A 60,948-nucleotide genomic window follows, 5' to 3' on the forward strand; every position below is an offset into this window, starting at 1 on the left:
GGAGAGGTTTCAGCAGCAGTCTGGGTGTTTATGATGGAAAAGTGCAGACGCCGAAGATTTATTTTTTTTAATTTATTTATTCGTATAATTTATTCTTTGATTATAACCGAAATGCTGCCTGACTCGTCATTTCTGGCTCATATTCTACATTTCTCCCCTCATCCAAATCAAACCCCTGTGCTTGTCATGCCTCCAGTTTAAAGATGCAAAAAAAAAAAAAAAGAAAAAAAAAAAGGAGGTCAGTCTGTGCCCGGCGGGATGAAGGGCAGCTGCTCCCTGACCAGTTCTCCGTCACACCTACTGCAGCTCCGTTTCTAAAGGCATTTGGTTGGTGAGTAATTAATAGGAAATAATGATGTTGCCCAAGGTGCGGCATCGCTGCCGTGCACGTCAAGACTGGGCATATTGTTGGCTGCATTATTAATTTCCTTACTGTAAATGACACATTGATGCTGATGCTGATGATGCTCAGCCTGGTTGCAGTGATGGAGGTGTCTCAGCTGAAGGAAGACATTGACCATTTTTGCATAAAAAAAGCAAAAAGCAAAACAACCCCAATAGATATTATTATTTTATTATTAGTATTATTATTATTATTTATTCCTAGTTATAGTGCATGCACGTTAATGCACCAACACAATAGACTCTTACAATGCGCTTCCTCCTCTGACAGGTAATTAGTGCAGATAATGTAATATACACCACACTTGTCTGCCCAATTAGCTGAAACAATTATTGCAACTTTGACTTTAATTACGTCTCAATTTGAAGCCTCTTGCTGGTCTATAATTCAGTGATTAAAATCCGCTTTGCCCCAGTGCCTTTAGGGCAGCACATGATTAGGACCTGTCAGCTGCTGAAGTGAACGGAGCCAGCCATGCGTGTTGTGCAACATGACCCGCTGTTGTTAAACCATGTCAACATATTAACCTGAATTCCCCAGTCATTATGGGCTGAATTGCCTGCATAAGAAAAAAATATGTGCACATATGTATGTGTAATTGAAAAAAAAAAAAAAAAGCAGTAATTTTAACAAAGAGCATGACGTCACTAATATCCCAGGGCCTTTTTTAGGCAAAGCTTGAATGAATCCTATTATGTGTAAGCTTTTACTTATATGATGCAATTTGTTGTAATGTGTTTTTATGGCTGATATTTTTAATAGCACAGGAGTCAGGCAGCAGTGAAGGCTGTCGTTTATTTAAAAAAAAAAAAAAAAAAAAAAGAGTCTCCAAAATTCATGAATCATGGGATATCTGATCATTAAATGTAGACAAACAAAAATAAAGAGATTTGACAAGAGGAGAAGTGCTGTTTTGGGAGGGCCAAAAGGTTCATCTGAGGCACATTTGATCCTTGTCAAAATATATTGATTCAGTTCTTTCAAGAGACAGTTGATGTCTTCCTTAATTTCTGACTGGCCATCTGGACTGACTGATGAGGAGAGACTCTTGTTTTCTTTGCAGGCAAAGAAACTAATCTGTCAGAAGGGTAATAAGTCAATTACTGGCTAAATGAGAGGGATTGTCTCCTGTTAAATCAGGATATGACATGATGTATCCCTCTTTGACAACATGCAAAAAGAAAAAATATACATATATATATATATATATATATATATATATATATATATATATATATAAAACATTGACCGTGTCACAGCGTTTCAATCCCATGTAAATGCTTGTCATGCAACACAGCGCGAGGCTTGCATAAGTTTGCAGGAGTGGCCAAGGAGAGGATGCAGACTGGGCCGCAGGTTTCACAAATTTCCCCTCAGCCACAATCAGTGCAGTCGACTTTCCTTTGGTGTATCCAGAGGTGAATAATTTATGGGAGGATAAAAGCATTTGTGGTAGAGAGCTAGACGGTCAGACAGTAGGAGCCTGGCTGGGAATCCCCACCCCCTCCACCCCTCACAGCCCCACCACACCACACCATCCCACTCCCACCACCACCATCACCACCCTGCCCCAACTGAGCTTGCCCCTTGCCGCTTGGTGGCCTTGCACGATACCTCCTTGGACGGCTGCTTGAAGTGCAAATCTGTGTTCCAACTTGTTCCCGGTGCCTGTCAGCATGTTTTCCTCTTGTCAGCAGCCATTGAGTGTGGGCCTGCGTCACCCTTGTACCACCGCTGTAACAGGATCATTGACAGGCCAGTGACACTGCCCAACCAGATAATGGAAACCTATTGATTTTTCTTCCTTTTTTTCCCTTTTCACACAGCCAGTCTGTGGCACTTCTGAATAACTAGCCAAAGGACAGGTCATGATCAATGGTCCTGATCTCGGGATCACTGCTGCCACACACCCTCAGTCAAAAGAACCACCACCAGCTGACGAAACAGTCCTATTAGACAATGTATGTTTTCTGAAGGTGCAGCCGATGGTGATTTGGCATTTATCACAAATAAAGAAAATTTAAGCCTAATATTTAACACTCACTAATAAACAGAGACTATATAGAAGAAACACAATGTTCAACTCAACCATCTGAAGAAAATGTAGCTATAACATGTTTTCTGCAAAAATTCAGTTCATTTTAACATTTCTAGACGTGTGTGTGGTAACAGCTCATGGTGGCTTCCAACCATTTTTAAATGATATTAATTTCACATGTATTAACGATTTTATGGTTAGATTCAGGTACAAGGCACACTTCATTAAGACAAACACCAGGTTTCATGGAGTCACAATATTTTCTGAATCTGAAATGAACAAATCATTTCCTAAACCTAATGCTATAATGTAGAAAAGGTCTACAAAGATGTTAAAATAAGACTAAAAAGTTTGCTAGGCAAGATTTATGTGTTCCTATCTGCTTCTATGAAGATTTTTTTTTTTTTTTTTAACATTAGCAGATTCCACTCCTAAGCTAACAACTGTCTGAGTTACCTACATTCACGTCTGTACAGATTTCCATGTTCTTCCAGAAAAAATTATGACGGTTCATGAGTTCTTCAGTGTGTTCTCAACAGCAGCATTGTGCAGCTTAGAAGTGGACGACAAACTAACCAAAATAAACTCCAAGAAAATTAGCACACATAAATTGTACATATTGAACCTTAAAAAAAAAAAAATTCCTCTCAATCATAACCAAAGCAATTTTATCGTTTAAACCTTAAAACCTACAAGACTAAGGATACAAACTCTAGTCTCCTTAATTTTGTTTATTTGCCACACCGTCATGGAAAAAATTATTCAACCATCAAGTCATCAAAAACAGTGGTTATGCAATCAAGTACTAACTCCTGTGTGTATCATGTGACTAAAACAGACAGAAAAGAAAACATGGAATGCCTAAAAGCACTGTTTTTGTCAGTACAATGCCATAGCTATTGATGTAAGAACTCAAGTGATTTTGGTTATTATCAAGAAAACATGGAAAATGGCTAGATATCAGCTCTGAAATCAAACTCTTATTAGATATTTTTGTTGTTATCATTATATTTGTCCAGACAAATGTACCTTTAGTTGTACCAGGCATTAAAATGAACAAGAAATTGAAGAAAACAAGGGGTGGTGTAATAATTTTTTCTGTGACCGTATTTGCTCCTACATTGAAGGTAAAGGTAAAAACTAGTAGAACTGTACTGAAAATGTATGTTAATTTACATGGATGTTATAGGTTAACAGAAACTTATGTCATTTTTTTTGTAGATCAGGTGACAGCGTTTTCCATTTTTCCTCTCAGTGTAATGAGAAGCAAGTGTTACGTCTAAAGTAAATGCAGGTTTTCTCTGTGTTTTGTGGAAACAGGGGTTGGCCTTTGCAGTTTTAATGGAGCAATCTCCAGAGAGGAGGCCCTTTGATACCCATGGCAATGATAAGCATGCATTGGCTGCCTACCATTGGACCCCCGTGGCAGATGGTGAGTGAGGGTCCTGCAACAACACATTTCTTTATGTCAGCCTTGTCCCTCTCTCTCTCTCTCTCTCTCTCTCCCTCTCTTGCTCCAACCAGTGGAATAATGAAAAGCCCGATTCTGGTCATGGCTAACTCAATCTCATTATAATCTCTCTTTTTTATTCATTCGGCCCCTTGGGATGCTGTCTGCCAGCGATGTGGCTTTCAACCTCCAGAGAGAACATCTTTTGAAACAGCCAGGAGACCTAATGAAGTCACAGAGTGGCACAATTATTTCCCAAAGAAGGAGCATTAATGTACTTCAAAATTCCCTCTGGAGAAACATGATGACAATTGGTTTGTACAGCTTTGATCGCTGCTTTAAATACTGCCCAAGATAAACTGCAGGGTTAGCCCCCTTTGCCACTGGTAAGTAGAAAACCCAGAAGTGGCTATCAAGCATTGGATGCATCATATTCTCAGCCTGCGACGCTAAAACGTGATGTTTAAAATAGCACATAGCCCAACCATTACTTCCTGTGGGGAATCATGGTGCAATGTGACACTTAGAATTGTATATTTCACCCAAAAGAATTGCAAGTAAATTTGTTTAACACAAGTAAAACTGGAATGTGTGCAAAGAGGGAATGGCCTTTTTTTCTAGCAGTCACTCGTACTAAATAAAATGCATTAAGTGACACTTTGTATGGCTCACATCAGCTTTGGCTCAGAAGAGTGTATTTGTACATCTGTTAATACTGCAGCTTATAATGTGATGGTCATAATAACAGACGATAGAACAAACAACATCATATTGCCCTCTTTTTGTTTTTATTTTGTTGAAATCCTTATTGCTGCCGCTATACAGCAGTATTCCTTCACCACATGAATCATTTGTTACTCCAAAAACAGTTTCTCATTTCTTTATTCTAATAATAAGGATGTGGAAATTCCACTTCTTTAAGGCGCTGGTCATTTGATGCAAACACAAACTATTACTCAGCTGCCAAAAACACCATTTGTATCATATACTCAAGTTAAAAGCATTTCGACTAAATATAATCCAGTTTTGCTACAACAACTTTTGGATGAATGTAGCAAAATGAATATTATTAACATGAAAATATTAAGCCTTACTTTAGAACCAAGCATGAATAATCTGTGGACTCAAACGTCCCCCCTGTGCTTTAGGTTTAAACTCCATATTAATGTTTAAGAAGTCTGACAGAATAAAAGGATATTTTTATTTCCTGTCAAATCTGCTCCATTTAATGTAATAAACACTGCTCTGGTGTAAATGAAAGCCTGTGCTTTAAAGATGTCCAATTATCCAGTCAGGTCCAACACTTTTATCCACCTCACTAAACCTGATGCTCTAAATAATGTCAACAGAACAGGCAGCCATATGTTACTGTTAATGTGGTAAATCTGGGGTGTTTTTTCATGTTATCAAGCAGTTAAATGTAATTTCCTACATTCGCATTAGTGGAACATCCTACAGTATCATGCGTTTGATTACAAATGTCATGGATTTCGACAAACATTTAAGTGCAAAAGTCGAATTAGAATATCACTTTATTTAGTTTGTCAAGCCTGAGTATGTGAGTAAGATAAATAGTATAGAAATCAGTCATTTATGTTACAAATTCAAGTTGAAAATCTCCAGTTTAACAAGTTGAATATTTCAAGAGAATGCTGACATAAATAAATACACAAATATCTAAAATCTAGGCAAACTGTAGCTATAAATCTAAAGTTATGTTAATTTTTCCTACAGTTTTTTGTTGTAATATACCGTTAGTAAAAAATACATCTTGATATATACAGTCTTTGCTGAAAGCAATATTTACATTTGCACATATTCTCAGGATGCACCAATGTGAAACTCAGGTCAAAAGTCAATATTGTTTATTTTGTTGCTATTCGGCTCCACTTTCGTGCCAGGGAAATAAGTGACTCTTAATTTGACACATTTTTAAGGCTTCATATTATCTCAAATGAGCACAAATCTAATCATATACATCATATAAATGTACAGTACGCCATCAGTGAAAGGAGCAAATATTGGCAAAAATCATCTAATCAGTGCATCCCTAAAATATCCATGATATTAGACTACAACAACATATACATGTGTCTGTGTTACAGTAAGGTGGTGTTTAAAATGTATTTATCAAAATGGTACTGTGGTTGTGATTGTTGTTGTGTGGTTTTATTAAGTATTGGAAATATACTGTAAGACTGTTTTTAAAGAGCGCTTCATCTCATAGTTTGTTTTCTCGAAGTATGGAAATCTGTGTTTTACGAGCACCAGGGTCTAAGAGCCGTGGTTAAAGGTACCCTTAAGAGTTTTTCTTTTGGAAACCAGATGCAATTTAATTTCTCTCCAGTTACCATTGTATATTAACCCTCTGCTACTTTGTGTCCAATGTTCAGTGTCTGAGTATGAAAATGCAAAGCAATGTGTCACCTTGTACAAATACAGTCATCCCTATAAAAATGTACCTTCATATATTTGCTTGTAAGCTAGATGGGTTGGGTGGCGCTCAAAAATATCACTCAATAAGGATATTAGTGTCTAAAATTAAAAAAAAAAACTCTGGTGTTTCTGGAAGAATCACATCTAAATAACACTTGTGCTGAAAATTCCACAGGGTACCTTGAAATTGAGAAGAAATGCTTGTTTACTGACATAGTTTGAAATATGAAACCCAAAGTTTAGTGAGGTACAGTTCTTAAATGTGAGCCAAGTAAAATATATTGGTAATTAACACCCTAATAATATATTTTGTGTCTGAAATTTCTGAAAGACTTCATTTACAATAAGAAAAATAAGAGAAAATAATAAATTGGAATTACCATTGTACTTTTGTAATAATTAATATAAATAGACAGTAATGTGATTATATACCACTGTATAAAGAGTATTATCAACCACTATAACACCATCCAGAATCAGCAGCATTTAAGAAGTGGTTAAATGAGAGAGAACTGCCTTAACTTTTCATGTAAAAACAGTTCCTTATAACAAGATGAAGATTATATTTTACACAATTCTCTTTTTTAACTGTAAGTTACAGCCAAAAAGCGAAATATTACAATAAGTCTGTGTTAAAAACGTGCTCTAATCATATGCTTTACCACATACAGCAAAGCACTTTATCATGTTACATTTTTCCTCAATATACAGCCATTCTGTCAAAACAGCCTATTCATAAGAAATGTTGTTACATTTTCCTCAGCATTAAAATACCCAATATAATATTTTTGGTAATTCATATTTATAGTATACTCTTAGTAAGTATTCTGGGATATCTATGAGATACTTATATAAAAGGTTAAACCAAACTAATGTGTTGAATATGTGTATAAACAGTGTGCAAATTCAGCTGAGCAGCTCTAGTCGACAGCTGGTTGTTCATGTGACAGGCTTAGATGTATTTTGTGATGAAGATCCAAAACCTCGACCATCCCAGTCCCTGAGTGGGGTACACTGGTGTGCAGAAGGTGCCTCTGTAAATGTCTGATCCAGTCCTCCTGAACAGATAGAGGACCCTGGAACACCAGGTCACAGAATCTGCAAAAAAAAAAAAAAGAAAAATACAGTCAGTCTTCATGCACAACCCTGTTTTTCTAGCGAGAGACAAGCTGTTACTATTTATGTATCAGGTTTTCTTTACTGCCCACATAAATGCAGGACTCCATATGGACATGCGGGTCCCAAACTGTGGTACCTCCACACAGTTTACATGTGCAATGTGTAACTGCGTACATGGATATCTCACTTTCCTCTGACTCAGAGTGTACCTGCAGGTCAGAGTGTAGATCTCAGTGTTCAGCGAGGGTAAAGTCTTCCTTTTCAGTCCAGGTCTTGGTCTTGGCAGCTTCTGTTTATAGTCATAGCCTAAAAAGAAAAAGCACACCACTGCTTCATCTGAAAGCATTACAATAGGCATCATGTTAAACCCTACAATGGGCAGCAGGGAAGACAACAACTGTGCATTTAATACACTCGTCCATAAAGGTGGAATAAAATACTGGTACATTTTCCTCATGTAATGATTGTGACTCAGTATGTTATCATTGTACCTGGTCAAAGGTGATTACTGATGTGTATAAATAGGAATAAAAGGACGAATGTGTCTGAAAACAACATTATTAAGTGTTTCTGCAGGTATCAGCAAATCTAATTTAATGCTTTTTAATGCCACTTTAAACAAATTTAATGCCCATGTCCAACTGCAGATACAGTTTTATATACAGTTTTATACATATATATATGACACTTTACTGTCGACAGGCTTTAACCAGGTTTTAAATAGTTCCTCCTCCAGTCACTTCTGCTGAAACTGGCATTTTCCAATTTTTCCAAAACTTGCTAATATTCCCTCCACTCTTCACCACGGCATGAGCACACTCACAGCACGTTGCATTCCAAGCAGTCGGTGTTGTAACTACGTGTATCAGCAATCAGCAATAGCCAATGAAAAGGTTCCGCCTGTCAATCATCACACTATACTTCCGATCAAAATGATTAAATGTTTATATGATCAAAATAAATCGTGAATGACAATGCTTTTTTTCCAACAAGTGTATTTAATTTTTTAAAGCCTCTGGTCATAGAATTTAATGTTTTTTAATGCCATTTAAGGCCTTAATTTTCCCAAAATCTATTTAATGACCTGCAGAAACCCTGTTATTCCAACTTTATGGGCAACAGTGTATATTTACCCTTTCGTGCATGATTTATTGCCAAACTGAATGTAATTATTTCTCTCAAAAAAGAATCAAATATGTCCAGATTATTGAATGAGGTGCATAAATTACAACTGACTGTTTGTAAAAGCTTTAACAAAACTTTAATCATAAATATGTTTTTAATCATAGTGTCCAAAAGCCTCTTCCCATAAAGCTAGATTTGATAGATTTGACTTGATCTAAAATGTAAATGTAATTCAGGATTATTAATAATTCAGACAACCCATGTAGTAATTTTGGGTTTTGTAGTACTATGTCTAGACCAAAAATGGCTAATTAAGAGTAATTATTGCAAATATTATGGTTTTAATGGAAGTTTGAAGGGCACCATGCATGAAAGGGTTAAGGCTTTTTAAAAATTCTACAAAAAAGCATATTCTCTTTATTGTATTTCATGACACACGGGTTGCTTATATTGTTAAACGCTTACATGTTTTTTCCAAAATGCCAATCCTACTTCTTCGTGCATAGGCCTGAAGATGACCAGAGAGACACACAGCATTTGGGAAGGTGTTGTTACACTGAATACAAAGAGTATTCGAAGCATTTTCCCCTGAAAAACAGAATATTGAAAATCAAATTAAACTGAAACATCACACAAAATGGGTCATTTAGTGGAATATTTCACATTATTTGTAATAGAATGGTTATGGGAATACATCTTATTAGTCTGACACTTATCACAAATCAAGCTTTAAGATCAAGAAACATTGTGCTGTAATTTTATTATCAGGTAAAACTGTTAATCCCAGTGTGCTGTCAAGTCTTCCCCCACCTACTTTCATTGATTTGCACCCTCCTGTATGAAAAGTGTTACTGGTTAAGTTTAACACAATCCTACATCTTCAGGGACGTCATTTTCACATACGCAGACGCATGAGTCACATAAGAATAAACAACTGCACAAAAGCATCACAGATCTGCGTACTGTGACAGAAACTGGCTGTGACACCGGTCAAACTGTCTGTTAATAGATATTCATATCATTCAGGATGTCATTATCGATGGGGCATAATAAGTGGTTATAAGAAAATGAATGTATATTTTCAGTATTTCTTTGTAGTTTTGTAGATTGTTAGTATTTTTCAGCATATTTTGCGATAGTTTTTATACATAGTCTTTCTTTTTGCGCCTTAAAATCTGCTGCTAAACTGAATAGGGCTTCTGAATTGATTTTCCTTGTTCCTGTAACAATGACAATAAAGATTTATTCTATTATTACCTTCAATGAATCAATAAAACTGTGCAAAAGTAATTATTTCTTTTTTACTTAACAGGCATGAGTCTTAAGTCTTAAGTTTACTTCATTATCTAGTAGTAAACAACAGTATGCAACTGTTGTGTAGATTAGTTTTCATTAGTTTTGATGGTAAAACATACTCAACAGAAAGATATTTTTCCACTTTAGTTTTGATAAATACAATGACAAGCAACAAACGAGTAAAAATCTTAAATCTCTACTCGCAACTGTCTTTCCTCTTTGGACAGAAAAAAAACCCCCAGTGTGAACAGAGACAGTGGCCTCCAATATCAAGAGAAAGTCATGATTTTTTAATATGAACTTCCAAAGCTCTTTGGTGACATTTAATCCACGGTGTGTATGTGATGTCACAAATGGAACGATCGTGTTCCTATTCTCACACTGTCCTAATGGCCTCTCTTATACTATACAGGTACACACACTAAGATTCTGTAAGTTTAGGATAAATTATTAACACCAAGGGACCATAGGTTAATGTTTGTACTGTCAATAATAGATGTAATGGATGTAACTGAACAAAGAGGCCAAATGCTCCTACACTGTTCATTTGGAGGGATGGATATATAGAAATGAAGTCCATTTAGTTCATAGGATAATGGTTAAGGGGTGTGTCATTGACTTCCTTTAACCATTAAAGACTTATAAGTATGTTTGTGGCAACTTCTCAAATGATATAGCAATTCCTTGAGAGATTTATCTACATTTTTCATATTATCCTCTGCATTTTACTATATTTCATTTATTGATTTTGTGGATGTTCATAGAAACTTAGAGTGAATTCGAAGGTTATTATATCAAAACAGAGAAAAATTAAGACAAAGTGACTTTTGCAAGGAAATATATAATCAAATGTAAAAGTAAAAACAAGTATCTACAACCACTGTCATTTGGCAAAGTACAGTTGTTTTACTGGTGAATCAATATTGTGTATACATACACAAACTACATATATATATACATATACTTATATATATATATATATATATATATGTGTGTATGTATGTATGTATGTGTGTGTATATATATATATATATATATATACACACACACACACACACATATATATATACATATATATATACACACACATATACACACACACACACATATATATATATATATATATATATATATAAAATCTTAGCACAGTACATTTATTATCAGTCAAACTAACAAAGTGAATAGTCACTGTCTAGTAATCCATCTATCCTCTGGAGCAGCTCTGCCTTAAAAAAATATTTCATGTCTCCTTAGGACCCAGATTTACATAAATACATCATTAATTGCCCAAATCAGTGGCTTTTTTGTTGTCAAAACAATGTTGAGTCAAATGCACATTTTCGTGTTCTACTTTTTATCTTGATGAATTTTTACTTGGTTTTCATCTTATACCTTTTACATGATTTTCATTTTGTTATGTCTTTTTATGCCATTGTTTCTTTTTGGTTACATATTTTATATTGTTTGCATCTGTTTACATCTTGTTGTATCTTTTACAGTGTATTTATCTTGTGTTTTTATTTAGTATAGTCTTATACTTTTTATAATGTTTTAGGGCCATTACAACTTTTTCATGTTTTTGTTTTGTTACATCATTTATATTATCATTTTATGTCTTTATACATTTTTCAAAAGTAAAGTAAAATAAATTCAGATGTGATATAATATTATTGTTACATATTTACTCTTACAGTAGAGGGTCAAAATATGCACTTCCCCGTAGGTAAGTAGCCTTAATGGGTAGCAATGAAACAAAAATACACAAAGTATAAATATGAAATATGCACACATATAAAGAAAGAACAGTGGGGGCCCGTTATAAAAAAAAAAATTAAAGTACTACTCATTTTCCCAAACACACTAAACTACTGGATAAGTTTTGTCAAAGTTTAACCATGTGTCACACAGGTGAGGTGGAATTTTAATACCGTACCAGTTTGCATCATTCATAATAAAACACTTGAGCTGGTTGAGCTTTTACAACAGACACTTGACCACAGTGAAGACTGGGAAACCCTCTGCATCTGGACACTTAAAGCAGTCAAGAAGTTCTGACTTCCATTTTATTCTCTTTTCCTATATTGGCATTTTCAACATTACTGATGTGCTCTTTGAGAAAAGCAGGACCTTAAGTTTGCAGTTTATTCGGGCCAGAATTGCAGATTTTTGTCGGAATGTTGAAAGGGAGCGAGCTAAATACAGTGAAATCTTTGACATGACTGTGCAGACAGTGGGACAATCAAGTGCATCCTGTGGAAAGGCTGATGCACACGCCCACTACACAGATGTGTGATCGACAACATACTCGCACAAATTAGGAAGAGATTTGAAGATCACAAAAGACTGATGCTTGTCAGATTGCTGGAATCTGGGCAGTTTGTAAAAGTCAAGCAGACTTTTTCCTAAGTCTGATGGAGATCTGTGGTGCAGGGTTTGACCTGAACAGACTCAAAGCAGAGACAAAAATCATGTGTAACATGTCAAACTTTCAGTGTAAAAGTATAAGCGATCTTTTGATTTCTTAATGCAGTCACATGCCTGATCCTAATAATCCCAGTGTCTACAGCCTCTATGGAGAGCTGGTTTTCAGCTCTGGAATGAATAAAAACCAATGCATGGACAAGCAAGACTACGATGTACTTTGGTGTCCATTTCTTTTGAGAAAGAATTGCTGAATCAACAAAAGCAAAAAGGACGACATGAGAATGTTATTGAATACTTTATCAGAAAAGACAAATGTATGGACTTTATTTAAAAGTAATAGGCAACAAGTGCTTTACAATTTGAAGAATATTGTGTCACATTCATGTAATTCACATCTGAAAATGCACATCATTTGATGGCATGAATATGGTAAAGTTTGTGCAGTTTATTATTGTTTGCTAAAGAACTTGAGTGAAACACCACGGTATGCCACTGACAGAATTAGAATGGAAAAGAAGGAGTAAACCCAATATTTTGTGGAAAAGGTTACAGGTTACATATGCATTAAAAATACTAATTATATAGCACAAATATATCCTCCTGACACTCAGCAATGCATTTTAATCCTCTGCAGGACAAGAGCTTCACAGCTTTACTTGGAAAAAAAAAATTAATCACCACAAAGGACACCACATAAAAGAAATAAACATGTATCTGAAAAAAACTGTTGTATCATGCTGTTTCTAATCAAAGTAATTATTTAATGTAAAAAAGCCAAAACTTTTACTTTACTGGCTCTCAGGAGGACACAGAGGTGTTAGGAAGGATCAAACATCCAGGTTTAAACCAAGTCTTTTACCAAATTTTTCCTAAACTTGTCTTATACACATGAGATTATTCCTTTTTCTTCTAAAAACCTTATTCTCTGTATATTACATATCTTTTCATAATATGATGATGCACCACGAAGGGATTGTGGGATACTTACGATGGCTTCTCTACATTTTCTGAAGAAGAGCAAGAGAAACATGGCTAAAATAAATCTTTGCACGGTAGCTACACTGATGATTCATTCTTGTTCTACTTGTTAATTTATTGGAAAAGACAGCCCTGGAGATTCAGTATCCATTTCTAAGCCAATAGTGGCCTTTTTTTTAATCTACATCCTTGATTACACCCTATTAGGGGTGCTATCTTGAGGTCACCATTAGCTTAGCATCAACATTAGCTAAACGAATGAGCAGCTCCCAGTACAACACAGACTCCAACACAAACCTCACATGCACACACAAGCACATGCAAACTTTACTTTACACACTGACCCTGTAAACATGTGTCATGTAATGTCTACATGTTCTTACCCTGCAGCCAGTCTGGTCCTGTGCTGGTTACCCGCGTCTCCTCCAGACAGTCTTTGGTCATGTTGCAAAGCTTCATGGATGCATAGGGTCCGTCACTCCCAAGAAGCTTCATACTTTCCTGTTTTGTCTCAAGTAGTTCCACTAAAGTGCTTGCTAAGGCCTCAGTCCCTCTTTGCTCTTCTTCCAACTTGACCTTCTTCTTCTCTGAAAACTCCTCAACCTCCTGTTTCGGAACGAAGCTTTCCAATATGGGTGATGGATTTCTCACTGCGCATTGGATTTGTACTGGAATCCCCGTGTGCATCAGAAAAAAGTCATTTCTGCTGATTAACTTCTGAGACACACAAGGCTGTGAGGGCAGCTGGTTCTGGAGGCTGGTTCGATGTTTCTTATTGTCCTGTAAGAGTTCATTTAGGATACGCAGAGGGGATTTACTGTGGCCTGAAACACTTCTACCCATTCGTTTCAGGTGTCCTCGCACGTGGTTGGAGAGGCCGGTTTTAGTATCAAACCATCCATAACACAGGGGACAGGTGTGCTCCTTCTGTGTCTCTGGTTTAACTGCTGTAAAGCAAGAGCAGAGCGTTGTCTGAAATGGAATCAAGACGAAGAACATTTAACAGCCTCAGATATTAACAGCAATGAACATGGGCTTTAGTTTAACCCTTTTACTATCGCCATTATAAGAGGCTGCCTACGTGTCTTCATGTTTTCTTTGCTATAAAAGTGTCAGAAAATGTCTTTTTTGCTAATTCTTTTGCACCTTTGTTTTCTGGAAGAACTTAACTTTCAATATCTGGCCATTAATTATCATTATAATAAATAATAAATGCTTAAAACAGTGTGTTTTAGTAAAAATAAAAAAAAAGAAAAAAACTGACTTGAAGTTTTTAGCATATTTATTATCAGAATCAACTGTAAATGTCCATAACAAAACTTTCTGAGATTGCAAAAATAAACTTTCATCTATTTTACATCTACTAAAACATGCTTTTTGGTCTTGAACATTCAGTATCCATATTATGGCTTCATATTTTTTGTTATTTCCATGTGTTTTTTTTTACCTGTGTGGATGTCTCTGAAACATTTCCTTTCTACTTGTAATCGAGTCCCACACTGCGGCTGTAAACTGTAATACACTGTTGAAAAGCGCAGGATTTCAGCTTCCCGTTGCCGTTTGAATTGTGTGGATAGTGCAAACGGTTCAGAAGTTACAGTAAGTTGAATGTATTTATGGAGTTGTATGCACTACACTGTGATAGTAACATAATATCATACTCAAGAAATACTTCTACTTGTGTATTTCCACTTGACCTTATGCTGTTTTATACTTTTACTCCAATATTGTACCTTCTACTTGTCTGACATCTTTAGATATAAATTACTAACTAGAAGCACTCGGAGAGCGCAGACCTCCGCCAAGGCTGATCAGTGGCGCCCCCCGTGGGCCCCCCCACCCCCGATCACCACCAAAATTTAATCATTTCTTCCTTATCCCATTTCCAACAAACCCTGAAAATTTCATCCAAATCTGTCCATAACTTTTGAGTTATGTTGCACACTAACGGACAGACAAACAAACAAACAAACAAACAAACCCTGGCAAAAACATAACCTCCTTGGCGGAGGTAATTAAAATGAAAACTTTACACTAAAAGATCAAATACCAGACATTAAATACTGGTGGTTTCTAACCTTTTTGGTTTCTGACATCTTAAAAGCAGCATGTAATGATATTCACATTCAGTACATCTGTTTATGTCTGTATGTTGTTAATCACTCCAAACAGTGACTAAACTTCTCATATGCATTCATTCAGTACCTCACCAAAAAGAGAGAAACTGTACCAAAAAAAGAAGAAAGAAAGAAAACAGATTTTTGCATCAGAAGTGTTTTTCGTCCTTCTACCCCCATTAAATGTGATGAGGGTCAGTGGATGTTTGGTAATTGGATTTTCTTTTCAGAAACAAAAGAAAAAGTAGTGGTTAATTGATTTTCATTTTAAAATAGAAGAATTAAAACTGAATTTCAAGGCATTTTTCTTTTTCAGTTTCAAAACAGATAAAACAAATTTAAAAAACAGATTGATTTTTGTTTTCTCTTTCTGATAATAAAAAACAAAGTTGCTACCTGACAGAAATGGAAAAACAGACCAAAAATGCCGTCTTTTTTTTTTTTTTCATTTTCTGAGACTGAATGCCTAGGTCACAAAGATTCTTACGAACAATGGGTTCGTATGAATCTTCCAGTTCGTACAAAATCTGTAGTTCACAGACATTCATGGGGAGCATTAGTTTCTTATGGCCGTCTTACAAACTTGATACGGCTGCCGTTCAATTCATAAAGCAACTTAAGGCCTCTGTGAGAAAATGACGTGATTTTGTGTCGTACGAAGACCGTACAGTTGTCACGTTCTTCATAAGGTTGCCTTGGGACCTTCCTACATCATACCTATACCCATTTCATGAATTTTTTTGGTCATAAGGTAGCCATACGGCACCCCTATGTTCAACTCACGGCACTCTCAAGTTGTTGGTAGGAAGATCTTATGCTTTTTCAGAATATTTAGATTGGTATTTAAACAGTGGCCGTGTACTATCTTAAAAATCCTGTGTCGTGATCATCACACTGAAGATGGCAATAATGCCCACAAGACTGAAACTTCTACAGCTACAGCTGAAAGACAAAGAAGAGGAAGATCAAGTGGCTGTGGCCGCTGTTTTGGTCTGGCAGCAGCAGAAGAAGAAAGACATTCTAAAACGCTTAAAGGTGTGGGAGACTTTCGTGACCAATTTTTCATCAAATCTGTAAAACCTCAGTCATAGCCTAAGTATCACGAATCCGTTAGTCTTTCTGCGATTACTCACCTGAATCTCTTGCACTATGGTGAACAATTTCGCAGTGCCATCCACCATACACAAACACTTGTTTACAAATAGAGCTAGGAGGTAACTCGGGCATATTCGGAATTTTGTCACGACGTGCATTGTGGGAAACGCCAGTTCATGCCGCTGTCTGGCAGCAGCAGCTGCTAAAGACATGACGTGGAAACGGCAGAGCTCCCTTCCCTCTACACATATTCCTCCAGCCGTTTCAGCATTTCAGCCGTTTCCGCTTCATCCATATATCATACGGTTGTGCTGCCGCTGTCAGGCGGCGGCGCGAGCCTTTGCTTCCCACAATGCAAGTCACACAAAATTCCGAAGATGCCCGAGTTACCTTCTGACTCTGTTTGTAAACACATGGTTTGTTTACAGTGGATGGCACTAAGAAATTGTTCACCGTAATGCAAGAGATTCAGGTGAGTAATCACAAAGACTTACAGATTTGTGATGCTTAGGCTATGACTGAGGTTTGACAGATTTGATGAAAAATTGGTCACGAAAGTCTCCCGCACCTTTAACATAAAAAAAGCTAATGCTCCCTCCACAAATGTCTATGAACTCCAGATTTTGTACGAACTGGAAGATTCATACGAACCCATCATTCATAAGAATCTTTGTGACCTAGGCATTAGCACTCTTTCCTTGAAAATGACAACATCCTGTCTCAGAAAATGAAAAAAACATGCATTTTTGGTTCGTTTTTCCATTCTGTCAGGTAGTAACTTTGTTTTTTGTATTAGAAAGAAATAACAAAAATCGATCTGTTATTTTAAATTTGGTTTATCTGTTTTGACACTGAAAAAGTGAAACGCCTTGAAATTCAATTTTAATTCTTCTATTTTAAAACAAAAATCAGTTAACCACTAGATTTTCTTTTGTTTCTGAAAAGAAAATCCAATTACCAAAGATACACTGACCGATGAGCCCTCAAATGTATCTTCTCTCCCCCTTTGTAAAACCACTACCACTGATGATTTCTAATCTAATCTATTTCACATGACCACCTGTACCTTTGATAATGGGATGCATTTGCTTCATCTTTGTTTGTACCACTCAACGCTTCTGCAATGTCAATAAATATCACATTTGTTTTCAAGTTGAGTTGCATTCCTTTTTTGCCAAGATCTTGTACTGATGATGGGAGAGTTGGATAATGACATGAAGTTTTGCTCCGAACATCCTGGAGATTCTCAGTGATTATCTGTGTCGTCCAATCCATGTGTGAAAATGATGCCTCACGCTCCTGAACCACTGTTTCACAGTTTTCAGCCAAATGAATCCTGGTATTATCATCTGTCATATAAAGGAAAAAACTCTCCAGATGTTCAGACCTGGTCATTCAGTATATTCAAGTTCAGCTGCTCTCTATCAAAGTCGTTTATTAAGTGAGGAGCTTCTCACTGCATCAGTTTGAGTAAAAGAAACATATTAATCATTGCAGTAATTACTGAATGGAAGGATCTGACCTACTTAATTTACTTAAATGTAATTAAATATTTTCCCAGGCAGTGTATATCAGGACCAACCCAGTACTTTTACTAAAATGCTTTAAATAATAATAATAATAATAATAATAATAATAATAATAATAATAATAATAATAATACAATTTATATTGCACTGCTCACCCTGCAGACCAGTTAAAAGTGATCATAGCACACTTAGAAGGTATGTATTTTTAAATAGGAACCTTTTTGCTATACTTTTAGCTTATAATGCAGTATTTTTGCATTGCTTCATCTGTACTTTGCCTTTAAGTAAAGTATGCAAATAGACTAATTCTTCTATTGCAGTTTATTAGAGGTTTGTCACTAAACAACAGACTAGTGAGGAGTATTTATTTGAATGCCTCTTTTCTTCCAATGTCATGGACTGTTCAGCCCAACACATTCTGCACTCATATGCTAATTAAAGTAAAAACACAAAAAGGTTCTCAAAAAAATTCCTCATTTGTTCCAGTCTTTGTGGAATGCAACATTATGTAATTTAACGAAACACAAACGCTGGCCAATTAAGAGACAGGAGATGAAATCAGGGGAACGAAAGCAGCTTAAAGAAGGAAAACTGTGGTGATGAGTTGCAGATTAAAAGCTTTTAGCAGGAGTTTCTTTAATACTCTCACCTTTCCTTAGCCCTCCTTGTTCCAGTGGGAAATCCTCCTGCGGATTCTTGGCTGACAGTCATGCATGGCCACTTGCTCCGGTGAAACCATGTGGCGAGCGTTATAGCTGAGCCCAACCCGATGCAGGTGCCCCCGCACATGGTTGGAGAGGCCCACACCGGACTCAAACATGGCGGGGCAGTACGGGCAGGACTTATACTCGGCCTCTTGTAAGGGGAAAAGATCAAAGCTGGGACTTGTAGACACAGAGGGCGACTGTGGGGAATGATCATCCACTGTAGTTTCAATATACTCCTCCTTGATGATGAGTTGCTCTATGTCACTGCAGTCTTCGCCTTCATCCTGGAGCACACGGGGGCTTTTGTCTTTGGCTGAAAACCTCTGTGTCTTTGTGAAATACCTCCAAGCATATGAGTTTCTTTCATTCCCACTGCTTTCCAAGAAGCTGGCTGTAGCTTCACTGGTGTCATTGCTGAAGTTAGTGCTGCCCTCACAGCCTTTCACTAACTCCCCATCTGCAGTCTGTTTCTTCAGCCTTTGGCTAAGCTTTGGCAATATACTACCATTCATACTGTCAATAGTGTTTTGCCAGGGTGTTGACATTTTGCTTATTGAAAGTGAATTCTGGTTTGCTTGCTCTTTTGAACTCGTGCTTGTTGGGTCACTGCTGCTTTCCTGACTGAACATTTGGTCTAATTTCAGATTCCCGGCTGATAGTAAAAAATCTGAACAGTTAGTCTGCTCTAGGCTGCCAAAACCCTTTCGGTCATTGCTTGAATCGTATTCTTTTTCTGCAGAGGTGAGATCAGTTTGCCACGTCTAATTTTCCGTGGTGTGTAGGAGTAATTTCCATGCTTGTCGATCTTCCACAAAGATGGTGACAGCTTGTTTTTGGTGCAGCCAACATGGCACTTGACCTGAGGGGAATTAGGTTTAAATAGATTTCTGGGCTGCTCTGAAAACTTTTTATAATCAACACAGTGCAACTGCTGGTGCTCCTGCTCTGGGTGCCTTCCTGATTCGGTTCCATCTCCGGTTGTGAAAAAACATGCTTCACCTTCACATTGAGCGTGGTCCTGTGTTTCCTGTGCATCACTAGCGTGAGCCATTTTCCTGTACTGATGCTGGTGCATGTTAAGGTGTGCAGCTTCTAAGTGTGCCTCAAGTGCCTCCTGTGTCAGTGTGATGAAGTTACACTCTTCGCAGAAGTAGTAGTGTGTCAGATTATCATGTGTTCTGGCGTGCTGGACAAAGATTTTAGGACAATTACAACCATACACACACTGAGGGCACTGGACTGCGGTGCCCTGGTCTTCAGATTCTGTGTTTTTGAGACCTTTGATTCGCTTCATAAGTTTTTCCAGCCTGTCTTGGTGAATAATGATGTGCTTCATGAGGGAGTTGCTATCACAGAACAAACGCCCACATTCTCTGCATATAAAGGGCTGTGAAACATTCTCACTGTTCACCTGATTATGCTTGCCTAAATGATACATCATAGTATGTCTATGGAAATGTCTTTTTTCCTTGAAATTAACATTACATATTGTGCATGAAAAGAAAAGTGGATCTTCAAGTTGCTCTGACTTCAACTGTTTTACTGTGGAACTAAAACTGTCTTCGTCTTCATGGTCACTTCCCTCATTACAGCCTGCCTCTGCTGTGCTACAGCTGCTGTCAAAAGAATCATCTTTGTGGGCAATGTCAACATTTTCAACATTATTACTGCTGCATAAAGGCATGTACGTGTGATTTAAGCTGCAGTTAACCTTTTCCGGAGTGTCTGACATGCTTATTGCATGTGTTTTGTGCTTCCAGTCTCTTTGGTGCCTCTCGTTGGTCTCCAGCCTTCTGTCATTCTGCATGAAGCGCCTGCGCTTTTTTGCCAAATCCCACCTGATCACCTCATCATCGTCATAATCATCCGAGGAGCTTTGTGACCATTGTGAATCCCTTTGAGATCTTGTTTTTATTGTCTGTTTTGTCAAAAGTCGGCTAATGTGCATTTGGTCCGCGCTGTCACCTGACAGTGTGGAATAGGCCAGTTTAGACTCATTCTCCTCCGAGTGAGACAGTGGCGTGTCGACACCTGGCTGTGTGGCCAGTGTTTTTACGACGTGCCCCGCTGGGTTCATCCAAGCGTCTGATTGAAGCTCACCAGGTGGTAGTAACACTTCGGTGCTCGTGTCTTTCTCCGGTTGCCACGCAGCATCCAGGACATTGTTGGAGAAAACAGTGCCTTTGTTCAGGACAGAGTGTACCTCTGAGGTGGGGTGTGAACCAGGTCCATTAACAAGTGCTCCTGAAGGCAATGAATTGTCTGCATGGGGAACAGCAGGAGCACTGCTGTATACAAATGGCTTCGGCTGGGTTCCATTTAAAGGGTTTTCGTGTTCATCTGAGGACAGACCTGCAACATTGTTCTTCAGGGAGAAAGTGTGACTTTGGAATGGCTCTTGAGTACGACCCGGACTGTCAGACCTCAGTTCCACATCTTTGTCCTTTTGTGCCTTTGGCTTCAGTTTAGACATAGTAGCAACACTCTGAAATATCATTAAAAAAAAAAAATCACAAAATTATTACATGCATTCCACATTCCTAATAATTTCAAGCAGACCATGGGAAACATGTCTTACAATATCCTTAATTCAACTATTCACAATTTTAAGAGAGTTTATGAAAAGACATACTGTAGATGAGCATTACACAAACAAACAGTGTTGCACAACAGGTAATGAAATACAGTGTCTTTTTTTGTCATTCACACTGAAAATGTGACATTGTTTAAAAAAATGTTTTTGGGCTATTCCCACTGCTCTGTAAAATGAGAGCAGTATTATTCTGTGCTGCATTATGATTTTCCAACACCCTCTTTTGCCACCTCTATTCACAACAAACCCTGCTGTTAGCCCTGAATACCCTGGTGAGGATGCTTAATTATGTGAGCGTACCTCTGGGATACAACCTTCCTGCTTCTCCACCTAAAGTTCTCAGTCGTCTGCTAAAATTGACCAATTTCCATGGGAACAAAGTACACCTCCAATGAGATCATATTGCGTCTTATCACTCTGTGATGGTGCCAACACAGATCCCAGCATGAGACTGTTGTTACTTGAATCCTGACAAATTGGCAGGCACACAATCTGTCTAAAACACAAACACAGACCCACATAAAGAAAACATGCACCTCTGCACACACATGAATACTAATGCATTTAGGGTTGAACTTAAGAAATATGTTGTTTTTTTTCTTAATATTGTTTTTTTTTTCTTCTCTCCATCTTTGAACAGATTGCACTATGCTGTCCAGATCTGATTTAGTTTAAAATGTATGCTCAGTGGATTTGACATCCAGGGCTGGTCGCTCTCTACAGGAAGCTGCATTGCTAACGAAGTGGTAAATTCAGTGTTAATGAGTGGCTTCACTGTTACCACCTCTGAGGTAAAACCATCCGAGCTCCATATTCTCCCCATCTGTTGTGGTGTTAGAGGTTCGAAGGGGGAACAGACGCTCTACATTTAAAGTGAACTTCACTGTTAGCCCCAAACGGCAGGGTGGCAAAACCATCAAAATATCTTGGTTCAAAATGTGCAAGCCTCATTAGCAGCCAACTCACACAACTCACTTCTATATATAACGAACAGAGGTTCAACAGAAACACAATTTTAAAAATTTATTTGCTTCTATTTACTTCACTTAGTCAATGTTAAAAGGCTGACTTTGCCTTGCCTGAAGATATTTACAGGGATTATGAGCTTTAATACAGTTAAGCTGTACGCACAGATCAATCTGCTATGAGCTTTTACCAACCCTGTCTGGTATTTTCCCCAAGACACTCGCCTCTTTTGCTTTTTCGTAAATAAGATTGAGGATGAGCTTTACCATCGCTGTGTGCTTTTAGACAATAGAACAAACAGGAGCCCTTTTCTTTCCTTCCTCTTTGTTTTATTTTTGCCATTTTCATTTGCACTCACCTCATGTTATGGAGCTAAAAATGATGTAGCATGCCCTGATGGTTGGTGGGCTGGGAAGCATGCCATGTACTCACATCAGTATGGCTTTGAGTCTGGCTCACAACCTCAGCTCATGTCATGCCCTATTCTCTTTTATCTCCCTGCCATTCTTTACTGTGCCCGATCACATTAAAGAAAAAGCCATAAAATTCTCCTGTAAAAACCTGAATTAGATGGTTCATTAATAGAACTGAAAGTTGAACTTTTGCTTGTGTTCTTTATGGTTATGTTATCAGCAGGGCAGGTGCAAATGAGTCGTACAATTCAGCAATGAAAACCAATTATTTCCAATTAATAACTACAGCATGTGAATGGAAAAACATTACTGCAGATTTTAGTGTTAAATAAATGTTCACATATGTAATAGAGGACGCACAGCACTGAGTGAGGTATAAGTCTATATTTATGAAAAGTCGATAAAGGAAAAATATGAGGTCAGAAGACTATTTGAAAATGTGTCGAGAAAATATATAAGAATAAATGATTTTCAAAACCACAATGAACTGGCCCATTTTGTTCTATTCAATGGTTTCCTGGAGGATTTTAATAACACAGAATATATTTGGGTTTTTTTGGGTAATTCTGCTGTTTTTGTGGATACTTTTCCAGTATACTATATTTACATGCATTTTTGATGGATGTTTTATGATCTGTGGTAATATAAGTCTGCATGAAACAGGTCCATGCTATACTTATGGATGTTATACTTATCAGGCTGACACTGGTATCAGCATGTGACGTGTTTTCACCGATGGCAGTGGAAGATATTTATCTGTCGCTTTATTTTAACACTTTTAACTATTTTATAGTGGCTTCTAAATAGATTAATCTCTGCATTTAACCTTTCCTAAGCAATTTCTCACCATTTATTATATCATCCTCTGCATTTTGTATTATTCAGGAAAAAAAAAATCAAGCTTTTCTTATATTGAATTTACTGATTATGTAGATGTTCATCAAAGCTCAGAATAAATTCAAAGGTTATTATATCAAAAAAGAGACAACTGAAGACAAAGTGAATTTTCAAGCAAAATATATCATTAACTGAACATAAAACAAGCGTCCATAATCACTGTCATTTGTAAAACTACATGGGTTTTATTGTTGAATCAGTGTTGAAGAAGATGACGTTGTTTCCATGTTCACTATGGAGACTGTGAACATCCCAGTGGCTCAGATCTGATGCCAGTGAAAAGCTGAGAAACTGTATTTACCTGATTATTTCAATGTATTGATAGGATTAGAGGCTGAAAAGTTATTGAACATTTGAGGTCAGTAGATGCTTTTGGTCTCTGGAGCCTGTTTATGTTTTTGAGGGTTAAAGGCTTGTATGTGCGTATGTGTTTATTGAAGGATAATGTGAGCTAGGGCTGAAAGGCTTCACATTTTAATTATTTTTATATTTACAATTGAGATTTCTTTGTTGTGGGGGGGTAAATAACATAAAAAAAAACAAAAACAAAAGAGAAAGTAACATTAATATTGGCATCAACTGTCAGTCAAAGTATAAATTTAAATCTTCGTGTTAGTTTTGACCCAGAATTTTCTGATGTGTTCAACCAATACATAAGATTTTTTCCCATTTAAAATGTAATGAAGCTAATAACATAATAACTTGCCAATAATGCAATAAGTTATCTACATTTCAAAGGATATTTTTAATGAAAGGACCAAAAAAACATAATAAAATAACGTATTACATTAGCAACATTTTATTACGGTATTGGCTCAAAACTTTCCTACATTGTTTGCAAATCATTATGTAATTAGCTTTATTACATTTAAAATGGGCAGAAATGATCACATTATGGTTGCTACAGGGAGTAATGCCAAACTCAATGGAAAAAAATGGATTTGCTGTATTCAGTTTTATAAAATTTTAAACTAAATCACCTTCAGCTTTGTCTTGCTGTGCAGATACGTCAAGACTAGCAAAGATCCCCCTTTTTTTTTTTTTTTTTTTTAAACATTCAATACAAAGCTATAAAGAAAATAATGAAAATACTTATTATTTGCAGCATTAGACCTGTCATGATGTCTATTACAGAATGACATTCCACAAATAGATTCCTTAAGAATTCAAAATTTTGCAAAATGTTATTTTACCAAAAAAATTCCAAAGTTATAAACTTCCGGTCCCTGGAGGACAACGGACAGACTGAAAAGCAGTTTTTGAGCTGTAGGCTTATAAGGCTGAGGATGTCTAAGCAAATTCCTCCTTCCTATTCAAGCACAGACCCAGGCTGGCAGCACAGTGGAAACGGCGCTAAGGACCAACTGGGACCAGTCAGCCAAACCATTTCAACTGCTGGAGCTGTCTGTATGGATCAACAGCCAACCCCACATTCCTCTGCCATCGCCTTTGCTGAAGAAATGTCTAAACAAGGGGGGCCACGGTCCCTCAAGTACTGCACTACACAACTTCCTCAGCTAATGGGATCTATTGATTTATTTGACACAATGTGAATTATGAAGCCCGCCTCTTTAGTGTGAGAGTATCAAAGCGTGGCTCAAAACAAACAGACAGAGATTCAGCTCGACACTCCAGTAATCCCAAGTTGAGTATGTTCTCTCAGTTGAAGGTGCCACAGCAAAATGAAAAAAAGGAGGAAAAAAAAACAAACACTTAGTTTATCCTCTGCTATCTTCACCCTGCAGTTATTCACAGTAACAAATAGCAGAAAAGTATCATGAAATTAGTGATACTCAAACTGCTGTAAACCATCTTATCACTAAAGATCATTAAACTAAAAAAAACACCACAATGAAAGATACAAAAAAAATCACCCTAAATTCTTACATTTTCACAGGAGAAAACAGAGCGGTTTCACACGATGTCTTTGTCTGGATTACATACTCTTTTTATCCCACTGAATTCTTGACACCCAAAGGTCATTTCCATAATAATGGTCTCTATTCTCCCTAATGGGATTTTGGTTGTGATTATGTATGCCAGAGCCTTGTGCAGACACTATCAGCCCTGTCATCCTGAACAGCACAAAATGTAATTACGCAAAGCCTTTGATAACTAAACAATGTAATTTACTGCTCGAGTGGAAATACACACTGCAGTTATATGACTTAAATTACACACTAAAGGAAAATATATGAGTGCTATAGATGGTATGACTCAGAAAGTAAATTGTATTCTTTATGTAAGAACAGAATAAATGCTGAAAAACAAACAAAACAGGAGAAGCTGCGGGCCAAGGTGATAAAATCCACTTCCGTCACATTTGTCTGTACAAAAACAAACTAACCACTAAACTAACACTAACATGTGCTATAAATAACAAGTTTAGGTTGCAGATATTAGTACCTTTGACGGTTTTCTTATTTTCAGGCTTTGCTCAAAGATAACAGTAACCATGATGCCAACTTGCTGCTAGATTTAGCAAGTTTTCAGCTATCCTGGCACCTTTGGTTTTACATTTAATGTTACTCGCAACTTTAAGTAGATTTTAAGTGGCACTAACAGTGATGACTCAAAAAACACGGTTTGTCTAACTTATTCCAAATTCTATTTTTTCACCAAGGTGTTTAGACAGTGTGAATAATGTCATTAAAACAACATTTAGCTTCTGTTTTTGCACAGATGTAACGAAAATACATATGTAGTCCTCAATTGCTTTGATAAGATTTAGCAAATACATTAGTAAAAATGTGTACTATATTGAAAATATATAAACAACAGAAGTCAATGGATTCTTTTAGGCTGACATTCATTCCATGACCAAATGTTGCTTGAATAAAAAGAAATGTCATATGCTGACTGAATCCTGGTATAAAACATTAGAAAAACAGGGCAAAAAAAATCTCATATTGTCTGAATAATTGTATTCAAAGGGTGCGTACAATAATTACTATCTTTTAGAGATGTTTTTCCTCTAATTTTTGTATATTTCCTCTTTATATGTGGTTGTGTCTTAATACAGAGACATATGTATTGTATGTATATATTGTCATTATAAGGTTATTAAAGGAACAAGCCTAATGGTGGCCAAATACGTCTATAGTCCTGTATTTTCAACTTGAGGGAAACGTGCATCAGTGACATCATCACGCCATGTTATTTAGAAGGTTTTAGCAAAAAAAACTGAACCTGCCACTAGGTTGAAAATGACTGAACTCTGGTTGTAACATCATTAAGCTTTGATACCTACATGTTTCTATATGTATATATTGTGTATCTATGGTTCGTCCTATCTTACCAACATACTAGTTAGGCGTCTTCCAAAATAACACATCTAGTATTAGAACAGGAAGCAAAAACTTTATTGTTCAAACCAAAGCTTCCTATTTCTTAAAGCTCACATTAGTTTGTCATTGTGTGTCTGCACTGCTTCTGGGAGGCATGTGTTAATATAGAAATAAAACTAATTAAATTACAATTTCATTATTTTTTTATTTGCCTGATGCCTGAGATGAACATTTAAGGCACTTCATAACCAAGCAGAGATGTAATAAAAGAAGGATTATTCATCAATAATGTAAGAAAAAAAAACAAAAACCTAAACTATTAAATAATTTAATTTATCTCCTGAACAATGACAAATAACATTAATTGTCACACATTGCAGATTGACTACTTGTATTATTACCTTTTACAGTAAAAATCCTGAGCATATACCTACGCTGCATGACTTAACTCAATAAAATAAATAGTTTCCATCACAACACATTTAGTCATGTTTATTCATGTTCAAACTAGGGAAATGTAACATTCATGATAGTTTAACAAAGGGGATTTGACACCATAAACAGGTGAAAAACTGAAATCAACCTTTGCAAAGAACAAAATATGGATTTCTCTCAACTTGAACATTGTGTGAAACATTTTATTTGATGTAAAGTACAAGGATCAATAAAATAATAATATGAGTTTTTTTCTATTTTTATTGTAGAAATGCCATTTACTATGTATTTACACTGGTCTGTATATACCTTTATCTTCATTAGGTAAAAACGTTTGACTCATTATCTGGGAACTCGTGTAAATAGGCTGTATGTATTTAAGAACGTCCAACTACAGGAGCATAAGTGTAACCACCACATTCACTTGCAGAAAATGAGTAAGAAACACACGGTCAGAAACAGAATAAAGATTAAACGAGCGAGTGTATTTTCTTTCACCACAGGCTAGACGGCCTGAATCTTCCAACTCGAAAACAGTCGCGTCCTTTGGCCAAGGTTCAACACTTGCTGAAAATATGTTACGGGAAAAATCCCCCGAACCTACCCACAACAAACTTCTTCTTGCCCCCTTATAGTAAAAAAAAAAAGGAGGGGGATGAGTGAAATGGCTGTGATGGTAGATTTACTGATGAAAAAAGGTGAAGCGAGAACATTCGGAGTGATAAAAGGGGACAGGGAGCGAGTGACAGTTGGGTTAAGACAGAAGTCATGTTCAATAGCAGGTAGAAACATCAAACAGCGAGTTCACAGGAAACCCATGCAACCTTGTCTTGAAGGAGGATTTTCTGTTGTGTGGAGTAGATTATATCTGTTCAAGCTGCTGACACGGCCTCATTTGCTGCCCGTAGTGTTGGAGGGGGATTAAACGATATAAACTTTAAAGCTTTAAACAATACCTTTCAAAATTAAATGGATTAAGGGAGGGATGTCTGATGGGGATTTCCCAAGGCTTTGTTAGTTTTAAACTCTACTCCTTTTAAAGAGAGGGGAGAAAAAAAAAAACACACAGCAGTTAGAAATTTCTCAGGCATGTGACCGTTTTAATGAGGCTGCTCTCACGTTGAGGAGGGCAGTGGGCACAGGAGGGCTGCCAAGCAGATGGCTCTCATAAACATCATATCTGCTCTGTTTAGATACATGACTTCTCATCTCCCCAACACTGAGAGGAAAACAAACCCAACCATCTCCACAAGCACTACCCACTTGCCCGCTTTTGGCAAGCTGTGCAGACTCGTTGAAATGGCACATTTCCATTTCCTGCATTTCTCCTTCATAACAATATGCATGAGCTGCGCAATTGATATACATAACCTCTAATCTGTTATAAATATGCAGAGAAGATGCAGCGATTGCTGTGGTGGGTATTTTTGTTTAGTGGCAGTTAGGATGTTGACTTTTATTAAATGTTATTATTACCATATAACTGAAAGTATATAAATACTAAGCAAGGCAGAAGTTGTTGCTATTATTAGGCGAGCTCATATGCGTTCCTCTTCCACCACTAGAGATAGGAGAAAAAAAAATTATGAATATATATCAAACTTTGTTGCTGCGGCTTTCTTGTAGACATGTGACCATTCAGATGAAAGGGAGTCGATGTCAAACTGTTCTCCAAATTGAGGACAGGCTCCACGTTGCAGAGCAGACATCAGTGAGCTTAAATTCGAAGACATGTCAAGCATCTGCAGGTATTAGGCTGAAATCTCTCATTATCTTTCTTTAAAACATAATATGAGTGCACCGTGGTAGGAATGGAGGGAAAGCGCCGAGACGAGCGAGGCCTTCGCAGACACTAATGGCGAGCAAAGTGATCCCCTAGTAGTCACCTTGAGTTCTAATATTAGACCCGGACGAACCGCTCTAAACAGGAACTGGATGGAGTGTGTCATTTCCAGCGTCTGATTGGGTTTTAAGTGGCTAAAATAAGCGCCGCCGTGATTGCACTGGGTCAAAGGGATGATAAGAGTCTACAGTGAACAAAAGAAGAAGCGAGCATCTGAAGAGACAACGCCAAAACTGTGGCTGTCAAGAAGTCAACATGAAACCAGAGGCCAACAAAAGCTATTTATCGAACTCTATCAGGAAAACCGGACAGCTAGAGTGCAGCAGCCTTGACAGCAGTGGGATTCCCTTGTCATCTGCCAGTGTCCGCAAACACACACACACACACACACACACACAGTGACGCTTGTAAGACAATTATTCAGCAGTGCTTGTCAATTGTACCTCCTCAATCCAGATCAATGTGTCGTCTTGCACCAGGGGCCTGTATCAACGGCCGTCATTAACATGTGAGTGCCACTCTATCAGCTCCAGCTCCAAATAAATCAAAGGGTCGGCCACAGAAGAAAAGGGGCTAATATTTCCTCAATAACCCCAGAGAGACACCATGGAGAGATGCAAATTGCCTCCCAGGAGACCCCGGGGGATGTGAAGGAGAAACTCGCTGGGAGGCAACGGGAAGCTAATGAGTATAATGGTAAATGTATACAAGGAAAGGGAGAAAACCCCTCTCTATTCATACCAATTAATACAATCTTATCAATGGAGGTGTACTGTAGAAGGAGGGCTGATGTCTAACCCTTGCCCTCCTCCCCACTTCCATCCTGGCGAGCGTCTGTATTATTCAACACGGGCCAGGCTACGGTCATTAGCCCTGTGGGAGACTGGGGCAGGCCTGGGGAGTTAAGGAGATTTTAAAAACCACTCACTCCTCACATCAAAACAAATCGGACTGAATCAAAGGGGCTCAAAAATGTCCTTTCTTGAGGGGTTGGGGAACTGCCATTGTTGTGGGAGCACACTGTGTGCAGCGTCAGCTTTAAAACACACATAAAACACAAGACATCAGTCGATGGATGATGCTGCATTTAAGAAAAAAATAATAATTCTGATTAAAATATCATGACATAAAAAAAGACAAATTTAACACATTAAAAATATGAAACGTCTTTGCATAATAACTATAAAATTATGACATCGATACATTAAATTCATTAAATGATGCTCAACATCTGTCACTGCTCAGTTTCTGTTCTTTAATATTAGCAGATTAACTGAATCTTTTGCTGCTAACACAAATTTCCTCAATTATTCCATCCCCGACACCACGCCAAAAAGCTGAACAAATAAAACAAACCAACACAAACACGCACACACTGACGTGTTCAAACACACACTGTGAAAATCCCCACTCCCAAAAAAAGTCTTCTTTTCTTCAAACAAGTGCAAAATCTGCTAATGGGGGTAAGATTATTTCACCTGTTCCCTGAAAACAAAGCAGCTTGTTTCAAGAACTCGTTAAAATCAGGTGTCACTTCTTTTGTTTCTGCTGGTGAAATCTGTTTTATTTTATCTGGGATCACTTGATACTCATGTTCATTTAAGGTAAAAAAAAAAATAAATAAATAAAATAAAATAAAAAAACAACAGGTGGGGATTCTTGGTTTTGGGGGTTGAAAATGTTGACAAAATATCACCTCTGTGGCAGATCTTTGAAAATATTTTTATCAGTAAGGAAATAAATTCCATATTAACCTCTTTCCAAAATGGGCCAACATTTCATTTACCTCCAACTGTAGAGCAGCCTAATAACAAACACATTTATCTGGGATTATATCTACTCAGATCAGGAAATTAAAGGCATCAGCCTGCAAATGCATATTTGATATTATTATGTAGATTATGTGTTATGACTTATTGTTTCCTGGGACTCATTGGTGTAGCATAGAAACATATACAGTACTATAAATTACCATTAGATGGCACCTTGAGCTGTGGAAACTAAATGAAAAACCAAATATATTGAACTCCTGAAGTTTTCGACTCCTTGTGCTTGACACCTCCACAGTAATAATTGCCATGATCTGTTAAAGGTGGTAAAAGGTGATTGAAATTCACTGGATGCTGCCACAACCACAGTGATTCTTTAAAATACCTTAAAAATTGCAATCGATAGAGCTTTTGAGTTGTTGAAAACCAGAGAAGGATGTAGTTTAAGGTGCATTTGAACTACCACAAAGGGCAAACAAATGCTTTAAAAGCACAAGAAGAAAAAGAAGAAGGAATGCCTCAATCTATCATTTTGAAGGTCATTTATCAGCAGAGAAATATAGCAGACAGCAGCTGACTGGAGGAGGATTTGCCTCCTAGAGATCACCGAGGGGACTGAAATGAAGGTTAATCACTATATAACTTTCTTGATGTATAATCCTATACTTCAGATTTCATCGAGCACGTCTGTGAAAGCCCTCCGTCAGCATAATTGCACCTAACCTGTGCCCCGCATGCTCAAATCTCTAAAATATCACATCCAACTCTGAGAATAAATGGGAAATTAATGAGGAAAGTGCTGAGCTCAACCTTAGGTAGGTATCACAAAAGGGTTAGCTGCCTCGCAGCTCATGTACAATGGAAGCTCGCTAATCCAAAACCCTCAAAGATAGAGGCTGTTTGGACTTGGGAGATGTTCAGAGGGATAAATCCAAGACCAGCCTGATCTGAAATTCCTGCAGAGATGGGTGCATCTGCATCAGGCCTTAAATGTGCCCTGTTTCTTTAGCATCTAATCTAGATTTAATATGTGAGGTATGGTGGCTGGATAAAAATAAAACCCCGACTGATAGCTTTAGTGCAGACGACAGGCTCAGTGAAAGATTCCCTGAATGTGCCTGAAACTAAGTCTCACAGTACATTTTTAGAGTATAAACCAGATCCTTTAAATTACATTTTTTTAATTACACATCACAACATTAATTTCAACTGTCTCCCCTGTCATATATAGATGTATCTTCATACTTTATTTAAATAAAACAACCATGGCTATAAAAGCCTTTCCATGCTGACCTATGTGTGTCCTTCAATCATCCCTTTTATTCCCATTTATTCCATTTAGCTACATTAACAGATGTTGCTTTCAGTGCATTATCCCTTAGAGTGAGGACTCAGAAGATCAGTGATCATATTCTGCCCCTTAGTGGAGGAAACGCTCCATAACCTGAAAAAAGGGGGGTAATAGGAGCCTTACGGAGCAGCAGGCATGTGCATCTCTTCACGCAGCCCCTGATGGACCGCAGTAATCTAACATACTGGTTCTGATGAGGATTTAAGCAGCTCATGTCAAACTCATTACTTATCTAATCTAACCCATTAACTGCAGGGTATTCATATGTGTAAACATGAAAAAACATCCAAAACTAGAAACAAAATAAAGAGCAGAAATCTACTCAGATGATATTTGTTTGATGATTTCTTTTTAATATAAATCAAACCGTGTTAGAAACAGAAGTTGTTGCAAAGACTCACTCCTTAAAGTAAATGTCAATCATGAAAAAATGTAAACAAATATGAGAGCAGGGATTATGCACTGAGGAAATAGATGCAAATGCATGGGTAAACCAATGCCATGTTAAAAATGATGTATATAGGAAGTGTTATAAACCCTCTGAAACTTTATGAAATGCAGTGTCTCTCTGCATTGAAGCCCCAAGTCCTGTATCTGTGAACAGATTCAAGATATCTGACCCATTTCTCTCTACGCTCCATACATTTTATACTAAATGACAGTACATGCATGACATAAAATGTATTTGGCTTCAATTTTTGACTTTTGTAGTTGGAAAATAAGACGTCAGATGGAAACTAAACTCAGAAAAAGTGATACATTCTATAGAGAAACTGCATTTAAAGATGCAGTGTAGAGCCTGTCAACGAATTAAAATAAATGTTTAAATAAACTATACCTCCTCCAACAACTCCTTTTCGAATATGCAGATGAAATCATATTTTGTTTTCATGTCTATGTGTAAATTTTTCACGTAAAGTAGGATTACTTCATTTTGTTGCATATTCAAAATAAACTGAAAGTAATGAATATGATGTAGCCATGGTCCTCATTTAAAGCAGCAACTCATAATAACCCAGTAATCATCAAAAAGTAGAGGAAATGTCTATTAAATTGTGGCAACTTCTTAAGATCTTTAAGCAACGTTTGTGCTGTGATGATGCAGTATCACCCTGTTGTCAATTTCAACAGCAAAATTCACAAATAGAGGCTTACATTTAAAGGATATTAAACAAAGAGCACCACATGTAAACACCGGTTTGTGTCGGATTCTGTTTCACGCTGGAAAATAATCAACAGCCAGCTTGTCACTCCCTGCAACCTGCCAAGTGTAGGAGTGGAAGCACTGACACATTTAACTGACATCTCAGGTTTAATTTGACTGGTAATCACACCCAGCTATAGTTTCAGAGCATTTCACACATCTGAGCTACAGTTTCAGGTGTTAAGCCGGTAAGGGGACATACAACTGTGCCTCTGAATGATAACACCTCTTCAGACTCAGGCACATTGTGGTTTATGCTCTGCCATTACGATTATAATAATAATAATACTAACAGCATTGGACCGCATACAACACACAGTTTCAATTAAATTAACACACACATTTTCAATTAATCAACACTCGTCGCAGGCTTGGCTTTACCTGCTGAAATACTTCACTTCACTCGGGTGGCTATTTGATACAAATTATGAGCATGGTGCTTCACTTCATGCCACCTTGTAGTGAGAATCATAAACCTGAGCTGATAATATCACTTCTAATAAGACACAATTTCCTACTAATACCGCCTGTGTTTCCCAGGTTTGACAAAAGCTGATCTGACTAATTATGTATTATGTCTTGCAATGTCTTCTGAGTGAATACTTACCAATGACTGAAGGTCTGGTTCCACGGCATGGCTCTCAGAAAACACATCTGTGACAAAGAGGCAAATATTTAGCAACTAAATATTCTGTGACTACATAGTGAAAAAAATAAATAATAGTAGACTATTTTTTTTTTTTTTTAAACTGTACAGAGACTATGTCGCATCCTGAAGTGACAATCTTTCCCTTCTAAATCATATTATAATTTATGAGCACAATGGAATATAAATTTAGCAGAGATTATACTAAATCACATTATTACTGGGTTCATCTCTTATCTGATTCAAAACAAATGAACTGACACTTTTTGATAACCAATGTATCATTTATCAAACACAATTTCTGCAAAGTTATACACAATCCAGCTCCTCTATCTACTGCTTTTTCTCTGTTTAATATCCATTTCAGTGTATTTTGCATTGAAAATGTGGGTTCAGGCAATAATCAGAAAACTGAAGACACTTTGCTAACTTTCAGCTATTTTCCACTTTTTGGTTATTAGATTAGTTGAGAAAATTATTCAGTCGTCATTTGATAATCTGTAAACAATGACATGTTTATCAAATATGTCAAACACATGTTAGGACAGTTAATGATTTAATGAAGTTGCCTCATGTTAAAGATTGTCAGGATGGATATTTTTCACAGTTTTGGACAGATGAAATGATTCACAATTAATCAAAAAGATAATAAATGAACTGATAATTAAAAGACTAAAGTCCCAGTAACACTATCTTGACTGTAAAAGCATATTTTGCCATTGGTATCATTAAATGTGGTATGTCATTTCTACCACTAGGGGTCTCTCAGTCAAAACTATAATAACACAGTAGTAAAGATTTGTAAAGTAGTGGGGGCTTATGGGAATTATTTTCACCACCATTGCAGATGAAAATCTCTCTGATGTGGCTCATATAAACATCAGCTTTACAGACAAGACATGAAGCCATATTAGCATCATCTTCAGTGATGTATATTCACATCTATCTGATATTCTGCCCACAGAAATAAAATTAACACAAGATATAAAAACTTTTAACAAAAGCGTCAAAGGCTGGCTAAGGCAAAATCAGAGATGCGAGCATTTTTAATGATTCTGATTTTATTGTAATTTTATGTAACTTTGATGTAAATATGCTGTATTCATATATATATATATATATATATATATATATATATATATAAATAAACATTTGTGATTTTGTTTGTTTGTCTGTCTTTCTTTCTTTCTTTCTCTTTTTCTCTACTAAAAGCCTGACTAGGGACTGGAGATAGGAACTAGCAATAGCTATAATCTCTTCATGCAAATCATCAGTTACCACAGCTTGTTTGTAACAGGTAGAAGTTATACAATGTAATTTGCATTGTCCCTATCAAATAAACTTTATAAAAAAAAAAAAAAAAAAAAAAAAAAAAAGCCAAGTGGCCTCTGAGTGTGTGCGTGTGTGTGTTTCCAGGGATTCACACAAAATCCGGAAAGAGCTGCCTGCTGCAGTTTGGCATACTTATGTATTTTTGGTCAAGGAAGAGACTAGCGAAAATGGCAAGTTGATAGGACCAATATTTTGGGAGATATTAGTAATTTTGGAATACAATAGCCTCACAATGGCGTTGCTATGGCCAAAACGCTTTGGCGGTGACTGCTTTACAAATGTGGAACAACATGCACAAATACACAACAGCATAAAAACTACCACATCTAGAACCTGTGGATCCCCATGGGTCAACGCACAAGTTATTATTATCTCAATCTACTGAAATAGTTCAAAGTAATGATATATAGTATTAATGGATGACAAAATGAAATGGGCTGTTATACTAAATATCATGACAGGTTTTTCTGAATTCAATAATGCAATAGCACACAAGTACACAAGTTAACAAAATACATAACAGATAGTAGACATTTGTAAATATGTTAGTGCAGAAATGTTACATATTTTAGCTTTAACACTGTTCAATTCTGTTCCTTAACTTTGACATTTTTAACATTAAACTAAAATTGTGTGACTAAAATTAGGTCTAAATATACAGTATAGAACCTACATTTTCATTACACAAAAGAAAAAATCAAATATGCCCATCATCATTGGAAACAACTGCTGTATGGTAATATAATTTGGCTAATTTAGAGCTATATGGAGGCTGATTCACTCTCAGTGATTCTCTGAAAACACTCTGGCCTTATTTTCCTGGTGCTTAGACATTTCTGCAGAGCTCTATGTTCTTGGTAGATCCACCTGATTACTAAAATATCTCATGTCTCCAGCTGCTCCTCAGCTGAGCTGCTAATTCAGGCCAGTGTACTCCCATTTAAGTAGTCCCAAGTGTCTTCATTTATAGCTGTGTAAGCAGCCAGCCGGGCCAACAGAGAACACATAGCTGTTTGCTATGCTGAGCATTCAGGGACTTCAGGCATCTTGGTTAAAATATTTGACCTTGTAAAGTGACATATAATCAATTTGTGGATAACATGCCTCAAACATTTGATTTATTTAGTCGAGTGGTTGACTCCTTTACTCTCTGTGGTATACTAATGCAGTAAAACCTACACAAGGCTGCTAAGCTGCCACTGACTTCTTCCTATAGCCATGTAAGCTCGATCTTAGACACCTGCAGGGAGCGATGCACCCTTATGTCGGTCTACACTTTGATTTTACAAAACCTTCATTCCACTGCTGCTAACAGGATACTCACCAGCTGTCAACAGCAAAGACAATATAGACATACTAATTCAGCCACTGAGCTCTCACCCCTGAATACTGATGTGTGGGCTGGAAATAAGACATGTTTTAAACAATAACAGAGGGATTTATTCATATTCGCTGTTTTAATAAATGTATTGACTAGACATAAGCATTTAGTTGTAAAGATCAATTCAAGAGCCAATTAAGGATCAGTGAGTGCACAAAGGGATGGCTATAAGCTGCCATTGACCCTGAACAGGACTGGTGTGAGCTGCTACAAGGATAAATGAAGCATATTTTAAGTAAAGACTGTATATACGTGCGTTTCCATAAATATTTAATATGCATTTAGAACTTTTACAATAGAAAATGTTGATTTATAATAGAAAAAAAAAAAAAAACGCAAAACAACAACACAAATCTCACCCACAAAGTTTTTGCTCACTTGAGGTTGGTTTTGCTGTTGTTAAAAAATGGACAAATAGAAACATATACAGTATTTTATTTTTTTTATCATAAATTTTGATGTAGCTAACATTTAACTCTGATTAATCACCTATTTGTCTTCAAGGATATTCTGATAAAGTACTAAGACATGGCTTGAAAAACAACAACTAATGTGGACTGGTGATTAAACAAAATTATTCCTCATATTCCTCAGCCTGATCCGTGGAAAATTTTTTTTCAACTTTTTTTCTAATTTTACCAGTTAGAAAGAAGTGGAAGAGAAGAAAAGAAAGAAAAAAAGAAAAGAAAAAAAGAGAAAAAAAAGAAAAAAAAAAGATGAAAAAAAGAAAAAAAAAACAAAACATTTTTTACAGGCATCATAGATGGAAAACAGCAACTGAATCCTCTACTTCTTCTACTCTGCTTACTAGACACATGTGTAATGTAGCCTACAGCGCCATCTGCTGATGACTGTATGCAGCCTTGTTTATTTACTCCAAACTATTCTATGGAAATGCATGAAATTAACACCTTTTTTGGAAGTTTTCAGAAGTCCACTTCAAAGTGCATTGAGACCTTACTGAAACATGGCTAAGCTTTGGTCACATTTGTTTATTATTATTACCTTTAATATAAATGCATAAATATGCCACATTGATGGTACTGTGTTTATCACAGCAAGGAGACAACAATATATGTGCATCACTAAAAGTCCTAATTTTATATGTATTCAGTGCTGCTTTATATGTCTGTGATCTTATTTTATTATTGACTGCACAAGTCTCACTTAGTGTCAACACCTCATTTCCAAAAGCTTTCAAACATACACCATGAATGTCCAGGATCTGAGTCTCGACTTCTGTTATTTGTGTACTTGGCTGTTTTGAACATTTACCAAAGTAAACTTAATATTTATCAGAGCAGAACTATGTTAAAAAATATCTTCAGACTTTGAGAAACACAGTTTTATATATTTGGAAAATTCAGACTCACAGTCTAAAATAAACAGTCTGATATGATCTTACAGTGCATTATGTAGGATTAAGCAGCATTTGGCTGTAAGGTTTCAAACTGAAGTTACAAACTGAATAGCCCACGCCTCACCCTGCCCTTTAAAATGTGTAAGGGAACCTAAAAAAGCCACTAAAAACACAAAAATACCAAAAGGGCCTCTCTAGAGCCAAGGATTGTCTGTTCTGGATGACTGCAGCTGAGAACCAACCTCCTATGTAAACATGAACTCTTTCTGAGGTAAAGGAGGAAAACTATTGTTTTCAAGTCATTAAATATTAATGAATACATAATTATGAATATTACATACAAATGCACTGTTGCCCATGAAGCTGAAATAAAATATTTGTACCTATTCTCATGGAATAATTATGACAATTTGATTTATTGTTGATAGACAAAGTGTAACTGGGACGCAGTATGTAATCACTGAACCTGGTCAAAGGTCAAATTTAGACCCAGCAATGCATTTCTGTCCTCTGTAGTGGACAAGAGTTCCATAGCTTTACTTAAAAAAAAGAAACGCAAATGAATGAATTAATGAATCTGGAGAAAAAAAAATGCATTATGTTGTAATTAAGGCAAGTACTTAAATGTAAAAAAAAAAAAAAGTCAAAACTTTTACTTTCCTGGGTCTTACAAGGATATCACAAATGCATGGGGTGTGCAAAAACTTTTTTCCACCACTGTAACTTCACTTGTTATCTTATCAGGTGCAACAATGAAACAGAGTGTGTGTGTGTGTGTGTGTGTGTGTGTGTGTGTGTGTGTGTGTGTGTGTGTGTGTGTGTGTGTGTGTGTGTAGGACGTCAATATACTGTCCAGAGTCATGAAATACTGAGATGAATGAAGCCTATTTAAACAGAAACCCATGTTAGATTCACCTTTAACTACATGCTTCTTCATTTCCTCTTGTGTCAAACATCCTTCCTGGACTTTTCTATGAGCCATCACATGCAGTTTTATAAATTGAATCATTATCAGTGGCTGTAGTTTTGCTCTCTCCTTTCCACAGGGGTACAGATTGCAGTTCCATGTTTCTCACAGACTCAGAATAATAAACAGAGGTAAAACTTGGGTATTTGTGCAACCTAGAGGAGCTTTACTTGTATACTTTGTACACAAATGCAACATTAGCAGGTTGACAGTGCATGCCATTCCATACAGTGCATCCAGTAGGCTACATGTATGGCTGCTACATGCATCAGTGCAGTGTAGCTAGCAGGGAGGTGACTTTATTTTTGACAGGCTATGCGACAGTCAAGCTAGCTGCTCTGCTACAGATAAAACTGTGTCAGCCATGTCCCGGAGACACACTTTGTGCTGCAATAGTCAACCAATATAACTTATTTAGTGATGACACCGGCTGTAGGTCCCCAGTTCCCAGTCACTGCGGTGTTTTTTTTTTTTTTTTGTTTTTTTTTTTGGTGGTACCTCCACATCACAGACTAAAGCCCGGACCTGGCTACAGTGTATCCCTGCGCACATCAAAGTGCTCCGGACGCGGCCACACAGACTTACCGCAGGACGACGCCCCACCACCGCAAGTTTATCACTGCGCTCCACACACCGGTCTGCGTCCAGCCAGCTCCCACACTGTCGCCATTTTGCTGTCAAATTACGCAGGTTACACTTCGGTCCAGTGATAGGGGAGATGTTCTAGGGCGGAGGTGGAAAAAAAAAAAAAAAAAGGAGCGTCACCCAAACTGCACACCGACCCCCTCATGTCCGCTGTGGTTCCTTCTCCAACACAAGGAAACGTAAACATGCTGGGAGTATAAGAACGTAAGAAACGTAGAAAAAAAAAAAAAAAAAAGTTCCCTAATTAGTTTTCATAGTTTGCAGCTGTTACCTTTAGCTGCATGAGAATTCATTGCCAAATAATGATACTATAGATAGATAGATAGATAGATAGATAGATAGATAGATAGATAGATAGATAGACACTGCACAATGGTTGTGGAATAATCTTCAAAACAAACTGTTAAGTTACAAACATGCATTTCTGTTAATGATTTTAAAAGTATCATGGAGTGCAAATGAAGGAGTCACTGTTTTTCTTGATGCCGTTATGGTGGAATAGTTGTTATTGTTGTGTTTTATTGTTTATTGTGTATCATGTATGTGTTTCATATTGTTTGGACTTTGTATGGCTGCTACCTTGTCCGGGTCTCCCTTGCAAAAGACATTTCTGATCTCAGTGGGACTTCCTTGTTAAATAAAAGTAAAATAAGATAGATAGATAGATAGATAGATAGATAGATAGATAGATAGATAGATAGATAGATAGATAGATAGATAGAAATGCACACATCACAGACATAAAAAGACAAAAAAAAGACATACAATACATAAACATACATCACTATATACAAAACACAAAATAGCTATAAAGAAAAATACACAAAACAATGACCAAAATCTAAAAATCTCTCTTACTTTATCCAACAATACATCATACATACATCACTATTCACATTTCACACCACTTTTTATAAGGTGTCAAAGACCAAAAAGGTTAGAAATCACTGGTCTTCAACCAAGTGATGGATTTTAAAAGCTTCTTTTATGATACATAGTGTAAAGTGTATCTTTTTTTCTCAGAAATTATGTCACACATTCCCATTTAACTAATGTATTGTAGTTAGTTACACGTCAGGTGTCTGATAATGGCTAGGGGATGGGGTTAATATGAATAAATAAAGACCAGACCCAAATTCAGGTCAGGAGAAAACACATAAAAACAGTTGACATAAAGGTCAGTGAACTCCTGATGCCTGTCATCTAATGTGCATGTTATGCACAATGCAAAAGCCACTTTTTGACCAAACATGGGTAACTGCACTGAAACATCATTGAATCAGCTAGGTGTTTTTTTTGTTTTTGTTTTTGTTTTTGTTTTTTGTTTTTAAGATAAATAGAGAGATAGAGAGATGCTTTATTTATAACCAACTATTTCATAATCCAGGTTTTTAATGCGGTGTTTTACTCTGGTGCCAACAAACACCAGTCCTTAACATACATCTGCCCAGTCTGAGCAAACACATGGTTTATTGATTTTTTTATTAATTTATTTTATGTTGAATGTCTGGGTTTAGGTTTTTAGTGCTTTTATTCAGTAGTGGATAGCATGCAGCAGATAGATAGATAGATAGATAGATAGATAGATAGATAGATAGATAGATAGATAGATAGATAGATAGATAGATAGATAGATAGATAGATAGATAGATAGTAATACATAAACACACATCATTATATACAAAAGACAAAATAGCTATAAAGAAAAATACTCAAAACAATGACCAAAATCTAAAAATCTCTCTTACTTTATCCAACAACTTGGACACAAAGGGTTAAATTTGTCTTCTCTGACCATGGGCTGAATCTCAAAGTGGCACCAGTGAAAGTTTCACTGGTGAAAATATGCCACTGTTGTATATTTAATGTCCAATTGCTCTCACACAAGTGAAGCTGTGAGCTTTAACCCTCATTTAAATTGTAGAATAATGATGTAGAATGCATGCTGAAAATGTATTATTAATACCATCACATGTGTTATTTTCATGTTTCCACAGGAAAACCATCAGGCGTTTTAAACCTCCTGAGTCAAGGTTGAAGTGAAGATGAAAATCTCATGTCATCAGTTTTTTTGGGGGGAACAGATGCATTTTACAGGTATTTAATAGGTTCTGTTACTTTTATAAGTTTGGGTAGAAAAAGATGTCAACATGCTGGACTGGAGCAAAATCACTAATTTCTATGTGTTATCACTAAGTAGGTAGCATAAGACAAGACACCTGAAAAATCAGCCTACAGTGTACACACATGTACAGTATTTCAGCAAAAGACAGAATGCCATGTACATTTAACATCAGTAGTTTAAAGTCTTCACAGACCTGGTTTGCCTGAAGACAGTAGTTTCCAAACCTTTTCAACTAGAGACCAAAAAAATCACTTGTATGTCTTTTTGTGACCAAAATTTACAGAAAATTGCAGCCAAACACCATGGATTACCATAGAAGTCTCATTTTTCTGACTATATACAAATACAGTTTGCAAGAATGTTACATGTTATCATTAGATCTTGTGTCTGTCACATGGTTTTCATCTTGTTACATCTTTTGCACCCTTATTGTAATTTTCACCTTCTTGAATCTGTCACATTGTTTTTATTTTTCACGTCTTTTAGATGTTACGACTCTTTCATTATTTTTGTTTAGTGGTTTTTGGTGATCGAGGCCTGTCGTTTTATTACATTTCCTGTAGATTGTTGAGGTCGCTATTATTACGCTCCGCTTGTACTTGAAGTTGAAAAACTACATTTATGTCATCTTGTGCGTGTTACAGTTGGTGAGCCAGTAAAAACAGGTACACAACTCATTTTATGTTCTACCCCTTGGATTGTTAAAGTTAGCATAAACCCATTGTTTGAGGAAATGAGTATTTTAAGTGTCATATTTATTATTACATGTCTGATTATTAGCCTCGCTCACTGAACTTTACACAGACTGTTTAAATGTTTGTGTGAGCTGTTTGTTAATCCAAGTTAGTGCTGAATTATTTAGCAAAATTTCAAGGTTACAGTAAGTCAAATGTAAATGTTAATGTAAAAATGCAGTATATACAATAGTCTGTTTTCGACATGAAACTGTAAGAACAGTTTCCTAAACCGTTATAAAACTACTGTGTTGTTTCGTGAAGTCTTAGTATTTGTCTGACCATTACACTGAGGAAAATGATGTCTGTGTGGCATCTGCAGTGGTGAATTGGAGTGGTAATTCTCATATTCATAAACATATTAAAAATTGATTGGATTAAGCAAACAGCTAAGAAGTCTTTGATTGTACATTGCTCCACTGACTGCTATTATCAACAAGAAATACTCTGCAGACAACTGAATTTTCTCCATATCTGTTGAATATATTTAAAGTGGGCAAAGTATGACTTATTTATTTTTACTAAATTATTAAGCGTGTGGAACGCAGATCATGAATCATTCATATTGATACATTGAGAAACTGTAAAACATAAATATTTGTGCATGAATATTTATCTACTCCATGCCAGTGTGTGTTAACTTTAGGTTTAGCTGCTTATTCAACAGCAATATGTTTCTTTCAAAGCTATTTCCAAGTCACTTACTGTATTTGTGTTTGGTTCGCTGTGATCTGAGCTTATCATCGTGCCTACCTAGATGGCAGAAAACACAAAGCAATTCCAAGGAGTATGTTGTCTTTATGTGTGAGATATAGGGATTGACACAAGCCCTCTGTTTCTAGCGCATGAAATAATTCTTTTAATGGCCTGCCAACTGTGCACTCCAAAGTTTGATTTTGCTCTGCAAAATGAGAGCAAAAATCTCAACAATTTATTATTCTGTTTGTGCCTCGCTTCACTAGTTATCGTCTGCAATTTATTTCCTACCTTGGGGTACTGCAAGCCATTTTTCTCCATTTTCAGTGGCTCCCTTTTTTTTCTTGATCCTGCATGCTGCTGACTAAACTCCTGCCTCCAGCCATGGTGTTGGAACATCACAGAAAACTACATCATTATACTGAAGCTAGTTAACAAAGAGAGGCAGAGAACCAGTTTAAATCACAGGGCCCACAACTGTATGTGGAATTACGGGGTTCAGCGGCGCAGATGCAGCATTTCACAGCCCATCTCTCCACTTCAGTGCAGGTGAACCGACTCGCTAACGAAGGTTGTTTCAGACCTGTGCTTAAATTCAAGGTCAGCACCTGACCGGTCTGTAGTGTTTTCACTTCATTTGGTTCTGTTATTAATTATTCCAAACCTAAATCCCATGTAAGCATCAACTGAGCAGCAGCTTTGACCTTTGATGCATTATTTGTACGTCCCCCGTCCAACTTCCTTCAGATTTTTAATGTTTCTTTTTTCTTTTTACATGCAGTATGGCTTTCACTGTGGGTCTTGATGTATTCTCAGGATTTAAAAGCACATTTTCTATGAGTTTTAATGAATCTCATGTAGCCCATTTTCTCGTCTTTTGTAAAAAAACAAATAACAAAAAGTAAGTTCCACTAGTTTAATGGCTAAGTTCAGACTGTAGGCAAAAGTGGAATCAATGTTAGGTCGTATAAGATAAGATAAGATATACTGTATTGATCCCCTAAAAATATATATTTTAACCATTTTTTTCATGACAGTGTCAACCCCCCTAATCACAAGGAATCAAATAATTTCACTTCTGATTTTTGCCTTTTCAATATGTGGTTTTAAATCATATACAATACAACCTGAAAAAATAGGACCAATGGCCCTGTAGCTTACCGGCCAAATTAAAAACTTTGGGAAATGAATCCAGATGCCATTTATTATCACCCAGTTATGTGTATTTATTATATGACAGAAATAGCCCATGTTTTGGTCAAATTCCAATCAGATCTGTAAAAAATTCAAATTCCAAGTTGATATCATTGATACTTACTGATTTATTGGATCAATCCACTTCCTATCTGTTATAATGGGAAAATTGTTCAAAGTCGCACCAAATCCAGAATCAGATCCGGATCGAAATAACTGCGACACCTTGGGTTGACATCATTATAAAGAACCTGTATACCAAGTTTGAAGTTGGAATTGTAGTTTCAGAGAAGAAGACGACTGAAATTTTTGTAACGGACGACAGACGACGTCAGACAACGACAGATGACGACAGATGATGACAGATGACGACAGATGACGACAGACGACGACAGACAGACGACGACAGACGACGACGCATGACGACAATAGCTTACGGCCTGTCGGCCGGTAAGCTAAAATTGGGTCTTTCCTTCCTCCTCATTTTTTTTTTCATTGTCATCCGCTCTCAAATATTCTCCCACAATAAATCAAATGTAATGAAACACATATGCTGACTTCAGTGGCCTCCCTGTCTGCCTTCTGCAGTACAGTGGTCTGCTTCATGTGACATCTTTATTATTTACACATGTGGATATTAGCCAGTCTTTAAAAAAAGCTGTGTATAGACCAAAACAAAACTAAAATAAGGTCTAAGCAATTAATTTGACTTTAACACTAGCGCTCTCAGTGTCTACTTATACAGTTGTGGGAAAAATTATTAGACCATCAAAAGTCATCAAAACAGTGGTTATGCAGTCAAGTACTAACTCCTGCATGTACCATGTGACTAAAACAGACAGAAAAGAAAACATGGAATGCCTAAAAGCACTGGTTTTGGCAGTACAATGCCATAGCTATTGATGTAAGAACTTAAGTGATTTTGGTTATTATCAGGAAAACATGGAAAATGGCTGGATAGCAGCTCTGAAATTAAACTACTATGAGCTATTTTTGTTGTTATCATTATATTTGTCCAAACAAATGTACCTTTAGTTGTACCAGGCATTAAAATGAACAAGAAATTGAAGAAAACAAAGGGGTGGTCTAATAATTTTTTCTGCAACTGTGCATAGGATCCCTCTCAGCCAGAGTTAATTTTACTTTTTGTTGAAGAATTTCTTTAAAAAAAAATAGAATATCATGACATCAATGTACAATATGAAAATTCTTTCAGTTAAATCACTGATAAAAGACATAACAGTAGAAAACATTAGCTGAGGTTTATGGGAGTTGTCACTTTTTCATCATTGTCAATGTAAATGTACATGATGTCAAATATGCTTAGAGACAAGTATTTATTACCTCCGCCAAGGAGGTTATGTTTTTGGCGGCGTTGATCTGTCTGTCTGTCTGTCTGTCTGTCCGTCTATCCGTGTGCAAGATAACTGAAAAAGTTACGGATGGATTTGGATGAAAAGTTCAGGAAATGTTGATACCGGCACAAGGAACAAATGATTAAATTTTGGTGGTGATTGGGGTGGGGGGTGGCCATTGATCTGCCTTGGCAGAGGTCTGCGCTCTCCGAGTGCTTTTCTAGTATTTCATTGCCATTATGCTGTGACATATTTATGTTAGACGCTATTGACAACATGAGTGAAATGGGATGTAGCATTTATGGAATTCCCTAAATGTAATGATGTTTTAAAGTGTGAAGAAAATATATATCCAGGACCTTATGGATATTTCAGCCTACAGGAGTGTTTATGTTATAGAGAAATGATACACTGACAGTCTGTTACAGTGCACTACAGTTATTACCCCTCGGCCAACTTCAGACAGAAGGGGTATTGTAATTGTTTTGTCGTCTGTCCGTCTGTCTGTCTGTCTGTCCATTCAATGACATAATCACATTATCTGAAGAATGCATTAAGATATCTGCACCAAATTTACACTGTGGATGCATCTTGGCATGGAGCAGAAGCCTATTGAAAATAGGTGACCTCGACCTACTTTTTGAAGGTCAAATGGCCTTGTGGATTTATAATATCTGAGTACTTTCAAATATAAATATGTGTGTAATAAGTTTTACATGAAGACAATCTAATCTAAATTTTAGGGCAGTAACTTTCAGCAGAGTCTTACACTATATTAGGCCGAGGGGTATTAAAAATGCGCAGCATGTTATGTTGTATACTGAAACAGTAAAAAGGTTTGAACGTATGAGCATTTGGATCAGTGTTTAGCAGTAAGACTCAAACACTGAACATTTCCATTTTTCCACTGGTGTTCCTTCAGATATGTTGAGTACTGTAGTGAATGTCAGTGAACTTATTGCTATAAAAAAAGAAAAAGAAACAAAAACAACACTTTTATTCTGATAGTGGGCTCAATTCTAAACTCCTCTATTTGTACTGCTGGTTTTCTATTACTGGTTAAAGTCTAAATATGGCTGATCACATGCTCAGTGTTGTCCAGAGGCTGAGATGGGGTTGAATAATACCCTTAATGATGAATAAAGTCACTATTGTGTGTATAATAACTATATCAGTGTGTATAATAGGAAGGTTACGCCATTAAAGAACTTTATCATATAAATTTTGCACATTTATACCTCAAATGAAGTTCTATTCTTTAACATTAGCATGCCCCATGTAAAGTATTGTGTCTGGTCTGAACCCCCTTACCCCTGTGTCCCTGCAGTAACACAAAATGACCACACGGTGGCAGAGGAAACCCTGCTGTGTCCGTTTAGAGTATGCCTTTTGAAATGAGTCTTATTAACTACCATTAAATTGCTGCTCACAAATTGTATTTTGATATGCAAAACGATTTTTAAACGCATATTATATGCTGTTTTAATCCTTAATATCAGTAAATATGGCATATTAAAGGGTTTAATATTCTTAAGAGATTATCACTCTTTGCACTCATTGCCTGTGTGCTTATGCAGGGTTTCAGCATTATCAAATATTAATTCTTCTAAACTTGCTCTTTTAAGAGGACTTCTTTGATGTTGATGTAATTTTTCATGGGCTAAGCAGATCTCACACAGTGGTATCTTCTGGAAAGCAGTGAGCCATAATTCATTGATGAGCCATGTGGAGCGCAGATATTCACATCCTTCTGCTTATGCAAGATCTTTGTGGAATGGATATAACGGGCCTCAGACTGATTTAAAGGTCTAAGTAGAGGGCGAGGAAAACTAAACTGTGTGAACTTTAAATTCATCTGAAATGCTTAAGAACCAAACAGCAAAGTCATTTAGAAAGTTTGCAGATGGCAGGATAGATTAAAAACATCTCAGAGAAAAGCTGTGGCTGTCTCCTCTGTAAAACTGTTAACAGCTGAAGGTCAAAGTCATTAAAAAAAACAATTTCTTGACACCACTATGAAATAAACAAGCAGCACGTCTTTGATTCCAGTCATGTCTATTTGGCACGGAAAAAAATCTGGAAGAATATTACACAGGCAATTATGGCAAAACAGAAAGTTTAAGGTTATCATTATTAAATTATTCATTTTTGACAATGTTGGCCCTTGGAGTTTGGGAATTGATCTCTCTGTAAACACGTTAAAGCAACCGAGATTGACATAAATTGCAAAGACGAAGCCATCGTTTGAGCGCTCTGCTTTCTCTTTCATGTTGCTTCACTTTGGGGGCTGAATGTTGCTAATAAAAAATGGGAAGACCTTGGGCGAGTAACACAGGCTGATTAGTTCTGTACACTGGAGACAAGAAGTGCTTTGGAGTCTGTGATGATATTTGTTTTCTTTTCACAACATATCTGAGGAAGAGAAATAAAGAGAATGCTTAAAGTTTCACCGATGTGTTTGTTCTCTTCAAAGCTGAGAGAAATCTTATGAGTGTGTTTTTTTCTTCCCTCTGTTTTTTTTTTTTATTTTCAGAGTCAGTGTCAGATGTTGTATGTGCATGCTCATTAATTCAATAAGCCCATTTTGCCTCCCATGATTGGTCTATAAAGAGAATTGTGGACGACCTTAGCTCTGTTGTTAAGTTAATGCTTTTGCACAAAAGAATAAAAGATGCTGGTTTGGGTAACAGTAAGGTTACAGTGGGACCCCCCATCTGCCTTGTTATCGGGGCCGTCGCCTCAAATAGACTGGATGAGTCCGCCTCAGAATGTGGCCCTTTGGAACATGATAGTCTGCTTGAGTTAGTAATCACACAAGACAAACAAGGAGCTCCTCTGTAAAGTTTTCCGCTAATGGGATAATTGATTGACAGTCTTTGAGCTGTATTATTTACTGTTGCACTTGCATGCTGCAACTCTTTCCATTTAATTGAGAAACAATTGGGCATAAGGGCAACACTGCCATGGGGGAAATGAAGCGATGGGACTCTTTTAATGATTCCCCTGCCTCAAAGTTAGATCCACAGTGCACTGAATCTCTCTGCTCTCTGATCTCACAATGACAGTATGCTGCTGGTGATTTTTTTTTTCTTTCTAGTGATCTTTTCTTCTTTTTTTTCTGTTAAATCCCACTGAAAGACCCAGTTGGATATACATGCTGGCATCCAGCTGGCCGCTCACTGTCAATTTTAATATCACAGATTAATTTTTTGTTTGGCAGACAGTAGTAGGAGTACTAGTAGGAGTTCTCATTTGTTTTCAGTGGGAGTAATGGCGGCATATGATGTATTTTTTCACTCAGCGGCCTCATTTAGTTATCCCCAACACTTTGGCACATGGAGCGTGCGCGCTGAGCCAAGCAGCTTCCTGTACATCCAGCTGCTGTTATAAATGTGCTACAGTGCTCCGGACTGTACCGTTCTGCCGTGGAATGCAGACTCTGGCTCGGGGTCGCAGTCTACACTCCTCCACACACTCATCCCTCTCACTACAGTCCTGTCTGTCTGCGCTAGAGGGGTTCAATCAAGTTCAGATGCATCTCCAAGTGTACTGGCATATTTTTTGTATTTTACTCAGTGAGCTCTTAGTACACTGTGTGCACGAATGCAAATAATCTGCTGGAAAAAAATGCTTTGGTTCAAACCTTGAAGACAAAATGTAGTTTACTGAGGAGAAGAAAATATATAATTCATGTTACTGACTGTTAAAGGCTCTCAAAAGTTATTTTCTTAACTTTTAGTGATAGAATTAGGATATGAACACACAGATTTATGTCTTCTCCTCACTCTTCTAGTCAGGATGAGGATTTAGGAAAACTCAAATCACTTTCTGTTGACACTATTAAACAAATCCAAACATGCATTCCAGAAGAATTAACTCAGCTGGCGTCTCTAGTGTGTATCAGATTAAACACAGTTAACAATGCAAAGTTGTTGGTTTTTTTCCATAAAACTTTGATTTCATTTATTTTACCTTCATTTATTCATGTAATTCCTAACATGACAGAAAATAACCAGAATGATGAAAATAAATGCATTTTAGAAAAAAAAAATCATAAGATGAAGTTGAATGGTGATGAAATATTGTTATGGATTTGAAGTAATCATTTAACTTTCTCATTTTGTACATAATACATTAAGATCTACCACTTGCATTTTTAAAAAAAAACTTTATTATCTTTGTCTGGTTAGTAACAGCATAGAATACAGTAAAAAAATAAGTTCAGGGAAGGAAAAAAAATGGTACTAAGCACTACTGGGTCAAAAATGCAGAATGTAAAAGTGTATAAAGGATCAAGGTGCAGGTTTTTTGTTTTGTTACCTCCGCCAAGGAGGTTATGTTTTTGCCAGGGTTTGTTTGTTTGTCTGTCTGTCTGTCTGTCTGTCTGTTTGTTTGTCTGTCCGTTAGTGTGCAACATAACTCAAAAAGTTATGGACAGATTTGGATGAAATTTTCAGGGTTTGTTGGAAATGGGATAAGGAAGAAATGATTAAAATTTGGTGGTGATCGGGGGTGGGGGGGCCCACGGGGGGGGCCACTGATCGTTAGTGTGCAACATAACTCAAAAAGTTATGGACAGATTTGGATGAAATTTTCAGGGTTTGTTGGAAATGGGATGAGGAAGAAATGATTAAATTTTGGTGGTGATCGGGGGTGGGGGGGCCCATGGGGGAGGCCACTGATCAGCCTTGGCGGAGGTCTGCACTCTCCGAGTGCTTCTAGTTTTGTTTTGTTTTGTTTATATATATATATATACAGGGTGGAGAAGCAAAATTTACAATGAACATTTAGTTGTTTTTTCTCAGCAGGCACTACATCAATTGTTTTGAAACCAAACATATATTGATGTCATAATCATACCTAACACTATTATCCATACCTTTTCAGAAACTTTTGCCCATATGAGTAATCAGGAAAGCAAACGTCAATGAGTGTGTGATTTGCTGAATGCACTTGTCACACCAAAGGAGATTTCAAAAATAGTTGGAGTGTCCATAAAGACTGTTTATAATGTAAAGAAGAGAATGACTATGAGCAAAACTATTACGAGAAAGTCTGGAAGATACTATTAAAGAAGAATGGGAGAAGTTGTCACCCGACTATTTGAGGAACACTTGCGCACATTTCAGGAAGTGTGTGAAGGCAGTTATTGAGAAAGAAGGAGGACACATAGAATAAAAACATTTTCTATTATGTACATTTTCTTGTGGCAAATAAATTCTCATGACTTTCAATAAACTAATTGGTCATACACTGTCTTTCAATCCCTGCCTCAAAATATTGTAAATTTTGCTTCCCCACCCCATATATATGTGTGTATATATATATATATATATATATATATATATATATATATATATATATATATATATATACATATATATATATATATATATATATACATATATATATATATATGTGTGTGTGTGTGTGTGTATATATATATATATATAATTAAAGTTTGATTTTTCTAATGTATTTCTTCTTTTTATTTGTATTGCCTTAATTCTTAATCTAAATCTCTTCCTTTACCACTTCTTCATCCATATTTACAGGCTTTTCTGGTCACATGATCAACATGATTAGCATCCCATGATGCACTGGGGTTTTAAGTCTTGTTTTACGCTCTGTGTAGTTGTAATTCATTAGCGATATTGTCGCCACAGGTTATAAAACACTTCTCTTTTTGCATCTATTTTGTTTCAGGCTGTTGTATTTTTCCATTTCTTACGTTTTGTGATTAATATATTTTGCAACAGTCCTTTTTACAGTTGTGTTTTTCAATAACTTCAGTAATTTATGCACTCAATGTTGAAATAATGTGTGATGTATTTATAGAGCCAGGGAACTTGATGAGCAGTTAATTTGCTTTTTTTCTCTTTATATTATTTTCTGCTCTGTATTCTCTATTAAATCTAACTATATATTTATGTTTCATAATTATTATGTTAAAAATAGACTGTCACTGCCTTTGGACAACTGCTCAAGGAGAACATCCACGTCACTGTACTAAAATCAAAAAGCCATTCTCAAAATTATGACTTCAGTTGTCTGCTGAATGGGTACATTTATGCAAACATGATCACATGTCTGCATACAAATACACATAAACATCCCAAAACTTTCAGTCTTTTATTACTTTTATTATTAGTTATGTAATCCATAATGTTATGGTGAAACTGTAGAACAAACAGACCTGTTGTGTGGAGAAAAAAAACATTAAATGACATAAAAACAAATATGACAATGACTTATGTGTTGAACTATAGGAGGCTCCGTCTTTGTTCTGCTGTAAATGGTATTTTATTTCCACTAGAGGGCGCTGCTGATGAGCAAATTCACTCAGTCCTTAGGCATAACTTCAGTGTACTATTTTTCTGAGTACAGTGAGTTGGTGTAAAGTTGACACAGTATTCAGCTGTATTCAGTCTCTGCAAACCTGTAACGTGTATTAATAACATTTGATGCTTTAAAAAATTAGCTGTAGTGTATGTATGTGTTTGTGTTTAGTGTGTACATGTAGTGTGTACTTCATGGTCACTGTATGTTCATGGTAAACCTGTGATGTGACTTTGTCAACACCTGAACTTTGTGTTGATGTCACCACACTGACTTTGACACATAAAAGAGAGGCATTATGTGTGTTTTATTTGAAAACGTCTTCAGTTGGCCTTTGTCTCGTACTCATAGATGCATGTACACACACACCGGTTTCAGTTTATAAAAAAAAAAAAAAATTCTCCTTGACATCGTTTGACTTACACTCCACTCATCACCTTTTATTAGAAGAGGATTTAAAGGGCGGTCATCCTCCGGGACACTTTGGCTCCCCTTCCCTTCTTCCACCTCTCTCCAAACTCTGGTCTGATGGTTCGTCTGCTGCCCCCCCCACCACCCTCCTGTCCTTCCCCATCCCAGATATTACACAGTGAGCTCAGACTAGTGTTGCGCAAGCCTCTATCCTGGTTCAGATCCAACACAAACCTTTCCTGCCCTCTACAGTGCAATGCAGGCACTCCGTTCTGCCAACGAACACATCTTAGGCAGCAGCAAATACTACACTTTTGTGCCATCTGTGATCCAGAGGTGGTTTCTCTGAGCAAACTAGAACAAGAAACGGCTTCTCTGGACCCCTGTCAATGAACAAATCTACATGATCAATAAACAGGACTTTGTTGGGGAGGTTTGTTTGTGTTGGAGCCTGAGCCATGCTGCTCTTTGACCTTTCATTATGCCAAGCACCATCCTGAGTCTTATTAGATCATTTGAGGTGTTGAATGAAGCTGCTTTTTTTTTTTTTTTTTCTTGGAGAGGTACCAAGAAGCACAACGGAGTGGAAAGAACCAGTGCTGAAGAGGCAGGACTACATCTCCCAGCTGACCTGGGGCAAGGCTGATGGAGGCTGCAGGGGAAAGATATAGATGACCAAGCAACATACTGTTTTATATTTTAATATACTGTCAGCTTGATTGAAAATGTGCAGCTTTAATTAAAGCTACAGGAGTGGAGTCGAGTTCTAGAATCACATCCAGGTTACTTTTTTTAACAGAATCTTAGCAGAAGAAACTTTATTAGTCAGCATTTTCTAGTCTAAAACTCACAGTAAAAGAATCCACCATATATCCCACCATCAAAACTCAAACAGCAGCTAAAAACAAGCCAGTCTCGTGATAATTTTTACTTTTAACCATTTGCAGTTGCATTTCATTGTGTTGTTCTTTTTTTGTTTGATTTGTATATTTTAATTATTATGATTTTGTCACCTGCCTTGGGGCTACAGATGCAATTTAGCATTATCACTATAATCCTGCATACAGATGTTCATTAACGTGCACTGTCCCAAACAAATAAACTGATAAATACAAACAAATACATTCTGTTCACGTGTACATACAACACACACCCATCTGTATGAACATGCAGGAACACACCACACACTGCAGACTGGGAGCAGTGGGCTGCCATGTCAGGCACCCAGGGAAGCAAATGGGGGGTTAAATGCCTTGCTCAAGGGCATATGGAGTCAAGCTAGAAACCCTTCTCCACCCCTCTAGGCCTCTGCTGCCCTCAGTGTTACCATAGAATTACATAATTATGTCTGCATGGAGGTCAGGTTTAGACATCACACCCACATCAACACATTTCAGGTCTATTTTTTTGTTGCAGTCACTTCAGTATTGAATAAAAACACAGACCACATCAGTTTGTTTGCTTTAGAATTGTAACATCTCTGACAAACACTGTTTCTAAATGTAGCTGGCACATTTAGTTTCCATTGGTTCATCTCTCTTGCTAATTGCTTTGATTCAGTCGGATTAATCACATTTCTTGAGTCATGTCTTGAGTCACTTGGCGCCCCCCCTTCCCTCATCTGGAGAAAAGATGATGAGGCCCACGTCAAGGACTGATCCATCAGCTCTGACTGCATGGGGGGAGTCAAGGATTCTTCATATTGAGTTTTTTTGCTTTTGTTATTCACCTCCATGTATCTTTATTGATTTGATCAGTTGATATATATGCTCCCTTTCGGCTCATTTGGTCAGGTCAGTTGTTTGAGTTAACTCCTTCTTATTAGCTCACTAGCTGATCAGCCATGAGCTACTGTGAAGGCACTGAGGCTGGGATCATCTTCATCTTCATCATCTTCTTTGTAATTGTTGTCATTGTCGTCGTCTTTGTTAGCAATTTCTTCAAACATCTTCTCTGGAGGAACTAGTTGTTGGTTTCATTTCAAATTTTTTATGTAGCTTCCTTAGGACAATATCTTCAAAGATTTTTCAAAGTTTTAGAGATTTTGATTTTTGAGTTTTTGACAAATGTCTGAAATATTTAAAAATATGCCTTTACTTATAATGGACCATATTTTAATGGCTTATAACAAGGAAATGGTTACAGATATCAATACAGTTACTATTGAGCACTGATAGGAAGTCATATATGGACTTTCATTTGGGTCTATGACCTTTAACCTTGACTAACCTTGAAGGGTAAAACTCCAGGTCACCATTGTCTACATTTCAACAATCTTCTCCACAACTACTGGCTGGATTTGGTTGTCTTTGTTAGCAGGTTCTTCAAACATCCGCTCTAATGGAACTACTGGTCGAATTCCTTTCAAATTTTTTATGTATCTCCATTGGGACAATGTCTGCAAAGATTGTTCATAGTTTTGACAAATTGTATTATTATTACAGGAAGTCATATATGGACTCATTTAATTTGTTAAAGGAGTGATATTTTGCTTTTTTTTAAATGGAATTATGCATTTTAAAACATAAACTGGAAATGCTATGCTTGGGTCTGAATTCTTCATTAATTCAACTCCACAGGTCCATCTTCAACCCTATTTCTGACTAATGACACCAGAAAGGTCATTTTGAGCGCTGGCCCTTTAAATGCACATGAGCCACTTCAGGCCCCACCCCCTCCAAGTTGTTGACTGTGCTGCTCTGTCTTGTTCAACCAACAGCTGAACATTTTATGTAATCGGCTTGAAGTTTGGACATACTTTCAGTTTTTACTACATCCGCTGCTGCTGATAAACAATTATGGTGTACATGGAGGCATATTTGTTGGAAGTCTTGACCTTATATGTGCAAATGCTATGATGTAACTAGTTATAAAATGTAACAAATTAAGCTGGAATTAAAACAGGTTGTAGAAATCCACTCGATTTTGGCCAAAATGAATATAAAGATAGCTTTGCAGCACCTGGAGGGTTCAAATTCAAACTTTATGAACTATTAGGGTCCAAATACACAAATAAATGAACCAAAGACTAATAAAGGTGGGTTTAGCAAAATATGACCCCTTTAAGTGATAGTACCACCCGCTTCTATTGGGGGATTGATCTCCTGCATCAAGACCACCTGACAACCTCACAAATTCAAGTTGTTTTTGATGCTTGATAGAATATGACAGTGAGCTACAGGGACATTTGTCATATTTCTATATTTATTTATTTATTGCAACTTGTTTATCAGTCACATATTGCTACTTGTCTGAAATTGCATCATAGGGCAGATATTTTCCACTTCAAAAACACAGACAAAGACTAGATGCAGAAGTTATTTGTCCCGTCACACCACTTGAATTCCAATATGCTGAAAGGTAATTATGGAATTTTTTCCCAATGATGCTAAAAAACTATCCAGCACTACAGCTTTGAGTGACGGACGGCATTATTAAGAATATACTTAATGATGGCAGATTTCACACTAAAATCCTCTCGAACAATGGGCCTTTAATTTCAGACCGAAGAGGAATAAAGGTTCTAGTTTCCAGCCAACTGTTGATTTTGCCAGCTGAAACGACAGCTGGTCTGTGAAATGTGACTCTAATTCTATCAACAGCCCCAGGAACTGATTGAAAACACTTCTGAATCTTTCCAGATGACTAATTTTTCTTTGCCATCACTTAACTCGCGACACTGTGTCAAAAACTGAATGTGAAGATGTTTATCCCTAAAGTCGGCATCTTCACAAACCAATGACCCAGACGAGATATAAAAGAAAGTGTGTTGTCATGCAGTTTACAGCCAATTATTCATAGTTTTTGGAGTGTACAGTTTTCCAAACCCTCTAATGTGCAGGACTGATTTGTTAAGTTTAACAGAACCTTTTCTCCCCCACATGCATTTTATGTAACTTATAATAACAGTTTAGGTTACATAATAAAAATACACAGTAATTTAGTCCTTACAGTTTTGTTTCTGTGGTTTACATTTGTAAAAAGACTAAAATACAGATTCCTTGAAACTCTTAAAGATCCACATGCCACATATGTATTTAAAAATATTTATGATCTACTATATACACTCTTTTTAACACAGAACTCTATTCTTAAATGTCTGTTGCTTTTACATGTCTACATCTACTCAACCATCCAGTCAACACTTTATCTGTATTTGTTCTGCTTTGTTGTTCATCTTCTTAGCAGTTATTTAGATTTATGTGCATATGGAGAGCAACAGAAATGGAACAGAGTCAGATTCTTTGTATGTGTACTAGTCTTAGCCAATACACCTGCTGATTTGAAGAGTTTTTGTTAAATATGGTATTTCCATCTCCCATAATTGAAAAATCAAGAAACTCTGAACTGTCTGCAAATGTGCTGTAAAATAAAACTTTTGGAATCAAAATAGTCTGTTTTCAGTAGAAATGGTCTTAAAGCTGCAGGACTCAAAAACACCAGAATTCTGTCTGTTTTTTCCTTTTGGTCCAAACCAAAAGACTAAATATAAAGACAGGTATCCATTTAAGACTGCTGTGGAAAACAGAAGACACTTTTCCAAACTTCTGTGTTGTGCCATTGAATAGAGAAGTACAGTAATGTATCCTATCAGTCAGGTATTTATTAGAAACCCTTTACCTGTTTAAAAACACAAGTCTGCATCATAGAATGGTTTTCCTGCCACCACAAAATGAGTCTACAGGTAGAGTTCTTGTTTCCTTTTAGACAACTTGAATTATTAAATGCTGAAAGGTAATTGTGGAATTTTTGCTCATTTACAGCTAAAGCTATCAAGTGGTGCAGCTTTAATGTAGCAGTGACCACCGTATTAGTTCAGTGTTCCACATACAGATCTAGGTGGTGATGACACCTGAATGCTGGATGTAACCTGCATAAAATAATCAAACTGACAAAAAGAGAGAAAGAAGACATTTATCCTGAGCTATGGTAGAAACATGGCAGAAAGAACATCCCTCTGTGGATATACAGTCAAATGGTCCAACCTTCATGTGTTCATTCCATTTCTGTAATTAGATCCTCCTAAATCTGCCTAAATATTATAGTTTAACCCAGGAGTGTCAAACATGCACCCCGGGGGCCAAATGTGGCCCACCAAAGGTTCCAATTCGTCACCTGGGATGAATTTGCAAAGTGCAAAAATTCCACAGTCAAGGCCGTTGAACTCATTTTAGTTCAGGTTCCACATACAGACCAATATGATGTCAAGTAAAATAATAACAGCACAATCTACAAGAAATAATGACTCCATATTTTCTTCTTGGTTTGATGCGAAAAAAATATTACACTGTGCCTAAAAAAATTGATAACTTCAAATGCTTGTCTTTGTTTTAGTGCAAAAAATAACAATAAATTATGAAAATATTTACATTTACAAACTATCCTGTACTAATAAAATGTGAATAACCTGAACAAATATGAACAACCTGAAATGTCTAAAGAAAATTAAGCACAATTCTAACAATTTTCTGCCTGTTACTAAGTGTTTAGTGTCTTTGTAGATCCGATCTATAATGCACATGGAGAAATGATAAGTTGAGGCATAATATTGTTAAAATTGCACTTATTTTTCTTAAGAAAGTTCAGTTTTTTCAGGTTATTCACATCTTTTTTGTTTGGATCGTTTATAAAAGTATTTTCATAATATACTGGAGTATTTTTTGCACTAAAACGAAGACAAAAATTTGGAGTTGTTATTATTTATAGGTTATTATGCTATTATTTTACTGGTCTGGCCCACTTGAGATCAAATCTGGCTGAATGTGGCCCCTGAAAGAAACTGAGTTTGAGACCCCTGGTTTAACCCCTCAACATCTGACTTTATGTACAATTATATTTGAAACTTAATTATATCCCCAAAATCGAGTTATGGGGATATAATTGTTTTACCCCGACCACTGCTGTTGGATATCCTTTGTGTGATGGCGATAACTAGGACAGATTTGGTTAGATTTGTTCTCCCTTGATAACCAACACAGGGGACCCCTGGTGGAAGAACCCTGTCAATTTCAGCTTCTCTAGGAGTATTATAAGTCATCCAAATGAGGGCACTTTAGTTGAATGTCAGTTTTTTGGACATAAATCAAGCAATAATAGGCTAATTTAGATCAAATTTGGTCTGATCACTCCGGCAGGGCTGCCCTTTGTCACCGGTTCTGTTCATTATTTTTATGGACAGAATTTCTAGGCGCAGCCAGGGGCCAGAGGGGGTCCGGTTTGGGGACCACAGGATTTCATCTCTACTTTTCGCAGATGACGTTGTCCTGTTGGCTTCATCAAACCTGGACCTTCAGCGTGCCCTGGGGTGGTTTGCAGCCGAGTGTGAAGCGAGCGGGATGAGGATCAGCACCTCCAAATCTGAGGCCATGGTTCTCGACCAGAAAAAGGTGGCTTGCCCTCTCCGAGTCAGTGGGGAGTCTTTGCCCCAAGTGGAGGAGTTTAAGTATCTTGGGGTCTTGTTCACGAGTGAGGGAAGGATGGAGCGTGAGATTGACAGACGGATCGGTGCAGTGTCTGCAGTGATGCAGTCGCTGTACCGGTCGGTTGTGGTGAAGAAGGAGCTGAGCTGAGAGGAGAAGCTCTCGATTTACCGGTCAATCTACGTTCCTACCCTCACCTATGGTCATGAGCTTTGGGTCACGACCGAAAGGACAAGATCCCGGATACAAGCGGTCGAAATGAGTTTCCTCCGCAGGGTGGCTGGGCGCACCCTTAGGGATAGGGTGAGGAGCTCAGTCACCAGGGAGGAGCTTGGAGTAGAGCCGCTGCTCCTCTGCGTCAAGAGGGGCCAGCTGAGGTGGCTCGGGCATCTGTTTCGGATGCCTCCCGGACGCCTCCCTGGGGAGGTGTTCCGGGCATGTCCCACCAGGAGGAGGCCTTGAGGAAGACCCAGGACATGTTGGAGAGACTATGTCTCTCAGTTGGCCTGGGAACGCCTCGGGGTCCCCCCGGAAGAGCTGGAGGAGGTGTCTGGGGAGAGGGAAGTCTGGGCATCCCTGCTTAGACTGTTACCCCCGTGACCCGGCCCCGGATAAGCGGTGGATAATGAATGAAAAAAAAAAAAAAGATTGATATGTAGCAGAGGACTGGGGGGATTTCGGGAATAAACCCTTACTGTCGGCCCCCAACAGCGTAAGCCTTGTGATTCGTGTTTTTGCTTTCAGGCAGATGCTAACTAAAGTGGAGTTCATTTGACTATAGTATGTAAAATAGACAGAAATTTGGGTATTGATGCAAATTTGTGACAACAAATAATAATAATTGTGAAAAAAATCTAGTGGATTTCTACAACCTGTTTCGAATTCCTTGTTAATTTGTTACTTATAACTAGTTACGTCATGACATTTGCACATATAAGGTCAAGACTTTCCATGAACATTTCTCAGAGTACAACATAACTGTTTGTCAGCAGCAGCGGTTGTAGTCCATACTGAAAATATGTCCAAACTTTGAGCCGATTATCTAAAATGTTCATTTGTTGGTTGTATTCATGAACACAAGTGGCTGAACGGGACAGAGCAGCACAGCCAATAACCTGGAGGGGGTGGGGCATGAATTGGCTCATTTGCATTTAAAGGGCCAGCGCTCAAAACGACCTTTCTGGTGTCATTACTCAGAAATAGGGTTGAAGATGGACCTGTGGAGTTGAATTAATGAAGAATTCAGACCCAAGCATAGCATTTATAGTTTATGTCGACCACAGGGAAATGTTTTGAAATGCAGAATTCCATTTAAAAAAGCAAAATATCACTCTTTTAATATTTCAATCACTGGCACAGATCTTAGTTGTACCATTTGTTCTTCTGTTCAGTACAGATGAACTGTCAGCCATTTTACACAGTGAAACTCAACAATTACATTGAAGGAACACAGATTTTTTTTTTTTTTTTTTTTTTTTTTGCTGGAGTGACTTTAAATCCAATAAATCCAAAACTTGAAGGACATAGCAGGCAAAGCTATCACCGGATAACTGCTGATTGATAGCGGTTTGGTGATTTTTACGGTCATTGAATGAGCACATGAATTTTACAGTCCTGACTGTTCTTACACCCTATGGATTCATGTAGATTTGATGAGTCTTTACTCTGTTATTCAGATTTTTTGGTGAACGTGGATGGATGAGGAGGACTTATGATGAAGGGGTTTATCTGAGGTTGACCACCAGACATCCACAGCGGCCCTTCATCCCATACACATTGCAGACAGAGGCCACAGCATTCATCTGAGGATGAATTATTCCTCTCCTCTCCGTCCTGTCTAGCAGAGACACCACTCCTCTGCCAGCAGTT

At 37.1% G+C, this 60,948-nt stretch overlaps 1 protein-coding gene across 1 annotated transcript; it reads right to left on the minus strand.

The window, feature by feature from the left end:
* Positions 1-3,769: 3,769 nt before the first annotated feature.
* On the minus strand, positions 3,770-39,838 carry znf644b (zinc finger protein 644b). The gene is given in 8 exon segments (XM_030133029.1): positions 3,770-7,425; positions 7,656-7,752; positions 9,037-9,159; positions 13,653-14,213; positions 18,671-19,405; positions 19,408-21,202; positions 34,083-34,129; positions 39,747-39,838. Coding segments are annotated over 6 exon segments (3,477 nt in total). The 5' UTR covers positions 21,191-21,202; positions 34,083-34,129; positions 39,747-39,838; the 3' UTR covers positions 3,770-7,247.
* Between the last annotated feature and the right edge of the window lie 21,110 nt (positions 39,839-60,948).

Source organism: Sphaeramia orbicularis, chromosome 4 (genome assembly GCF_902148855.1).
Source record: "Sphaeramia orbicularis chromosome 4, fSphaOr1.1, whole genome shotgun sequence".
NCBI lineage: Eukaryota > Metazoa > Chordata > Actinopteri > Kurtiformes > Apogonidae > Sphaeramia > Sphaeramia orbicularis.